This window comes from Dufourea novaeangliae, unplaced genomic scaffold, assembly GCF_001272555.1.
Source record: "Dufourea novaeangliae isolate 0120121106 unplaced genomic scaffold, ASM127255v1 scaffold65, whole genome shotgun sequence".
Taxonomy (NCBI): domain Eukaryota; kingdom Metazoa; phylum Arthropoda; class Insecta; order Hymenoptera; family Halictidae; genus Dufourea; species Dufourea novaeangliae.
The window spans coordinates 4,930,356-5,002,444 of NW_015373961.1; the positions used below are offsets into that span (position 1 = coordinate 4,930,356).

At 37.7% G+C, this 72,089-nt stretch overlaps 1 protein-coding gene across 1 annotated transcript; it reads right to left on the minus strand.

Annotated features, from left to right (window-relative positions):
* Window positions 1-688: 688 nt before the first annotated feature.
* On the minus strand, window positions 689-27,779 carry LOC107186614 (BTB/POZ domain-containing protein kctd15-like). Its single transcript, XM_015574511.1, has 4 exons — window positions 27,703-27,779; window positions 26,411-26,614; window positions 2,226-2,431; window positions 689-1,194 (listed from the first exon to the last, which is right to left on the minus strand). The coding sequence occupies exons 1-4, from the start codon at window positions 27,729-27,731 to the stop codon at window positions 689-691; spliced, it is 945 nt and encodes a 314-aa protein (XP_015429997.1). The 5' UTR covers window positions 27,732-27,779.
* Window positions 27,780-72,089: the final 44,310 nt, after the last annotated feature.

The following is a 72,089-nucleotide window of genomic DNA, read 5'->3' on the forward strand; positions in this document are numbered from 1 at the left end:
ATCTGTGTATTTAATATTAACGACATCAAAACAAAAATTCGAGTTATATCGTATAAACTGAAGGAATAATTAGAAACAATGAAAAATAATGAATAAATTAATGATTATAAATTACAATCTACATGTTACCTAGCAAATCATTCTTTTAGAATTTCCTGTTTTCTCTACTGATTTTTACAAACACGAATAGTAATGTAATTCATTGTAAAATCATACTGAATACGTTTTTCTGTTTAAAGATCAAGGAGTTACGATCGCAGTGATCAAATTCACTCAAGATAAAAAAATCGGAATCACGGTCATAAATGAACTTAAATCACGACCGTGATCGTGACTCGGTCACTGTGATAAATCACCGTTAGTGATTTTTCACGCCATCTCTAATCGTTACCCCAGCACATACCAATTCCCCTAGACAACACCACCAACCTAGCACCAATCTCAGCAACGTCATCGAAGCTCGTAAAATCCCTATCAGGCGATGTGCTAAGGGGTTCAAATCATACACTAGACCTCCTCGCTGCCCAATCCCTGGAAGCTCAGCCATCGTTGCTGCTCCGCCCGATCAGCGCCGGGAGCGCAGTCTTTCGTTAGTCTTCTCCACGGGGACATCTCACTCGGGATCGTGGTCCCGTTGGATGCAACGGATCGTCCTCGAGCTCGTTTTGCGCTGATGCGCGGTCCCCCGTCAGGTGTTGACGGCCTGTCGGACGAACAGGTACTCCGAGAACTGTTGACCTTCGACACCACCTCCGTTGCTCGCTACCACGCGGAATCCCGCGTTCAGCAGCCTAGTGATCGCTTGAACGGAGTTCAGCTTGCAGTAGCCGTTCAATGGAAATCGGATCACGTGACGGGCGTCTTGTTGATGCCAGGCGACGCCTGATCGGGCGTCGATAACCGCCTGGGTCGTTTCCGGAAACACTTCGTCCAGCAATGCTCTACCACCCGACAGCATCACCCTCTCGCCCAGGTCAGGGCTGACGTGTAGGGCGACGCATTCGTAGTTACAGTTGCCTTCTGTGCCCCGTATTTTGTCCGTGTCACGGTTGCAAGGGACTGTCGTGCAACCTGAGCCACGGTTGCTCAGTTGGTTCGTAGGTGGCGGGCTTGGCGAAGAGGAAGATGTCGTTGTCGTCGTCGAACCGTTCTTTATCCGCTCCTTCTTCATCTGTTCCAACTGCCTACACATGGCTGTAACAGGGCGTTCGGTTAACTTTGGGGGTTAATGAATATTTAACGGTTTCAGTGCTTCTGGACTATCCTATCTGGACTAACCTACAAAGATTCAGAATAGCGTGCTTGATAGGGCGAGATACGTGTACAGGGTGTAACAAAAATGTTGTCCGACCCGGAAATGGGGCACTCGCGGAGTGAATTGGAACAAGTTTTTCCTTAGCAACAATGTAATCTGAGGCTTCGTTACCGAGATATTAACGAGAAACCCCGACCAATCAGAGCGCGAGTTTGCCAGTAGCCTAGTCAATGCGCGTAGTCATTTAGAAACTCCGTTTGAAAATCTCAGATGGTTGTTAATCGCCATTTAGAAACTCAGCTAGGAAATTCCACTCACCAAAAAGTACAATTCCTGAAATCATCATATTTGTTCTTGAAAGCAACACAACAGACTCTTTAACTTTCAATAAGAATTACTATAACCTTTCTACGACTTTGTCAGAAACCTTTCGAACACCAATTGATATATTCACGTGAATTCTTTCTCCTTTCCATGCGGAGGAAGACCGAACGATTCGCTTTTGCACGAGATAGAACGATACAATCGAAGCCGCTGGAATTTCGAGAGGCTCGAGTTTTTGTCGTGGTTTCGCCGGTTATCGAGATATCGCCCGTTTAATGCAGCATAATATGAACTTTCCGTGCTGCTGGTATTGGCGGTTAATGGCAGGAAAAATGATCCGGGGAGAGATTCTGCCGGTCAGACAACATGATTTATCGTCGCCAGGCGCAGCGCCGTGATCTTTCGCCTCGGCACAGAAGCCGAAGAAGTTGTCTGACCGTTCAGATTTTCGTCGAAGATTAAGTAATACCGGCTCTCGTGAATTTCAATACCTTCGGCTTGTTTAATTTAACGGTACGTACGCTTGATTCCATAATATTGATTAACAACCATCGAAGATGGAGATAAGAAAAACAAAAAACGAAACTGGCTGGAACGGTATCGTGCGGACGGGATAAAATATGGATAAAGATGAGCCGTCTCTTACGCGCGATGTCGAAGTACCGGGCCTCCTCCAGCAGCAAATCCAAATCGGCGAAGTTCTCCGGTATTAACAGCCGGGAGTTCCTCATAAAATTCAGTATGTGCCTGAACATCCCGCCGTCCCTGTCGATGAAATAGTGCTGCTTCAGGGAGTCCAGGACGATTGGGATGCTGCCGTTGAACAATTTTGCTAGCCTCGATTCTGGATACCTGTGGACGAGCAGTTACAAGACGAATATTTATTATCGTTATTATTATAATAATTTTATTTTATTATGATATTCGGTTAGTATATTTTATAATTCAGGGCAGTACGGACGCTATGTACATAATTGAATTCACAAAGCGTCACGTGGCATACATACGTAATAGTCTATCGACAAAATGGCAGACAGAAAGAGTACCGTAACAGATTTTTGTAGGTACAGTTATACTACATGGGTACTATTTATTTGAAAGTATGGAATAATAAATAGTACTATTTTGTTTTTTGATTATACTCCATCGGTATATTTGATAATTCAGGGCATTTGGAATATTATGTAATTCAATTCACAAGGCGTTGTGTGACATATCGAATATCCTGTCGACAAAATGGCGGTCAGAAAGAGTACCGTAACAGATTTTTGTAGGTATAGTTATACTACATAGGTACTATTTATTTGAAAGTATAGAATAGTACGTAGTACTATTTTGTTTTTTGATTATACTCCGACGGTATATTTGATAATTCAAAGCATTTGGAATATTATGTAATTCAATTCACAAGGCGTTGTGTGACATATTGAATATCCTGTCGACAAAATGGCGGTCAGAAAAAGTACCGTAACAGATTTTTGCACAGTTAAATCACAGTACGAATATTTTGTATGTACAGTGAACTCTAACTATATTGCTATGATCGGGGCTATAGTGAAGTAAAATGACAATAAGTTCATAGGCTCCTCCATGATAAGTTCTATCGTTATAACCTGAACGTCAGCGGCAAAGCTAAATTTTGTCCAATGCCTGTTATAAAGTCATGGCTACGAGTTTGTTGCAAGATTTGTTATAACTTGCGAGCACATTGGCAGCAACATATGCAGCAAATGAGCTTTCCGAGATTCTCTTCCGTTTTTGCCTCCAATATGATAGAGGTTATGTTGCCTACAAAACGCAAGCCAAATGCGGAAACAGATGGCCATGATTTTTTAGGTAACTTTTATTATTATCTGCTGGCAATTAGCTCGAAACTTTGTCCACAACTGGTTATCAGGGTTCCTTGTTAGTATCGTGAACATAATCGAGCTCGTTTTATCACATGGTCCCAATAGTGAAAGTTTCGGCTGTCACATGTTATACGCATATCGCCGTGTGTCAATTCGTACTCATCGGCTCGTCGAAACCGATCAACCAGGCGTCGTCCTTTGGTAATAATTAATACGATATTCGTTTTTCGAGATCTTCAAACAGAACCGACGCACGGTCGTTCGCGGTCTTGTACGCCCGTCGGCGTTTTTGTATCTTCCGTAAATCTCGCTGATCGATTCGTACGATGAATCGTTAAGCAGTTATCCAGGGCCCCAAAGGGGAGGAATCAGATATTCCCCGTGTAGCGACATATAAATTACGTGGGGCTCTCGCCATTGACGAGGTCTCGTTGAGGCGAGCAGGTGCCGATATGCACCGGTCACCTGCCAAAATCGCTCCAAGTTAAACCGAGGGCCGAGGCGTCACAAGCGGCCAAATGGCAGCAGCTGTTCTATAGGAACCGAAATTTTTTTAACGAAGTCCTCCGATCCTCCAGCTTGTCTGGGCACTTCGGCTTTAATTGACGATCGAGCGACGCGCCGGATCGATTAACGTCACGTCGTAAATGGGCATTTTGTCATGAACCGACGCGCCGCTAAGTAAAGGGTATCGTCGCGCGCCCGGCCTCGTTGTCTTATTATTTTATTGGATTAATGAAAATGTAATGGAAATTTCTTCAGAGAACAGGCACGTTGTACCAGGGGAAGAATATCGGGTTTCAAGGGGGGACTGATGTTCGTGCATGTCGTAAAACCGAATATTTTTGCAACCGGTACATGTTACACGGTTTTTGCGTTTTTTGTCACGTTTTGGAATTTTTTCGGTGGTCAATTTGCCCTCTCCCCCTGCGATCTTCTTTCCTTAACATTTTTGGCGAGGGTTACGATAGGTGAATAAGACTACAGTATGGTTATCAGTACAGTATTTCGTTCGTAACGTGAAAATTATTAATATTTATTATTTAATTTGTTTATTTCTGATATTGGTATCGTGTAATAGGTAGATTCATACTGTTTTCGTGAAACTGTATTGCAACTAAAAACAAATGAAAGAAGTGTGTTGATTAGTAGATGAATTGCAATATACTCGCGATTATTGACTGATTGTTGATCCACGATTACTGCCCAGGCGTCATCCCCACCACTAGGGGGGAGGCAATGGAACCTGGCAAGCGCATACTTTGTTGCCCCGGCGCGGACTCGAGTTTGGGACAATAATCGCGAGACCCCTGTAGTGATTGCATGAAATTTATTTAAATGCTTATATGTGCTAGTAATTCTGAAAGTGGTGTAAGTAAAAAGAAACCAAAGAAATTGTACTTTTTTTTTCTTATTTTGTATCACATTTGTTTATATGTATTTTAATATTAGAGGAAGTGGTCCAAATACAGGCTCGGGTCTAAATATGGGCTTGTAGTTGAAAATATAGGGTTATGTTATGCAGGTGCTTCATCCTAGCGGTTATAGTGTGAAACTACGACTCAAGAAAGAATGAAACTTATTCTATGTATCTCCATATTATAAAGTAAACATTTTTTAGGTAGACTGAAATGTTACATCTTAAAAATCTTCAACAGCTTTGACAATAAGTCTAGAAGTAACAGTGCTAGCTCATGATTTTATCCCAAAGTCAAAAGACGATCATTTTCGATTTTGCACCTCTCTATCAATTGTTAAATTAAGTTGATTTTTGCGTACTTGGTTCATGTAACAATACCTGCAAATGAGCTGCAAAATAAAAAATGATCATCTTTTGGCTTTGGGATAAAGTTAACTCTATCACCTTCAATATTTCAATTTTTATTAATATCCCAAATTGGGAGAACTTTGAGTCACTCAGGGTTAACTTTATCTTAAAATCAAAACTTAACAAATTTGCAGAGCTGCAAAATCGAAAAACGATCACTTTCTGACTTTTGGATAAACTTACCTCTGGCTAAGTCTAAGTTACGGTACCTAAAAAAATTACCGATTTATACATAAAATTTCAGAGTTGACTACAGAACATACGCAATGTAACATATGTAATCCATTATACTATAATAGAAAAAATCAAGAGGGTTATGTTACTTACATAATGATTTAATAAAATACCCCCGAACAACATTGAAGCTCGCCGCAGGGATGAAGACACGAAACGGACCCGCTGGATACGATCGAGCCGGGTCGCGCAACTATCACATTAAAATAACATCGGACCGTTGCTTATTACACGGCCGATTTCGATCGCTCAATCCCGTGGCAACGTTCGATTATCGTCATCGCCGGCGTCGAATTTCATCGCTTTATTGTGGCTGCCCATGCCGGAGGAGAGGCGCGTCCGCTATCATTTTCGTGAAAGTTGGCGGAACGGATGCCTTCTGGACGGATCGGAGCCGGAAAAAGGACGAGTCTCTGAGAAATAAGGAGAAACGCCAGGAGTAGCTTCTCAGGAGGAAAAGAAACTCCAGGAGAAAGAAAAAAAAGAAAAATATAAGCAGGGATTAAAATCGTCTCGAGACAAGAACGGTGACAAGAAAGCGAACGTTTCATCGATGAAACCTTAGTGGATGGAGAATATGTAGATGCCAGGCGTCGAACGGTACCACCTTTTCCGGCACTTTTAGAAAGTGCTCGTGACATTTTCGAGCAAGTTTCACGTCACGTTGCATCGAACTCTGCTAAGTCTTCTTAATAACGTTCACTTGCACCCGATACATCGTATCTCCGTATCGTATCTTGATATAATGACAGTACGGGTTGCAATCAGCTTTATGTGCAATAGTTGCTTACGATAAATTCTGTCGCGAGATTAATCTTGTTATAAACTGGTCCCCGTGCAGTGGAAGCTGAGTCTCTAGTGTTGTTTTGGAAAAGTGCTTTGAACTGCTCTGTTTCGTCTGATGTGTGGTAAACTGGTTGCTGTCTTGGTACCTTTTATTAGGTCGTCTCATAAATTCGTGTAGATTTCTGTAAGGACGATTATATTCTAGTGTTTGAAATGTGTCTTTAATATGCATGAAGAATACAGATTTTTCATGCATGCATTTAATCCAAAGTATCTGGAGGATATTAAAGACGCGTACCTATATACGGCTGTCCAGGAAATTTGTTACATGGGAACACTCTGTACCCATGAATGGTGAGAATATAGTAAGAGACACTTCCTGAATTACTTTAAAAATTCTACAGAACATTTCACATTTTTATCTGAGGCTATTGTTTTATCGATAACTTGTGGTTGGGTAGAAGTTAGAACTTTTACCTTTTCCGTCTTGCTATCTTTCATGGGATACACGACTTATACGATAAAATTGCAATGTCACGTCAGTGGTGGTATACGACCGATAAGGGTTAACCATTTTGTTACTATGACCGACTACAACTGTTGTTAGATACCCCCAGAATTAGTTTGTTATAATTAATTATACATTATAACAGTGGAGGCAGCTTACGTGACTGTATTTAAAGGTAGGAATTAATCACAGTCCTCAAGAATCTATCTGACCCATGCCCTTCCAAGGGAAAACCTCCCTTCTTCAAGGATTCTTACTAGCTTTCTTTTTTTCCTTGCCTTGAGAGCAGATTTTCCTGAGCCCTCAAGAACGAAACATCTGTAGCTGTTACTAAGTGAAACGATTATTGAATACAGCAATTAATTGTTAAACGACGAGTACCAATTAATTCACCCATGGGATTATAACATTGTATAACCTGTTGAAGTAGATTAAATTGTATTAGATTTCAGTGCGATCAAGTTTCTACACTTTCTACTGAACGTTCGTTTTCTTAGTTAAAAATTATTCATAAATGTAAATGATTATGTCTTTCTCGTCATTCCAGTTGAGACGATATTTAACATGTACATTTTTGTTCATTTCAGAGTATGTAGTTTGTATCAGTTGCAACAGAAGAAACCATTACAGTATTTAGGTGAACCTTGTTTATGATACTACTTGTTTACTTCCTTTTAAAAATACCACACTCTTTGAATTTATTTGTTTTAGTTTCGTGTTTTTTTATTTATTTATTTCTGTTTTGCAATTCTAATTACCTGAAGTCATCGCAATACTATGTATATCATTGGTCTTTTAGAAATAAAGAAATTTTTACATAAAATCTACTGTTTTGACTTCAAGCACCAAAAAATTAGATCTGTTCCATATGCAAAATTTCTTTCAAATAAATCGATACCTAAAGGGTTAATAAAGTTCAATACTATTTATGTGTTATTACGAATACAGTAAAGTCTCGAGTACAGAATTCAAGATTCTGCCCAATTTTAATTTTCAACTATTCGTATCTAAAATTGTGAATTTGTATAAACTTCCGCAGTCTAGTTATCACCTCCCTTTGTTCATAGTTACTGACTTCATTCATTGAATGAGGTATGGCACCAGATACGCAACCTATACGAGACATCACATGTTCTTGAACAGTCAAAGATGTCCAAACACTAACTCGAAGACAAAACACGTTCACTCATGGGCATACCCAGGTTATCAGTGTAGGAAAGGGGGGTGGCAAAATTTACCTTAATGTAAATTTCATAGTATTATTGTTCTCTTCTGAGGGGGGGAGTGGGCAAAGTACAATTTTTTTCTCCGATAGGGTAGGGTAAAAGCCACTGTGTACCCTTCTAGAGCATAGTTCCCCCAATCTGTTTTGGCTCACCACCCCCTTTTCAAAGTTTGTTTTTATTCAGTGTCCCTTTCGGGTAAACTATCTCTATATTATCAAAATTTCCAACTATAATTGCGCATGTAACCGTTGAATCTTAAATACTTGAATTGAAATTAAAGAAAATAAAATATCTGGAACGTCTCCTCAGATGTCCCTCAACCCCTACCGATGGGCAGTAGCGCCCAGTTTGGAAACCTACGCTCTAGAGGGAGAGGGGTAAGTGATCCCTTGGCTCTCTGGCTTCGCTCAGGCGTTCACCATATCGGTCTCCTACTTCTCCATTAAAGATACACTAAGCACACTGCACCCTGACCACCGTCAATATTTCAAACAACCCATCACACCGATCCGTGGAATCCTCTGCAAGTTCCCAATTCCCATGTCCTCTTCACCCGGCCGTGTCAACGGTGACGGGGGCGGGGTGGTAACATATATCGAAGCGTCTCTGGATACACAGGCACGTTCTTCGCGGCGGCGGCGGCTGGTGCCGAAGGTCGTCGTAATTTAGCATATAATAGACGAGTGCCCTGGAAAAAGGACGAACGGGGGGGTGTGCAGAGAGGCGGTAGAGCAGGAGAGGAGCCGCTAAAGAGGAAGGCCGTCGAGAGGAACGAGCCACGAGTGAGAGGGAGAGAAAAATAGGAACAAGAAAGGCCCTGGAAGAGAGATAGAGAGCCAGCCGGGTTCTCTTGGTGTATACCACCATGGCGGTGCGTTATGGCACAACGAGGGGGGGAAATACCGGCGTAGGCATCTCTCCGGTGTAGAACCCTCGGGCCGGTTCCCATACCTTGCCACGGCGATAACATATAATAACGACGGCCTCGTGGAGCCCGTGGGCGATCTGACTTCACCGGGGTAGGAGAGAAAGAGAAGATACCGCGGGGTAGGTAGGACGCTATATAGAGGTGCCTACGTTACGGTCACGTGTGTATGTGTGTGTATACAGGGTGTAACAAAAATGTTGTCCGACCCGGCAACAGGGCACTCGGGGGGTGAATTGTAACAACTTTTTCCTTAGCAACAATGTAATCTGAGGCTTCGTTACCGAGATATTAACGAAAAAGCCCGACCAATCAGAGCGCGAGTTTGCCAGCCGAGTTCCCGCGCTAGCGGTGGCTACGCGCTGCGATTTGTAACCAACGCTCTGATTGGTCGGGGTTTTTCGTTAATATCTCGGTAACGAAGCCTCGGATTACATTGTTGCTAAGGAAAAAGTTGTTCCAATTCACCCCCCGAGTGCTCTGTTTCTGGGTCGGACAACATTTTTGTTACACCCTGTATACAAGTCGAGAGGGTATTTCGCGCACGCTGGGTCCCTCTTCCTCCCACGGTTCTTTCTCGACGGAAACTGCGAGGAGAAGGCAGCGAGAAAATGAAAATTTTGCGAATCTCGTTTCGGAAAAGCACTCCCCTTACTCGTTACGAAAACACGGTCGGATATTAATTGCTACGGAACGGTACGGAGTCGTGGCACCAGACTTGTAGATATACTTCCTATTTCGAGTTCTTCCTGGTATTTGGGGGAATAATACGGAAGATGAAGTGGCCGTGCGTGGTGTGTTCTGGGAATAATTGGATTGCATTTGTGGAAGCGTTTATGTGTAGTGTTTTTAACGAGCCCGGTGGTTTCCGTTAAAACTGGTCCCTTAAGTAGCGACAGACTTGTGGAGATTGTTGCGTATTCCCGTTGCAGTGATAGAAAAGATTGAAAATTCTAAGGAAAGTTCCAGTGAAAGTTTTCAAGTGCACCCGAGTTTCAAACTCTCATGGAGGCTTACTGTAATAAAATTTTTTCGCGAAACTCATGTTTCAGATTGCAATTTACGCTTGTAAACGAAATGTCCGAATGCTTTCGTCCAGCTAAATATAGATAAACCTTATTTAAAACGTTAATGGACCTTTAATGCAATTTATATGGAAGCCATCGCCGGACATCTGTTTCCGAATTTTCATTTGTTCGACACAGTGCATACATACTAGTGATACATCATTCGATCGAAAGCTAAAAACAACTGCCCACAATAATATATATTCAAGAAATCAATACTACCCAGGGTACACGATATATAAAAAGATTAACGAAATCAATTACCCGCAATGAATTTCAATGCCCTTAAAATAAAAAAACCAATTTCAACATCGCCGACAGCTTTATGGATGCCCATCCGGACAGCAAACGCGTTAACCGCGTGTCCTCGAATACAATTAACGATCTATTATCGATCGTCCATTTCGCCCGGTGAAACAATAAATGAACCTGTCCGGGGCAAGGATCGAGCCAGGTACGAAAATAAACTCAATGACGCGGAATAAGAGGAATAACAAGATGAGCCGATATAGCGGTGGATAGATGTAGCGCGGGGCGTCGAGAGGGCGGATGGAGAAAAAAAGAAAAAAAGGAAAAGATGCGAGAAAACACACGGACAGAGGAACAAAAGAGAGGGAAAGATGTGCTCCCAGGCTACGACGCGACGGGGCCCCGTTTGGTGCGGGGATCCACGAAGTGGAAAGGGGTTGCGGGCGCGCGGGGGAGGAAATGGTACCAGGGGCGGAGGACGAGCGCCGTGATTACCCCGGGCGATCTCTTGGGCCACCGACCGACCGAGGTCCGATCGCGGGTCAGATCCGCTCGCTATGGGAAAACGCTAAACGATCGGCTCACATCACTCAGATTCCTGCTCTGCTTTTGGTACACATGCACACATACATATACAGTGGGTGTAAAAAGTATTCGTACACCCTTTAAAACGGAACAACTCTTTTAAAATTGGTCCAAATGACTTGAGTTTTTTTGTGAAGTTAGAGACATTAATTTACTAAATGATGTGAAAAAAAATTTGAAAAAGTTGCAATTTTTTAATCTGAGGCTGTAATGAAAATTTAGTAAATACATATCAAAGATTTATGGTAGTTATATACATGTTGAAAATTTCATCAAAATCGGTTAACGTTGCTGCGAGATACAAACGATTAAAAATGTTGAAAATCGCAGTTTTTCCCGCCTTTCGATCTACAACTGTAGTAAATCTAACAATTCTCACATCTTTTGATGTCTGTCGCTCGTTTCTGTATTAACAGATTTCAATGAAAGTTTCAGTAGGTACATAACTAACATAAATCTTCGATATGTATTTATTAAATTTCCATTATAGCCTCAGATTAAAAAGTTGTAAAACACGATTTTTAATATTTTCTTCGCGATTCGGACCAATTGCAACTTTTTCAAATTTTTTTTTCACATTATTTAGTAAATTAATGTTTCTAACTTCACAAAAAAACTCAAGTCATTTGGATCAATTTTAAAAGAGTTGTTCCGTTTAAAAGGGTGTACGAATACTTTTTACACTCACTGTATACATACACATACGTGGAACATGACTGGCTTCACCACGAGCCCAATTCGTGCCCCCCACCTTCACAAAAAAGAATCGACTTGTATATGATACGCCATTGTTTGCATATTAACACCAATGCTTTGCTTAATATTTAGAGGACGAGCAGGTTTCTGTCGCGACTTTTTTTATATTCTCGAGTTAGAATTTTTATACGTTTGTCGTAGTATTGTACTACGAAAAATAAACCGAGCCTAAAAGTAGGCTTCCTGATCGGTACGGTAATGAAAATAAAAAAGTTTCACGGGACATTCTTTTAATTTATAAATATTAACGAATTCATCTTATATTTTAGTTTCGGATGACAGAAATGACCATTTTATATAGAAAATTATATTATGACGATATATTTCGAATTTCGTAAGTAAAAATGGTAAAGTTATCCTATAAATCCTGTTACATGATTAAACTTCTAATTCACTAGGGGCTGTAACTGACAAACACGATCAAGCTACTGAGTCCAAAAACAGATGAATCGGAAAGGACGACTTAAGGCTACCACAGACGATACGAAGTTACACAGAGAGTTGGACAAATGGTCAGGACGACAGACTTTTAGCCTATCGTATTGTCTATAAGTCGTTCAGACGGTCGAAGCGACCTAGGTTGTACGATCAGTTGTACGACAAATCGTATCGTCTATGAGGCGTTTTATTCCCACAGGTGGTCATCACTTTCGTACTAAATATGATATAGATACCTAGTATAAGGATGACCCATTTCAAGTGATACACGGAATTATCTCCTAATGTATTTGTTATAGAAAAAAATGTTTCAAGCAAAGCTTACTTGCTTTCAAGAGGGACATTTCTTGGTGGTCACAAATCTAAGTGGACATGCTTTCGAGATTTCATGGTGGCCTTTGTTTTTTCTAAATGGAACCATATGTTTTTATTCGGGTACACATGTAGTTCGTTTCTTGGAGAATTTATCGACTTAAATATGTTGGCGTTCCAAGGTCATTCGAGGTTATTTAGAAAAAAATAAAGAAAATTGTTTTAGGAAAAATCTACAATAATTATGGTAATATTACTCTGAGTCGCTTTTCAGTATCACGTTCACCTCAGTTTACGAAGTTTATATGTATACGTTGTTCGTTCCGCGGCAACAATGGACGCGTGTGTGAGAACGGGTCGCCCCCCCCCCCATCCTATTCCCACCTCTATTTCTCGACCTATACGAAATCGCTTTGTCCGAGTCGGGCAAATTGCACGTGCCGGACTGAAGGGGCGAGGAAACGAGGACTCGGTGGATTCTCCGTAGGATACCCGGAGGGCCCTTGGCTAAGCCACGGCCCGGGACTCTACGGCCCAGGCCAGGATGATCGACGATGTTTTAGGGATTACGTGATACCGGAAGCGCGAACTAATGATCGAGCGGGTTACGTCATCTCTGGAAATGTCCGGAGGAAAACGACGTGACCGGAACAAGGTGAGATTGATTTCACCGTGGAATTGCTAGTATAACTGACTAACACGATGATTTGACCTTGTTAGATGTTATTAATGGTATCGTAAATTGGGGTAACTTTGACTCACATAACTTTGGCCCAAGTCAGAAAACGATTATTGTTGATTATACAGCTCTGAAAATTGTTAAATTTAAAAGAAAGGTATTTCACGTAGAAATACCTGTAAAAGAGCTGCAGACTTGACACAATTATGAACTTTAAATTTGGGACAAAAATACCCTTAACTGAGCCAAAGTTACCTTAAGGGGTCATGCTCAGTCAGGAGGCCGAAAATAGAGTGTTCTTTGGGAATTTTTTTCTCGAAAACTATAAGACCTTCTTCAAAAAATGTGTTTGTGTTTCAAAGATTGCAGTTTCTAGATTATAAGGTAATTTTTTTATTTAAAAATATTTGTTAGTAAATAAATGGTGAGCGATCTCCCGGATGTCTCTTCACAAAACACAAAAGACAAAGCTTCACAGAACAAATCTTGTGAACCCCACGTTCAAGGACAAGTTTGGTTCTTCCATTACATAAATCTTACTGAATTTGTAATTTCAAATGAACCGTTACGAAGTTACAGTGATCACGGCAGAGCACTTTTTGTGAAGAGACATCCGGGATATCGCTCACCATTTATTTACTAATAAATATTTTTAAATAAAAAAATAACCTTATAATCTATAAACTGCAATATTTGCAACACAAATACATTTTTTAAAAAAAGGCTTTATAGTTTTCGAGAAAAAAATTCCTAAAGAACACTTTCTTCGGCCTCCTGACTGAGCATGACCGCTTAAAACTACTTAAACATACTTTTGCACCATATGATGCTTAGATATAAACTAATTAAATATACTTTTATATAGATATAAAAGTAAACACAGCAGTAATTAAATAATATTAAATTAACGAGGGCGGTCATATTGTTTCTGTACCTAGGCGGCCAGTAACCCAGGAAATGCCCTGTGTAAACCCATTATTCTGAAGCAGAGCTCCTATTTGAGAGACGTGTACGTGAAATTGTCTGACATCACGTGTCGCCGTGCATTTCTCCATTTTCTCGATCATCGTCTCAGCACCGTTCGATCGAGCGAGTGCCAATGCCCCGGCCAAGAATCCAAGAATATTTCCGCGATTACTTATTCCCGGCTCGTTGGCTTATCCTACCCACGATCACCGGGGCCCCTCCATCATTATTATTATTTCTGTCCATTGTCGTTCGCCTCTCAGCCGGCGTATAAATCCTCGTAGGTGTCGCAGCTCAGGGGTGCGGTTATCTACCACGCGATCTTCGCCGATGTTGTTACGCGTCGACGATGATTTAACCGACGTAAATCAGTTTCTCGAGTAACACGGGTGAATAAGGCTGAGCCCCTCCGTTTTTCCACTGTCCTCTAGATCGTTGATACTAATTGAATCGACGATACCTTATCCTTCGCGCGAGAATTGATATCATCTCATCAGTTGACAGCCAATTCATGGCTTCGAGATGCTCGATCTGACGATAATTAACGCCGATTAAACACTTTTGCGATTCCCACTCAGAAATCCAAGATTTATTAACTTCAGATAAATCCAACCTACGTAAGATTTACGTATTGTTTATGTTTAAGCTGCCGTCATTTTGATAACTGACCATTTCATCGCGTTGGCGTCTAGGAATTTTATCTCCACTTCTATCACCACGTAAAAAGCTTGCTTTCTCGTCAATCACAGGCGTTTATTGTTTACAGTTGAATGAATAGTGACGTTCTACACGTAAGGTTTACGTGTCGTTTGCATTAACGAAATAAATTTCTTACGTTATTTTACCGTTTCGTTGGCGGTAATAGATTTCTTAGGTCTAGTTTTATAGCGTCATTGGCGTTAACAGAATTTTTTGAGGTTAGCTTCACGTGTTGTTGGCATCTAACAAGGGATGGACCCCAACTATCCGACTTCGATTTTAACGGGGTTCGCCTCAGCGTGAATTACAGAAATGAGAACAACAAACTTATAATGAAAATTTTATGAAATAACCAAGTAAACACGATAACAAATATATCATTTTAACAACCGGTTCATCGAAACTACAAAATTTTTAGGAAACGGTTCTACCGAACCGGAGCGAACCAGCTAAATTCCACCACTGGATGACAGTATACAGATTTCTAATGATACATGTGAAATACAGTAACGTCTCGATGAGTGTGACGTACTCAGGTCCACTTCGGAGTATTCGTGGGAAGACGAAAAGGGTTTTCAGCCGTTCATAAATTTGTTTCTTGCCCGAAGCCGAGCCTCTGGTTAGCTTTTGTTTCCTCTGTTTTGATTGGTTCCACGGGGGGACTACCCCAGTGGTGGGAATAATGCGGTTGCTCGTGTCGCATTCATCGAGAAATTATTGTATTAGAATAATAAATTGTAAAAATACGAACAATTAAAGTTACGAGTCTTTAAGATGTATTATGAATATAAGTCAAAGTTATCGAAATTGCGTAGGCAAAGTGAAACAGAAATATTTCAGTGATCGGGAATCAATCCCATCACCTCCGATTTACCAGCTAAACAACCTTGTACTTCGATAAGTTTGACTTATATTCATGTAGTACATCTTAAAAGTACGTAACCATAATTGTTTATATATCTTTAAAATTATCAAGTGTCTACGCCTAATATTTTACATATATCATTAGGAACCTGTGTACCGTCATCTGACAAAACTCTGTGAAAATCGAAATGGGAAAGTTAGGGTTCTTCGCTTGTAAGAGTATCAGCTTCCTATTTTTGCAGCATTAGCAGGTACGTTTTATTAGGAATTTTTCCTTCAATTTAGACAACTCAAGATCGTTTTCAGGTCAAATAGCAGATGAGGAATTGAAACGTGTATACAAACGTTGGCAATCTAGGGTTAAAAGGGCTCGTAGGCTTATTAAACTGAGCGTATTTTACGGATGTATGTACCTACCCGACCGTACTACTTGCAACGCTGGATCCAGCAGGTTCGAGCGTTTCAGATGCGATTTGTTTCGCGTCTAATGGGTGAAAGGTGTAATTTACTTATCATACAATACGTTGCACACAGGCCACTTTTACTGCCTTTCTCTAGAATGTTTCTGGCTGGATGGTTAAGAGCCAGGAGGAAGTATTCGGGCTAGTCTTGCGGGAATGGGGTTTGGACAAAATGTTGGAAACAAAAAATTTTAACTTGGAAATGAGGCTTGTTTTAGATTCCCTATCTGTCTTTAAATATCTAGTAAAAAGAATTACAAACGAAGTGATTATATAAAAGTATATTTTAAATAAGTTTTTAGCTCAGAAATGATTAGAAAATTTGAATCTTTTGTTGAACTATCTCTTTTTGTATTTATTATGAGATGAAATTCAAGAAAAACTTTCTCAGTAACAAAATATTTATAACTTGAAAAATCCGATTATGAATGGTTGAATGGTTGAATTACATCTTCGAAGTTATTTTAATATTTCGAGAGATACAGAAAATTATACCACATAATTTCTATCGATTTCTTGTAAAATATATAAAAATTAATTTATATTGTATTGTATATGTATAAATACCAGTTGAAAATGAAAGGGTCTGCAAGAACGAGTATTGAATAAACTATTTAGATACAGACAAACGATTACAAGAAAATCAAAATAAACGTATTAAAATCACAGTAGAAAGTAATTAATACTAAATTATCCACTAAATGTGAAGTATTTTGTGTAACACGGTGGTTGGGACGAGGCAGGGCCTTGATTAAAGACTTTCTGTGGCGATGTTCCTGCGTCGTGGTCAGTCCAATCGAAAGCAAATCGGTGGTACAGTAGACTTGTGATACGTTCCACAAAACAATAAGGTCGACGTGCAATGAGGGAGGAAGGTGCAATCGAGCGTGGTGAAGGAGATCGAGAGGTTGTCCAGGTTTGGTTTTTTACGATCTCCACGTCTCCTCTTTTCTCTTCGTCTGTTATGTCGCAACACTTATCCCCACTTGTCGTCTACAATTTTTTTTATTTACACTTCACTGACCATTGTTGTGTTCGTCTGATCACAGATGGGTAGAGTTTTATTAGAATAATCGATTCTACTATTAGAATAATAGACGACGAATAGAATAAGAGTTTTAGCTTAACGTTTATTCGATTCAACAGTTGCTTAAATTCGATTTTAGGTAACGATTTCCTCACCATTATGCTCGATTTTGCAAAATCGATTGTTTAATCACTTTCATGTTCTCTTCTATTCGATCGAATTCCAACGTGAATTCAATTTCAACTCTAAAGCCAAATTCAAATTTTAATCCAAATGAAAACACAAGAATACGTTTGGACCTGAAAATAATTTCCGGTGGGTCGAAGGACATCATGATCTCCATTAGAACCCGACGTTACGTTAACAGAACATTTCACTCTCGATTTTTCCTTAGTTAATTCACATTACTGAATTCTGTTTTCCTTAATATTTGCTTAAATAAAATTTTCTTAACATATTTGTTAATATAAATTCACGTTTAAAATTGTCTTAACTGTAACGAAGCGCAGCCAGCGATGTGATCTCATCAGATACCAAAGGTGCTGTCAAACTGAACGGATTTAAGCGGATTATTTGTATTCGTCGCATTTCCCCTGAAATTCATCTGTATCGTAACAGTGATCACGGCAGGTGAAAGCTCGGTGAGCTCGTTTAACTGTTAAAATCCGAAACGGAACGGTAGATCTGACGAGGATCGATTGGCAACGGATCCACGCTTCGGTGGCTCTATTTAACAACGACGCGCTCGAGACAAGACCGAGTGAGCGTGTTTTATCCGTTTCGTATCTCCTTTTACTCTTGTTTCATCTTCTCCCGATCCGCAGCTGTTGCCATTATCTTCGTTGCTTTATTAGCCGCATTATCGCCGTAATTGATATAAATTGCATAGAAACCGATGGTTGCATCCGTGGCTCACGCTAATTGATTCTAATGTTGCCTTTCCACTCGATTCGGAACACCCACTGAACCTGTTAGCCGCGATTCCCGCGATTATTGCTCCTCGAAGAATGCCCGGTTAACGCGTGGATGCCGCGGGATGGCTTCGTGGAACGTTGCAATCGGTTTTTGTATGCTTTATTCGCGGGTACGCGCGCGCACGATCTTGTGCAACCGATACTGGGCGGGTTACATGAACGCGAGATATAAATCGAACGCGGGGGAATGCATCCTCGAACTTTACGACTGGACTGCGGTTCTTTATGCAAATTCGAATTTTTATGAAGTATATTTTACCGATCTAAAGCGAAGTCAGAGATTTATGTCGCTTGTTAAAGGTTTTATCCCGTCCAAAATAGAGTGAAATTGGTACGAATCTTTGGGGGAATTTTTACTTTGTAACAATTCTTGTTTGTTTCTAAAACAAGTTTGTTAAAAATCGACAACATTCAACATAAACACGAAAACCATATTTGTGGGGTTCAATTTCAAAAGTGGTTATGTCCATTCTAAACGAATATTGAGATATTTATGGATTTTACTTTTTGAATGCGTAAATAAAAATTGAGACATATGTTCTGCATAACAGAATACTAATAAAAATTGAAATTAGTATATAAAAATGAAAAAATGTTATTTTTAATTATTTACAAAATATTATTGTTAAATTGTTGTACATGGCAAGTTTTGATAATGATCTTTAAACATGTCCAGTTTTGATAGCAGAGCACTTATTTTTCGTACTGTGGCTCTAGAAGTTTAATCACCCACTGCACAATTACAGTAAATCCTCGATGAGTGTTCGAACGTTCCTCGGCACTGAACATTAAATATTTCCTAAACTAATGGCCATATGCAGCCGAACCAAATATCATTGGCTTCAGAATTCCAAGCTCTATGCCAAATCTCATTAAAAAGTCAGTATTAGACCTCTTCTTTTCAATGCCGAGGAGCCTTCGAACACTCGTCGACGATATACTGTATTATGAAAAATAAATATATTCACACCGCTGAGAATATTTATGAATTTCAATACAAGTCGAAATAATCATTGAAGAATAGTGCACCGAGTTAAAGAGTACAAAAAAATTCTCTAATTTAATTTTCCCAAAGAAGTGAAAATTCGTTTAAAGGGTGTTACGTTACAATTTCAGTTTCATTTCCTCCCTCCTGTCCTGTCGTACCACGACTAACTGGACACCCTGTATACTTCAAGTGACTTCATCCATTTCCATCCCTACGCTCTCGCGTAGGTGGATCATCGGGAGACCACGATCTCACGTTACTAATCCATTGTTTCGCGAGCGGTCAGTTCTCCTAACGGGATCATCCCGTGAATCCTCGCTAGCTCATCTCGTTTGGAAACGAATACGGGGACCGAGTGACTCGGTTAGCGATTTCGTTAACGACCGGTAACGGAGCCTGGCTTGTCAATTAGAATTAGCTTTCCCATGGACAGTGCGGCTCGATTCCGATCCTGCCTCGATCCCCGCGAAGCTAACGATTCTCTTGACCGACAGGGGCACCAGATATCTATCCACGTCGTGGTTAGTTAGCGTATACATACGGTCGATGGTAACGAACCTGGGCATGAATATCGTCGGATGGCTAACTGTACACTTGTGACATTCTGCGTGTACGTCGCTACGCAATGATTCCTGCGATCCTATGGTGGCTACCGTGGGAGAAGTCGATAACACTACCACGGGAGAAGACGAAATGCTGGTTGCAAGAATAACGTTAACATTCGTTGCTTTGAGAATCTTGTTGGATCCTTTTAGCACTGTCGATGTAGAAATCATTTTTTATAATAACTAGACTGTGGATGTTCATGAAAATGTAGATTTACAAGAAGTATTGGGTTATAAAAAGTAATCTCATATTTATGCAGTAGATGATGCTTTTTCTGGGTTTCAATACAAAACATTGTTCTTAATTACTTATTTTATATACATATATAAAAGAAGAAGTTATGATTGACTGACTAACTCATCTACGCCCAGCTCTTGTAGTTTAGCCAAGGAACGTCAAATTTTAGGGATAACTTTCCCTTAGAATGTAGGCATTCACTGAAAAAGGATTTTTCGAAATTCAACCCCTAAAGGTGCGAATAGGGGTCAAATGTATTTTCTGAGAATCTTTACTTTCTTTTAGTCCCGATGAGATATCTCCCTCCTTTTTACTTTATAATGCTATTTATTTAAAGGCAAAATAACTTCAGGATTTTTTGAAATTCCATCTACTGGGAGTGAAAAGGGGTAACATTTCTTAATCCAGGTATGATATCCATAAATTTTTTGCATTAAGATGATACTTATAAAAATGCCTGGAAAGTAATTTCAGGATTTTTTTAAATTCCATCTTGAGGGGGCGAAAAGGTATTCGAATAAACGGGGATAAAGTTAATAGTATGATACATATTTATTTTGTCTTTTTCATCTTCTTTTTTACAATTTAATTTAAAAATTTTGTTTGAAAAATAATTATGCCAAATCTTAAAATTCCCGTGAGCGAAGCCACAAGAAATACTAATAAAACGTATACATATTCTGAAAGCTGATACTTCACTACGTCGTTTAAAAAAGAAATCATCTCGATTGCCTTAAATTTTCTTGAATTGGCCTTGTTTTGAAAGTAAGCGACGGGAAGATGTTTTTTTGAGCAACTATGCTTTTTTATTTTCGAAAAAGAAAGCACATGGTTCAATCAAGAAAAAATAATTTCCTATAAATGTTGATGGTGCTGTGAACGAATAAAAATAAGAAAAAGTATAATTCCTCGAAAGTGTACCTTCTTGATACTCATTTTCGAAACAAAGTCCATTGAAGAGAATTTAACGTAATCGTAACGATTTTCTTTTTAAACGACGCGTTGAAGTCAACTTTCAGAATATGCATACTTAGTTTGTTATTTAGGATTAGTGCTTTGTATGGAAATCGAAAAAGCATCATCTATTGTAGAAATACGAGATTACCCTTTGGCCATGCCAATAATTTGTACGAAATGGAACGAAAGAGTTTCTTTAAGGTACGATTTTATGTGTCAGTAAATCATGACTTTTACGGCCATGACACTACATGACTTTTGTCGTCGTCAAAATTAGATGTGACGTTGTCGTGACATTGGATTCACTATCGCGACATTACTGGCACAAAATAAAAACATATCATACAGTGTCACGACAACAAAACCCATGACTTTTACTGTCAGGTGAAAACGTACCTTTAGTTTATTAAGAGTTCTATTAAGATCTGAATTAAATGAAAGCAGCATTAAATTTTAAACTACACTGAGTTTTATACACCTGTATAATAAATGCATTCAATCTGATGACTAATGTGAGACATGAAAAGAGATATTAGTATGAAGGTGTTCCATTACATTTATTCGTAGTCCCGACAATTTCGATGATCGCACATAGACGATAGCGTCAGGATCCATTCAGGTCCTTAGAAGTGCATAAACATTTCAAATTCGAGTGTTAATCATTAGGATCACCATTTTTTGCTAATATATCTATCTCTGGCGGTAATTCTGTCCATAGGAGAAACCCTAAGGTTATAAAGTATCAAAGTAACGGACTCTATACTGCCCCACGTATCGTTCCGTGTAGGTTAATATGTATTCAAGTACATTACTGTACAATAAATATTTAATTTTTGCTGTATTGGTAAATCCTACAGAGTACAGCTTTACTTTATAGCCCAAAATGATGTGGATGTGGATATCTATAAGCCTGGGTATCGATAGGGATTCTTAACTTCAAGGTATATCAATTCCAATCCAAGATGGCGGAACAAATTACTACGCGAGAAATGATTAGAAACAAAATTTAGACATTATAACTAATAATTAACACTAGAACTACCAAAGATGGACGTATATCTGTTTCTATCCGATCCTTAACCCTTTCATTCCAAAATTATTCAAAAATTCCTAAAGAAATATTTTGTTATATTTTTATTTATATTAGACGACATATAAATGATTCACACGAACATTTTAACATTTTGAAACCATCTAATGCCATTTTTTATTCGTTGCCATTTGACAACTTGTTTACTTTCATTCCAGTTATATACAGGGTGTAACCAAAATGTTGCAGGACCCTGTAGCTAATATTACCGTGGGAACTCAGCCGGCAGACTTGCGCTCTGATTGGTCGGGGTTTTTCGTTAATATCTCGTTAACAAAGCCTCGGATAACATTTTTGCTAAGGAAAAACTTATTCCAAATCGCCTTACGAGTGCCCCATTTCAAGAACCTGCAATGTTTTTGTAACACCCTGTATATAATAATTTCGATTATATGTAGTGTTATTGTTCACAATAAAATAAATTTTTTCTTAACAATGCTCAATACTTAAATTACATGAAATGAATGAGACAAAGGACCAATAATGTCATGGTTTACCGATACGTTTTTAAATGCACATTCAAATTTGTGCCCTACCATGTAACATATACAAGACTAGACGAAACTATTGTATACTTACAGATATGTAATAATACGTAGTCATATGACAACAATGGGAACGAAAGGGTTAAACATGACAACTTTTTGAGAATATACAAATTTATAATTTACCCGATTCCTTCACTTAAATATTGCAATGAAAATTGCGGAAGATCTAAGAATATGTGTTATGATATTTTAATCATCTGTATCCTAACCAGTTATGTCGACTCTTTCGGTAATTCTAGTGTCAAGTAATTACTTCAATGGAATGAATAATAATTGAAATTTTAAATAATTTTTTCCAGCATATACCAATCGATTTCCCGTTGTTTATTTTTGTAATTAGTATAGTAAATGTTGTCTGATTGGCTATAGGGGATCATTCACAGAGATTAGAGACGTACCACAGCAGTGTAAACTGCCGTTGTGCTTTCACGTTACGTCTCTTTTATGCACATTGTACACGGGGCATACCGCAAATAGCCTTTGGACACTGTCGGGCATGGTAACGGTGTGCCTGATTGCGAGCGATATGTTCTGCCAGATATTGCCCGGTACGAGCATCCTGGAGCGTTGTCGATGGTCACGTTTCCGGACATCACGCTCCCTTTCCATTCTCCCCGCTGTCGGAATTCTTTCCACCGCCGGGATCATTTTTATGGAAATCTCGAGTGGCCTTGGCGTTACAAAAGGTCTCGAAGTCACGTCAAGAGAATAGTATACCGAGCATGTATATGTTTACACAGGACCGGTCGAAAATCGTATTAAGACACACGCCATAGCTTCTAAGTGTTTGTTCTTCTATCGAAGAAACGACTACTTCTTTTTTACTTTACATCTCACTTTGGGAACTCGAACGATCATGAATTTTGTTTGTTTTATGCGATCAGCGATCACTCGTGTGTTTGTCGACTATGTTTGCAAACTTTTATTGAATCGATTCGATGTTGTTTCTACGATGTCGATGTCTAATACGTTATTCTTTTTTGTTGTTGCTGTGTACACTGTTTTATTGGAAGTAGGTATTATTTATATTATTTATAATATTATAGAAATAGGTATTGTTTTTTATTATTTACATGAGGTCTAATTTCAAAGGGGGTTTAAGTACTTTAGTGTGCAACTAGATCAGAATTATATTTTTTACAGAAACTGCATAATATGCAGTATTATCAATAAATATTTACTCTGTCCTACTAGATTCACTTTACGAAAAATTGTTTTAAATTTTGCGAAACAACAGGATTCCTTCCCATTACAGTAGGCCCCCCATCACAGAAAAATTTTGTCTTATACGAGACTCCGAGCGCAAAAAGTTAAAACTAAATAAAAACTGTTTCTTCTAATATTAGGTAACCAAGAAAGTTTGTGACGTTTGAATCGATAGAGATAAATGGTACACAATGTGGATCAAACAATACTTCAGAAAAATAGTCACCATTGGCTTCTATTACCTTTTTCCAACGATTTAACTACCTTTCTTTTTTTTTCTTATAAAAGTTTTCCTTTCTGGTATCTAAAAACTGCTTTAACTCCCTTTCGAAGTTCTGTCGTTTTTGGAACCGATTTCGTAAAGACCTGTCTATTGCCAAGAAAAGATGATAGTCCAAGGGCGCGATTTCTGAAGAATATGGGGGTTGGTTCAATTGGTCCCTGGTGCCTAATTTGAATTCATAAAATAAACAATCTCGAATAATTGACTCTGATCCCGTCAAATTGAAGTCATTTTTTCAAAACTATAAATGATTAATTTTAATAAGTGTTACATACCGATCAATGTTTTGTTAAATAAGCTCTTGTTTAAGCATTACTCCAATTGTTGGAGTGTATTTACAGTTTGAAAATGAAACAATCTAGAAACGGAAAAAACTTTCTTGGTGACCTGACATAATAGAGAATAATATGCATTTCATTTAATTTCAGAACAGTAAAAACATAAATGTTTTTCATTATATGTATTAGTAATTTTTAGTTCGCGTTATATGTAAGGACAAGATTGGTTCTTCTATTACATAAATCTTACTGAATTTTGAATTTCAGATGAACCGTTACGAAGTTACAGTGATCACGACAGACCACTTTTTGTGAAGAGACATCCAGGAGATGGCTCACCATTTATTTACTAATAAGTATTTTTAAATAAAAAAATTACTTTGTAATCTAAAAACTGCAATCTTTGAAACACAAATACATTTTCTGAAAAAGGTCTTATAGTTTTCGAGAAAAAAATTCCTAAAGAACACTCTTTTTCGGCCTCTTGACTGAGCATGACCCCTTAAGGACACGGGCAGCGTCTTCCTGACACCACCGTTACGGAGAAGTGCTCTATTTAAACACTTTTTTTTCATTTTAATTATCTATCATAAAAACAGAACATGAAAAGACGAACAAAAAGTGTATTGCTGCTTCTTAAAATTTCGAAAAATTAAATGTATTCACGATGCGTGTCCTCAAGGGTTAATAAAGCCTGAAAACTATTGAAACTAAATTCCGCCACCAAAAACACATACTTCATACAAATGACATCGATTCTACGATTTCCAACGTCCAGATATCACATGCGAGCGACCACCGAGCGATTACAAAAATCTCGTTGGCATTCCGTCGAGTGTCTCTCGTGTGTATGTCGCCCGGCCGGAAAAATGGCCGACCCTATCTCGCATTCATTATCGCAGATTTCACTTTCCCGCGCGTAATAAATTAGAATGACAGTTCGCGTGGTCGTTCGCGGGCCACGGGATCCGGGGGACAGGACAGGCTTTCCACACTGTGTGCAACGCGGTTTTTCGCGTGTCATAAATATCTTGTGCCCCTCGAGTGAAACTTGAGATCCGTGCATATATGTACAGGGGCGTACCCAGGGGGGGGGGCAGGGGTGGAAGGGGGCCCCTAGAGGGAAAAAAGTGATCTTTGCCATAACCTAGAAGGGAAAAGAATTGGAGTTTGCTCCCCTTCTTTAATATATTGTATGTAAAAATAAATCTAAAATCCACTTAAAATAATATTATTAAGTTTACCTTAACCTATTCAGTCTTCAGGTATTTTGTGCTTCGTATGGATGAACTGTGGCACTGATTCAGCGCCGCAAAATTAATGCCAAGAATATTCATATATATCATAAAGACTATGACCTGAAATCGTCTGAGATTGACAATTATTACGTGTCTGATTCGTAGTTTAGGCTGAATAGGCCTGCAAGTACTTTAGAGCCTATATATCGGCCTTATATTTTTAATATAATTTAAACGCAAGTAATGACACTTTATTTTATAAAATAAGTTTATATAGTGGAACATACGTTTACTGGATAGGAATAATAAAATGAAAAAATACGTGAGAATATCGACATTTTAAGGAGAAATACAGTAAAGGCTCTCTTAGAGTTTGCAAATCGAGACCGCTTCAAAACTTTCACGGTACACCACGAATCGTTTCAACACGTCACAAATCTATTTTTTGTCCGAGGACCTCGCCTCCTCGGCAATAAAGGGGGAGAACGGAGCGGGGGGCAAGAAATTATGCGCTTGACAGGTTCCACAGCCCCCCACCCTCACAGTGTTGGAAATGAAATAGAAAGTTTCAAAAAGAACTTCCTATCCAACTCTCATAGACCCTTTATTCTATGTTAATTTTAATAGATACCTCAAAAATCGTATATGTTTCAAGGTATTTTTGGACGGTACCCAGAAACCTTATAAGTAGACTGCGGATTTTATGTATTTATAGCATAAGAGGAGTAATGCAATAGAAGGTTAACATATTTCTCATTTTATTCTTAACACAATAAACTCCCTAGGAGGCAAAAGAAGTCTTTGTTTACAATTCTGCCATTGTAAATTACTGTGCAAAATGTTATTTTGCATAAAGATCCGCAGTCTATTCATATGGTACTATAAGTGTTAATATAAATTTTGCCCCCCTCACACTGATAACCTGGCTACGCCCATGTGTATGTATACAGTGTGGTGCGGGCTTACTTGGTCAACGTTTCCAGGGAGGAGGTGTAAATCGTGCCGCCTACGTCGATGTGGACCGGTGCGGTGTACCTGGAAGCTGCGGCCACGCACGGTATACCGGTCATCTTCTGGTTGTAGGCAGGCGCGGCTGGCGTCGGTGGTGTCGGCGACGAGGAGTTCGACATTGTGGGCGACGTGGCCGGCGAACTGCTTGGCGACAGCAATCTGACAGAGATACTTTCGACATTAACCACCATCAGGCACTGTCCCGTCTGCGAGGCGGTAAGAAGTGTGCCCGTGTTTGTGGATGGGCGAGAAATTTTTCGGTCTAAATATCACTGTTCAATGAAATTTTGAGAATTCTAAAATGATGAAACTGGTTTTATTTGCCTTGATTTTCCATTGCTGAATACAATGGTAAACTCACTTGTTAGCTTATACGTAAGAATTTTTTTTAATTCTCCTTGACTCATCTACGGTTTTCTGTTACAAACCAAATATTGCCGAAACGAAAGGACTGTTATTAGAAAAATCTTTTAATATTTTATTTTAGAGACAATTGGATTATGCAGTAGATAGCTTGCGAAGTATCCATGAACTTTTCAGGATCATTTGGAGGCCTATAAGATAAAGGAAAATGGGTCTGGACATAAAAAACTCGGTGGTGGCTGGGAGGGGGGTGGGTGGCGATGGAAGCAGTAAAAAGTACGGGGGTCACAAAGGATTAATTTAATTATTAATTTAATTGTAAATATGGGGCTGTAAAAAACATATAGTTTCCATTTTTGAACACAATAAGTAACATTTTTAACTATTAAATTTTTGATAATACATATATAAGAACTGGAAATATGATAGTTATGAAATAAAGTGTGTGTACGTGTGCGAGGTGGGGAAATTGCGAATGTCAACAAACAGGACGTAGGGACGGCCGGGATTCACAAGTGAATTAGTTGTTAAAGCTAATCAAAATATTTATGAAATTATTTAGATTCTACATTTATATTTTACTTCAATTCATTATTATTTGAATTATTATGTTTTAGATATGGTAGAAATAAAATTAGAATAATTGTACTAGATGAATAATTTAAAATATATCAAATTGAACAGTGTCAACTTTATATTTAAAAAGCTAGACTTTGTGACGTGTAAGGGAGAAACTAAAACCAACATCGTGTTCAGCAACCTTTAATTAACATAAAAAACCAGGTTTAGTTACATAATTTCGGGACTTGTTGAACAGTGTAGTAGTATTGCAACACACCCTGTGTTGCTTTTTACAAGCGTAGTTTGAATAAGGCTCTATTTACCTCATTTTAATTTGAGCGCTAGGGAACATATTGCGTTGTGCCAGCTCCGCCTTCGCCTCCTTTCCGTCTGCCTCACATTTCCGTCTGTAATTAAAAATCTACGTTATGTCGTGTACTTAACGATGTAATAATATAAAGAAATGCACCAGATTTCTTTAAATATATTAACATTAATATATTCCTTTAGAAACAAGATATAAAATATAAAATATTGTATAAATACAATACCAATTATAATTTATACTATTGTTTATACTATTGTATAAATATACATACAAATCGAACTATCATAGTTCTCTAGTGTATTTGGAAGCAAACCAATCTTAAACTAATATTATAGCGAAAATAATGTTGACAATAATAACCGTCCGTGAAAATCGCACTTTTTCAGGAAAATGTCCGCCATCTTGTTCCTAATCAATATTTCGAAAAACCCCACGTTCAAGGAAAAGATTGATCCTTCCATTACATAAATCTTACTGAATTTTTAATTTCAGATGAACCGTTACGAAGTTACAGTGATCACGGCAGACCACTTTCTGTGAAGAGAGCGAATGTGCGTGCGCGAAAGTACGTGTGAAGGGGAAGTGACTCATGTGGCAATGTATTGAGTGGCATTAAAGTTAGAGTCTACTGTATGTTCATATGACGTTCTGTATCTATATTAATGTGCAGATTTACCCCCTGAAATATTGACATGTATTTATGAATCACCTTGTACAATTGTGAACAGGCGATCCCTAGAAAAGGACAATTCGTAGTACAGTAATGTCTCGATGAGTGCGACATACTCGGATCCTCTTCGGAGCATTCATGACAAGCAGAAAAGGTTTTCAGCCACTTATAAGCTTGTTTTCTTACGCGAAGACGACTCTCTGCAGCTTCTAGTTACTCTGTTTTGTTTGATTCTAGAGGGAATCCCCCCCCTGTGTCGCATTCATCGAGGGTTCACTATACATGTTCGCAAACTGTTTGCGAATTTATCGGTGGACATACACTTTTATAAAACGGCAGTGTACACGCACGCACGCAACCGTGTTTCCCGATACATATTTTTTTCTTTGATGTTGACGACTTCGTCGTCGGTTCGTTGCCGCGGACGCGTTTACCCGGCTGCCATTTAGAAGTCCGGGGGACGTGTGTTCGGCTGACATTAGCGCGAGGAGAGACTTTCCCCGTGTAACGAGGTCGCGCCTCGACGATTTCAATCGGCCGAGAGCTCGATTTAATTTATCGATCCTTCGCGGCGCGGGGTCCCGGGCGACGATAACACCGCCTGATTTAGCGGCGCATTGTTTTCGGCCGAGAGCCCGACGACCCGGAACGAAACGGAACCCCGTGCGCTCGTCCGTGGAAGCATTAAGGGGGCAGGGTAAAAAATACTTTTAGTAACGAATTATCAGAAAAACAACCCAATTTTAGGCAAAATCAATATCCCTATTTCTAATCATGTCCGGATTTCTGCTTCGTACGTATATTTTTTATTTAATGTAAATAGTTAAATAACATATTAGTTATACAAAAAATTATTTAAATTCGTTCAGTATTTTCGTACAACATGCTACAGGCTGTTGTTTATTAGATGACAACATTTTAATAGAAATAAATTTAATAAGTGTATCCGTCGTAAAGAAACGTGATTTGAGCGGTTCCGTTGCGATCGTGAGTTACAGGTGGACGCTGCGTTTTTACTAAGAAACACTCGCGGAATCTTTAATATTGTCACAGTTTCGTTTTGGCACTTTCAATTTTCGCTGAGCAGCAACGGGGAGGACATTTTATACTTCATATTAAAGTAACTATTATTTAGTGAAAATGTTTTTAAAAATACTTTCATTCAAATTAAATTATAAAGGGAGGTTTAAATTTTATATCTAATAAATTTTTTGTCGTTGTTGCATAAAGAAATAATAAAACTCAATTTCTCGATTAGAAATAGGGCATTGTCCTTACACTTTCCTCTGGTTTGAACAAAAGATGATCAGTTTCCTATGAACTACAAATTGGATATTACTAATTCAAGAAAAGGTTTTTGTTTAATGAAATGTTAAGACCATCTTGACTTTTTTCAAACGACACGATGTATTTTTGACTGCATAGCGTTATAGGCAACATCGAGACAAATTCAATGATCTGGTATACTATAACCTTGAGGTGACCTTGAACTGAGAGATCGTCACGAATCTGTCGCCACAATATTTGCGCAATTCTCGATTTCATTGACGATACATAACGTCGGCGCACCATATTTAGACGAAAACAAATGAATGTTATCAAGTGAGTACCCTTCTGTAGACTATTGACTGCCTATTACATTATTGTGAAATCTATTGGTTTCTATTGTTGGGAATTGTGCAAATATTGTGGCGACAGATTCATGACAATTCCTCAGTTCCAGATCATCTTAAGTTCAGGTCATAGCATACTAAGAATACATAGCGACATTTAAAAAAATCCAGGTAACTTTTCATTAAAATAAAACTTTTTTTGGATTCGTAATATTGTAATTTATTGTTGATATGAAGCTGATTAACTGTTGTTCGAAATATTTTTTTGTCCGACTATCAGAAGTGCCTGAATAACCTAACCTAGACCACCCTGTGTATCGAAACAGCGTTCTTCTAAGTGTTAATGTTGTTGGGAATGTTCTAATCGTTCGTAGAAGGGATAAATTAATTTGAAAATTTCTTGTATAAATTTTGGAAATTGTTTTTTTTTCGGGTTGTCATTTTTTATGAATTGCTCCGATACTAAAAAATAACCACACTTTCCTAATTTCAATCGATTAACAGGTTGACTGCCACAGTGGAGAATGTCGTACGTAACCAGACACACTTTATTTCGTTGAGTCTCAAATCGAAGAAAATATATGCGTTTAATTAATAGACGTTATTGGTCATGTTTTAAATTATACTACGAAATTTCGTAATGGCATTTAAATAATCCAGCGCCCTTTGCAATGTACGTGTTACCCATATTTGGGTGACGTGGCAGTCAAAGTGTTAATTTATAGAGGAGAAACTGATGAACAAACCAAAAAAAAAAGAATTTGCAACTTCGTCGAGTTGTTCCGGAGAAAGTGTACCTAAAGTTAGATTGTTTTTTTTTGACAATTTTTTTCCAAGAGTATTTCATTTTACCCTGCCTCCTTAACCCGTAATAATAGTATGTATTAATAAGGCAATTAACGGCGGAACGTCGCTTAACGAGGGAAAACCAAAGAGACTGAGTCTGGCGGTTCGACCAATGGGAAACTTGGAAGGGATGGTCGGCTCTTGGTTTGCAATTTAAAGAGATCCCGGGACTCATTTCCAGCCTGTGTATACACGGAACTTCTACGCTTTGTTTCTTGACCGCCTCTCTTCGCTGTGCTCGTCCTCGGTTTCTTCCGGTTCGGACCAAGCGGAGTAGCGGTGGAATTTGACCGTTTTGTGAAGGAAAATTGATTTGTGCTCGTTTGGATAGGGGCTTGCGCGGGAGAATGGGAAGGAAAGATCCGGTCGTATGAAGATAAAGTTGTATGGAATGTACAAATTTGTTTTCTTTTTCGTCTGCTATCGTTTGTGTGTTCATTTTTACATCGAAGTCAAATAACCACGTTCTTGATAACAGAATATTTATAACTTGAATTTTGTTTGTTGTATTGTAAGTTCAATTTTTCTCTACTTGGTTATGAGTAGGCTGCGGATTTTTATGCAAAACAACGTTTTATACAGTAAAACATTAAGACAAGAGCGAATGGTGGAATTTTTTTTTTCTGTTCAGTATCTTATTGGGTTAAGAGTAAAATAGAAAACCTGTTACATTTACGACATATTCTATTTTTTCTACTATATTAAAATCTTTTACTATGTTTCACAGACCGCTATAGGCTATTAATAGTATTAATACATAAAATCTGCCGTCTAGTTATGAGATATAGTGTCATTTTTTTTCGTTTCTATTTTGTCACGACACGTAAGTACTTAAGTACTTACAGTATCGAACATGACTTCAAGGCGTGGGACCGTAATTTACGTTAAGCACATTTCCCATAAATACTGCTTTTCCTCACTATACATAAATGAATAATTATGTTAGTTATAATACGTCAGTTAAAAAAATCTTTGTCCCTATTCTTATCATACAAACCGACGAATTGATATACGAGCCTTTCACAGGCTAAAGTGACTAACTCCACTTTTTGAATTGTTTCAAATTTTAGTGCCATATCACTTGATCGCTAACTTTTTATACCGTGGAATTTTATACATTTTATATTTTCCTGAAGTTAATCATTTTCGCAAATGAACGGCTCATATTCCTCTCAGTCTTAAACATTGAATACAATTTCAACTGTGAAATCAACCCAACCATAATAGATCCTCTCTGCATTAACTAACCCTCAACAACCAAGAGGATTCAACATACCACGCGAAATTTGTTGTAACGTTGAATCAATTAAGCGCACACCAACGGTCGATCATCCGGACGACAAGGTGCAAAATCAGTTCCGGACCGCCGGGGGTTGGCTTTCGAGGGTATAAATCATTCGAGGACGCAGTAACGTTAGCCTTCGCCGTATAAACATCAATAAATACGTAAGGCTGTGTATCGTGGAGGGTATTAAAGAGCCGGTAACGCTGCCAACCAGTCGCAGCACGTAGCCACCGCTGGCGCGGGAACTCGGCTGGCAAACTCGCGCTCTGATTGGTCGGGGTTTTTCGTTAATATCTCGGTAACGAAGCCTCAGATTACATTGTTGCTAAGGATAAACTTGTTCCAATTCACCCACTGAGTGCCCTATTTCCGGGTCGGACAACATTGTTGTATACAGGGTGTAACAAAGTGTTCTAGGTTCCTGAAATGGATAACTCGTGAGGTGATTTGGAACAAGATTTTCCTTAGCAAAAATGTTATACGAGGTTTTGTTATCGAGATATTAACGAAAAACCCCGACCAATCAGAGTTTGTCCGGCTAACTCGCGCTATGCTGAACGGCTATATTCGAAAGATTCTCCTTTGACAAATTAACACTCTTTTTAGAATGTCTTTATTGGCGAAATAATGTATATATCTTAAACTAATTGTTCCTCAAATTTCATGGAAAAGTAGTAAGTATTGTGGTCACAGTAACTAATGACGCGAAAGGCCTTCAAAGATCAAAAGAAAAACGAGCGACAGCCTAGCGCTCCAATGGGAGCTCTGAATAAAGAAAAATAAATATTATCGTAAAGATTGATTCAATAGCATCAGTTGTATGTTTGAACATGTTAAACAATATACAATTAAGTCTGCTGTATACATTTTTTAGTATTCTAGTGGTGTTTCAGTTTGTAATAATTAGGTGTGCAATAAATTTTGAATTGACACCGACTTAGCCAGACAAATGCGTATAGTTTGCTAATTAGATATTCTGCAATTAATAAACCAATTCGACATTGAAAGAACAGAATTTTCGTTGAAATTGAAAATGGAATTGAAAATTCATATTATTTGAAATAAACTTTTATTTCCATTTATGGATCGTCCAACTGTCTCTGTCCGTGTCTTGTTGGATGAGACATAAGCTCATCTACTTCAAATTATTGTTACATCTATGTTTACTACACCCTCGAAATGTAAACAGTGTGGATTATTTACATTGTAGAAACAAGTTGATATCGCAGAAGAATACAAAATAACTTAAAACTTCTGTGCACAATAAGTGCTGTACTAAATCACCAAAGAAACAGTTAATAAAACTGTCCCTTTGAAACGAATTTCAGATTAAAATTTACTTTTCCTGTTCACGAAATCACGTAAAACCAGTTCAATACTTTGAGCAGAGTAGAGTTACAACTGACCATAATGGGATACTTTCGTGACCAACGGGTTAAGCGGAACGAGATCGTTTATGTTGGACAATGGTGCCTCGAAACCTGGAAGCCACAGCAACGTACTACACATCTAATTTATATCCCTTTTACCATAACTTACTTCGTTTAAAAGCCCACCCGAGAGACTACCCTTTCCCAATAGAATCTAGGATAGTGGATTCGGTTTATATGCACATAATCTCCTCCAGGTAGTCGGTACTATAATGGCGGATCTAATTGGCCTGCATCTTAATCTCGAACGGTGAACCACAAATAAAAAATTGTCGTATACATGTCGGATGGTCGCTCTCTCGAGAAAGCTTGTTGCACGTACAGTAAAACGTCTGATAAATAGTCGAATCACGACGATACACGGTCAAAAGAATCGTCCACACGGCGTACGATCATCACGATTCGAAAGCCTCTGGGGCAATCGATCCAAGTGTATAGCAGGACTCTGTAATAAAGATACACACGGTACGATCGTATACACATTCGTAATTAACCTGTATCATAATCGTGCAGTAAATCGTGCTCGAAAATCTTCTAAAAGAGGTTAATTATCGTAACACGGCTAGATTTCATTCGATCGAATGGCTTCCGGCCAGGTTCATTTGGAACGAGAATCCAGATATCGTCGAGCGTATCGAGGATCAACTGTGGATATAGAAATTCATTTGACTAGTTTTACCTGAATGGAATTGGTAACGAATATATTGGCAGGTTAGCGATAAATTACGAACGAAAAAAGAGGCAAAAAGGCAAGGACACGGAGAAAGTAGAGGAGAATCGTGTACGAGGATTTCAGCTGATGGCCGTTCACGGCCGTTTCGCGAACGTTGACGTGAAGGGGAGAAATGCGTGTGTAGGATAAGACGCGGCAAAATATGCTCAACGTCGTCAATATGCATATGAAGAGACGACGCCGCGGCACATTACGATAATGAACGCGACGCCCGGGGGGTGTTTACTAAAAGACACCTTAATGCGCGCGGTCGACATCTTTAGAACGCTTGTGGACACGGAGGCGAATAAGAAAAGCAATTTATTTGATGAAATAGTATAGCCTTGGCACTGGGTATGTATAGGGGGAAAATTGAGAGGGGAAAGGTGGAACTTGGACAATAGTAAATAAGTATTGTTTTTGCTCATTATTTATATATTATTGAATTACGAAGCAAGTTTTTTAAATGAAAAACTCATTTTAAATGGAAAATATGGAAGTGATAACTGAATTGTGTGTTTTGACTGTCACAGAATTCTACATAAAATTCCTTCTTTAATATTGCGTTGTAAACGTTCTGATTTTTTTTTGAACCGCGAAGGTTTGCAGGGGATTTTAATAGAAGTATCGGGCAATTTTTTGTTTTTGCCGATACTTCGTACTTTCAGGTGAAACCACCCCTTAAATGTTAATGTGTGCTTCCCCATTTTCCTGTGTATCTTGGAAACTATAGTAGATATTAAACAACTGTTAGAATGAAAATTCAATGGCTTTTTGTTCTGTAAAATTGTTAAAAGTTTTATAATTTTTGTATGTTCATCATCCGAGACGAAGTTCGCAAATACCAGTGTCGGATATATCCGTCAACCACGAAAATATATAAACGTATAATAATTGAATACTATAAAATATGTAATAATAATGTCAAAAATGCTAATATTGTTAAACTAATATTTTTATAATTTTTTTGTAACCTATTTGTAACGTAGCATTAGTAAAATAATATAATTGAGCTCAAATTTCATGTCAATATCTTTTACAATTCAAAATTTATATAAAAATGTCGCTAAACTTTCCGATCCGGACCCACAATTTTTCTTTATAATCTGCAAACGAAACATTCCTTCAATTTGTGATTATTTTACCATAAGAAGTATCAAATACAGTATGAAATAAACAGTTTTTTTAAAATTGTTTAGAATCATTAAATTTAAAAAATTAAAATAAAATCTATTTAATGAACATAAAATATTTTGCATTATATATCATTAAAACAGGAATGTTTTTTAACTTTTTATCCTGCGCATAAATGGTATTTAAATAAGGGAAGAGAGGACGTAACGCGTTCGGCACGATCAATGTCTTTGTTGATATTGTAAAAGGTCCAAAGATTTCCAAAAAACCATTTATGTCACGTTAATGCCCAAAGTTTCTACTTTAAAAAACTGTAAAAACATTCGGCGTTATCCTGCGGTCTTGTGAATAAATGGTGTTTGTAAATAGAGTTTATCATGTCGTCAGCAAATTCAACTTCCTTCCCATTTATTTAAATACGCTAGTTGAATTAATGTTTCACACAACGTTTACAATTTCGTTATTGTAAATATTACGTGGAATGATTTGGACGAATTTTTATTTTATGTGTCAGTTATTTTGATTTCAGAAATGTTACCCTGACAATAAAATCAGCTCGTTTTTAAGCTACCACATATTTAACACAATGGAAAACCTCAATTTCAATTATTTAAGAAGAAAAATGATTGAATAAAATCAAGTTTTTTAATATATTATTTAAACAGACGATTCAAAAATATACAGGGTGTAACAAAATGTTGTCCGACCTGGAAAAGGGACACTCGGGGGGTGAATTGGAACAAGTTTTTCCTTAGCAACAATGTAATCTAAGGCTTCGTTACCGAGATATTAACGAAAAACCCCGACCAATCAGAGCGCGAGTTTGCCAGTCGAGTTCCCGCGCCATCGGTGGCTACGTGCTGCGATTGGTAGGCAGCGTTACCGCGGGAAATCGGCTGTTAAACTCGCGCTCTGATTGGTCGGGGTTTTTCGTTAATATCTCTGTAACGAAGCCTCGGATCACATTGTTGCTAAGGAACAACTTGTTCCAATTCACCCCCCGAGTGCCCAATTTCCGGGTCGGACAACATTTTTGTTACTAATTGTAGTTGAATTCCTCATTCAAAAACACACAACTTAAAACAATATTGATACAGATACGATTAGTCGTTTAGAAGAAAATTGATTGTCCAGAGATTTACCCATTTCGTTCCACCGTGGCGGCGTTCTACCGCGACAAACGCGGAAGTAGAATCGCCCGGTGGTGATCAGCCAGCAACATAGTAGCTTGTAGCGAAAGATCGCGTATTCTTATTACGAGGTCGCCGTGGCCACTTTGTCGTGTTGCCTCGCGACAGTTGTGTGCATAGCCCTCGTCTTGTACACAGGCAACGTGTTTCCAAGTGACCAGCTGCATGCACGTGTGCTGGGCAAGATGAGCGTCGCCCGAGGGCCCGACGAGAAGGCGTTTAACACGTTCTGAGGACACGCGCGTGTCCTCACAGCGCGTGTACGACGTCACGCGGAGCTAGAAATCTGCTGGTAAGTTTGCGTGGACGCCCGACCGATCGCCTCTGGCCATCGTCGTATGCAAATTCCTTTTCCTCGTCGCCTCTGTTGTCGAGCGATCGACCATATGTTTCCGGAAAACGTGTTGTCGCGCGTAAAAATCATGCCCGTCCGATCGACACGTTCCATGGGAATCTACTTGCTAACAGAAATTGGTAACTCCTTGCTTGGAGTTAAGCCACAGACTTCTATATGAAGGGTCCAGGTGAACAATAATAAAAGTCCACTTTTTGTAAATTTTGAAGCATTAACCGCATTCTGTTGTCTGCTCGAAGTACTAATGAAATGCCAAACGTCAGGGGGAAAGAATAATGAGAATCAGTGTGAGTCGCATGTTTCGCCATTGCGTCTTCAATTTACTGATGACTGGTTACTGATTGTTCGAAGTGAATCACAATTGACGCTGTCCAGGAAGATCACGAAGATGTTTTTCTCGATTACATGGAAGATTGTTTTTTCACGTTTTTATTCCACTATCTTCAACTTGTTTATTTCAATCTTCAAGTTCTTTAAATGTTTACTGAGTTTTACTAAAATACATTGATTTCTTTATCGACGTTTACTATTTCTTTTTCCTCACCGCAGAATGACGGGATAAGGAACTTGAAAATGCCAAAATTTCTATTTAAAGGGTTCGAAAACGCCAAAGTAACGGGTTACAAAACTTGGAATATTCGAAATCGTGGTTTTAAAGGGTTCGAAAACGCCAAAATCACGAGTTAGAGAACTTGGAAAAGTCAAAATTGCTGCTGTTAGGGGTTTAAAAACAAAACAATCATTAAAATTGATTTTTGTACCACTGGAAAGATTTCGGTGAATAGAATACTGCCACAGGTAGACTGAAAAGTTTGTTTCTTGATTTCTGTAAAATCAAGTTTTATGGACTCTCATCGTTTTTCGCTTGGATCCTTCATATGTATACTACATTACATATATCGCTAACGTCCATAGCTTGGCGCAGGAAAAAGTGATGCGAGTCTTGCCTACACTGCAATGGCACCTGATGCAATAGATATCCGCCATTTGCAGTGTGGGCAAGAATATAGGAATTCAATGTATAAGACACCCCCCACCACTTGCATCATTTTTCTCTCGGCTGGTAGCAGTCTAGTGTAATATACAGGATGTTTCAGAATAGCTTCGACTCCCGGCAATGAGGGGTTCTTGAGATGATTTGAAACAACTTTTTCCTAAGCGAAAATGTTATCCGAGGCTTTGTTAACGAAATATTAACGAAAAATCGTTGCAAAAAAATTTGTGTAATTTCGTTATTGTAAATATTATGTGGAATGATTCGGACGAATTTTTATTTTATGTGTCAGTTTTTTTGATTTCAGAAATGTTACCCTGACAATAAAAACAGCTCTTTCTTTGAGCTACCACATATTTAACACAATGGAAAACCTCAATTTCAATTATTTAACAAGAAAACTGATTGAAAAAAATCAAGTTTTTTAATATATTATTCAAACAGACGATTCAAAAATATACAGGGTGTAACAGAAATGTTGTCCCACCCGGAAATGGGGCACTCGGGGGGTGAATTGGAAAATCCCGACCAAATAAAGCGTGAGTCTGCGGGCCGAGCGGAAAGCTCGGCTATACAAGAATATAAATTTTCCAGCGTTAAATAAACGTGTTAACAAATCATAATATGTTCAAAAGAAACTTGCATTCCTTTCCTTAAAATACACAGAATTCAATGGCTTCTAGCAACCCCTGATATACAGGGTGGGGCAATGACTGTGTCCACTTTGAATATTGCCGTTATTTGTAATAATATGAAAAAATGTTATATAGAAAACTCACACGGTATAGAGCGGGGCATATTGTGACACAAACATTTTCTGCGTAGGTGGAGGCATAGAGGAGATTTCAAGGTTATATCTATTTTTTTAATAGAATGCTATATTTTTTTTATCGCGATGTGATAGCCGGTGTTGAGACGATTTTAGCGAGCTGTCATTGAAGGTCATGCAAGGTCAAGAACGATAAGACATGCACGTGATGCATACGAAGATTGCAACTTTGCATTGACGCAAATGGTCACCACTTCGAGCATCTCCTGTAATGTGAGAAAGTTTATATTACTACCACATTTAACCTTGCATGACCTTCAATGATAGCTCGCTGAAGTCGTCTCAACACCAACTATCACATCGCGATAAAAAAAACATAGCATTACAATAAAAAAAAATAGAGATGACCTTGAAATCTCCTCTATGCCTCCACCTACGCAAAAAAGGTTTGTGTCACAATATGCCCCCCTCCATACCGTGTGAGTTTTGTATATAACATTTTTTCATATTATTACAAATAACGGCAATATTCAAAGTGGACATAGTCATTGCCCCACCCTGTATAACTAAAAAAAATAGAAGAAACACCATAGTACTTACTCATAAGGGTGAACACGTGAATACATTGACAAGGTGTCCCGTGAAAAAAAATTTGTTCTATTCAATAAGCACCGTCCTAATATATTTGGTATCAAATACTTCTAAGCCTTGTTTCATTTCCTAACGGATCTATTCCAAAATTGCACTATGTTATCAATAAACCCACGAATGAAGGCCACATTATTCAAGTCGAGTAGCATTCGAACGTCCTCATCATAATCAGCGTTTCAAAGCTGGCGCTAAACTCAGGTTTCGTAGAGTTGGCTATGTTTATGATTTAATTGTAACCACGAAGAGACCATCCCGTCGGTAATGAGCTGACGTAACTAGTCGAGACCGACCGGACGACGAAAGGCGGAACAAACAGGCCCTGTATCCTCGCGAGCAGTCGACGTGATTATCCTCGCTCCTCCTAACGGAAAAAAAAACGGCACCGGCGGCGGCACCCACTATGAGAAGTTCGGACTTCTGGCATTAACGTGGCATCCTCGGGCGTTCAAGTAATACTATCCGCGAAAGAAAACGAGGCATTCTCGAATTTACATCCACAATGGCCGTAGGCCATCGGTGTCCTCAGAGCGATCTTGGGGCCACGACACGGCACCGTTTCTTGCGTTACGTCGTTCCGACGCACACTCCCTGGGTTCACTAGGGGGAGGGGGGGTCTTAAATCTTAAAATTGAAGTCTTCAAATTATATCAGCGCACCCTGTTATTTAGTTCTCTCATTTGAAGGATGAGTGTATGTAATTTTTTTTCTTCGAATTTAATTAGCGTTTAGACGTCGCTACCGGGTATTAAAGTTTTCATATTGTAAGGCAAGGTTTCCCAAACTGTGTTCCGCTGAACCTGAATAGGTGTTCCGCGACAATTTGGAAAGGTTTCATCATCAAAGTCATTAAGTGCTTTATTTATTCATATCTTTATGTTTATATTATAGTTTTATATTTAAAAATAATTACTAAATAAATAATGTGTTTTAGTAACAGTTTTTTTAAATTCTTACTAGTAGGAATACAGCGGAGCAAGTAGCATTGATGAACTGTAATAGCTATGTTCTTTTAGAAGTGGCTTTTTCGTCAACTTTATCTATCACTCAGAAGATTAATTTTTTTAAATGAAAAATCGAACTTGATTATGTAATACGGTTTCATTCATTCATAATGTCAATTTTCTATAAATGATAGCGGTTCGAAAAGCTTATTTAAAAACTATACAAAAATACTATAGTAGTTTCTTGGGGTAAATAACATATTCAAAGGGTGCCAAAATGAAACTTCGAAAAACATTTTTTCGGTGCGCGTATAAACAGCACGCATATACACGTGGACCAGGTCCGAGTTCCTTGAATTTATAAACTCGTGTACGGTTGTCGCGTGTGTGTGTGTGTGACGTTGACCGTGAAGCTTTGGCCAAGTCCTTGGGTAGGACTAACTCGCTGCACCCGGAGGCTTGGAACACAGGGCTCCCAGGCCTCAGTGGGTGCCTTTGTCCAGGCGAATATTACTTCGTGAATAGTTGAACGTCCGTAATGAACGCCGTTAAACGGAAAAGAAAAGTCCGTGAAAATGACGTGGACTGGATTTGGGAAATTAGGATCTCTTGTCTAGTTTCCCTTCTGTCCTTACAGAACTCACGGATTATTGAATTATATTGGTTATATTGTGGTAAAAATATATTGAATTACTGTGACTAACATTTCTGAGAATGTGAAAAATGGAAACGAACAAGCACCTGGGCGGCCACAGATCGTTTATTGTATGTGAATTTTGAGCTAGTAAGAATAATAATGAAAACTTTTTTTATAATTCTGAAAATTTTAAACTAACAGAAATCAATCAAATTAATTTTATATGTAATCTTTGTAACACTACTCGTATACAAGAATAAACTATCTTTATGGACAGCTAAAAGTAGCATAAGATATTTTGCCATATTTATTGGATTAATGCCGTGTAGGTAATTAATAGTCGCTATTTATCAACCATAACACCATTATTACAAATATCACGCGTTAGTTTCGTGCTTACACGCGGAATAAAATATTCGTTTAAAATAAAACCATTTATTTCTTAGGGATCTTAATTTCATTTTATGAAAATAAAAATTAAAAAATATTCCTTTTGAATGATAAATGCTAAAAGCTATGTATACATATACATATATGTATAGATAGAAAAGTATCCACTGCATATCGAAATCTTAATTAAATAATATTAAATCAATAAGGGCAGCGATACCGTTCTTGCATCCGGGCAGCCAACAACACAGGAACGGCCCTGAGAACAAGTAATTTCTCAATCCCTGAATGCCATTGACAAGGTTGATATGTTAATGGCTCTGCTTTGATAAAAGTAAGAAAACGAATTTTTCGAGAGTGACAAAATTCTTTTGTATTTTTACATTCAATCTTCAACTTCTTTTTATCCTCTTCCGTTCACGTGTTGTCATTGTCAAACGCAGACTGCCATAATATGAACGTGTAACACAATTGACACAATACATTTTGTTCAAATATTTTAACATTATTCTCCCATTCGATGTACATATTAATTTTTTCAAATTTATTCACGAATACGTTATTCTTCTTCATCAACAAATAGCAATGTATCGCGTCAAGTTTTCTATAATAAATCAACCGGATACTGCAAAGCGAAATGAAATATTGTAACGTTTAAATTGAACCGTGGCGTACCTCTACTCGTTTTAATTCGATATTTTTCCGTCTCGTCGGTTAAATATGCGCACCAAATAATATTCTTCATAATTTTACGGCTGGGATACGAGTGCGCACGAGTAAAAACACCGTTCCATTACAAATATTATTCGGGGAGGGTCGGCTGGGGTGGTGAAGGTCCGTAATGAAATCACTGGAGGAAAATCGCTGGCCGAGCCGAATTATATTTTCTATCTTTCTATCAATTTACGTGGAAACGGGTGGTTGCGGTATTTCCACCAAGAAACAGTATTCCATAAAGGGGATTAAGTAGTAATAAAATATATATACTTGTATTAAATACTATTTACAAAATATTACAAAATATAATATTTAATTAAAGATATAGTATAATATTAATAACAATATAGAACTGATCATATGTTTCCTTAATGGAAGCGCCACCTTGTCGGCGACAAATTTGAGATTACTTTTACGACCTTTTTATAACAAAACTGTATCCTTATATACTTATACAATTTTGTTACTATTTATTCCGAAGAAAATATAGGTAGGTATAATAAGTAAAACAAAGTTATACCTTACGTAAACATTTGTATACATATATAGATAAACAAAAATGGCGTCTCCAGAATTGCAAGAAATCAAGTTATTCTATATTATTGTTTCTGAATACTACATTTGGTAATTAAATCCAATATTTTCGGTAGTCATCTTAAATTCTATTATTTCTATCAATTCTATCGTACTATTCAAGATGATATTGGTCTCAAAATGTGAAAGGAATAATTCTATACTTCTCTCGAAGGAAAAAGGATGGATGAAAAAGGGCTGCAGGACAGAAGAGTAACGAGAATAGAACCGTCAGTATGATAACTGGCGCAGTGTCTCGCAATCTGTATAGTTAAACGTTTTGATAATGGAATAGCGAATCATGTACAGCTGCGTATTAAAAGCGTACCTGAACGGAACTAAAAATCAATGCAAACGCGATGCAAAGAGGAAGTTAATGAGCCGCGAGAGTGTTACGCGCGCACCGTCCACCGCTAAGCACGCGGTTATGGCTGCTTTACGATCGTCGAGCGTTAATGAAACTCTGTAATGATCGACAGATGTACCTGTAACTCGCCACGCATCGTTTCAAGTGTCTTCGGAACGTGCTAAAAAATATCGCGTAATGACGAAGGGAATTAAAACGTACCCGATGCACCTGGTTCGTGCACGGTCGTCTCTAATTAATTTCATTTAAAAATACAACTGTCTTCGCTTAGCATAAATTGGTCGATAATAATCAATATACAGGGTATTTCACGTAACTTGACCACCTTAAATATATCGCTTATTTTGTATGATAGAAAAAATATCATGGGAGGAAAATATTCTGTTCGAAGGCGCCAATACGGTGATGGGCCGAATTTTTTTCTCAAGGTAATTTTTTTTCGAGATTTCAAGGTCATCGAATTTTGTTTTAATGGGACTACATATTTTCACTACAACACTCTTATAGCATATAAAAAAAACAAATCCAACGAGGTGCAATATGTTGACCTTCACGTGACCTTTAGCGAAAAAATTATGAAATGTTTGTCAGTAAGCTCAGCACGCGTTCGGGGACGGTAAATGAAGGAATTTCAATTTCATTGGAACAGTCTTTAGTTAAATCTTTATTTTAGAAGGTGTTCAAAATGTGCATCATGAACCTGGATACATTTTTCGAGGCGGTAAATAAATTATTGCTGTACATTTTTAAGTTGCTCTGCAGTAATTGATCTACATTCATGTAGAACCCTTTGTCGCATATTTTCTGCCGATGAAAGGAGAATACGAATGTCTGTTTACAAGCAGCAGGGACAATTACACGGTACACTGTTCCAATGAAATTTCTTCATTTACCGTCCCCGAACGCGTACTGAGCTTACTGACAAACATTTCATGTTTTTTCGCTAAAGGTCACGTGAAGGTCAACATATTGCACCTCGTTGGATGTTTTTTTATTTGCTATAAGAGTATTGTAGTGAAAATATGTAGTCCCATTAAAAAAAAATTCGATGACCTTGAAATCTCGAAAAAAATAACCTTGAGAAAAAAATTCGGCCCATCACCGTATTGGCGCCTTCGAACAGAATATTTTTCTCCCCTGATATTTCTTCTATCATACAAAATAAGCGATATATTTAAGGTGGTCAAGTTACGTGAAATACCCTGTATATACTTCGAGGTAAATTGAGAAATATTAATTCTTCGGCTGATTCAGTTACCTGTAATGAGCAGACATACTTTGGTGGTACGAAAACATGTATAAATTTGACACATAATAATCATCAATTAGTTGACGCGAATTGCAACTGCTATTTCAATGACGACGGTTTGCTATGTACGTAGGATAACAAAAATATATACAGGGTGAGTCATTTGGAGCTGCTATCTAAAATAAATCGTTACCTATTGGTTGTTTCAAAAAACGTTTTAATGAATTATGTACATATGTAGCATTTTAAGAGACGCATCGGTTGGGTACGATTGGATTTTCTTATATCTTATTTTTGTTTGAGATATCAAGGTGATCTTGGGTTTTTTTCAAGGTCAATGCATTTTTTTTTAATACCATCATGATATAAGTTGCTGAATTCGTCCTTCCGACAATAACAACGTGGTCTTACAAAAAAGATGCATTGATCTTGAAAAAACTCAAGGTCATCTTGATATCTAAAAGAAAGTAAGATATGAAAAAATCAAATTGTATCCACCTGGTGTGTTCCATAAAATGCTATATAATTTATTAAAACATTATTTGATGCAAGCAATAGGTAACGTTTTATTTTAGACAGCAGTTCTTATTGACTCACTCTGTATAGAACGAGAAAACCTGTTGAAAACTGAAAGATGATTAACCCTTTCCGACCAGAATTATTTCTTTCAAACTTAAAACAAATTTGCATACAGTTATTGCTTGGGAAAGAAAAACAGTATTAAACAAAAAAATTGTTTATAAATAAAAATTGAATATTGATTAAACAATTCTTAAATATTATGTGACGGTAAAAAATCAAAGTATACGATCCGATGCCATATTGTATTTTTAGTATAATTTCAGTTACAAATGTTAAGTATGTAAGTTAATGATTCCAAATGGAATCTTACGGTCGGAAGGGGTTAGAACTGCTGCAGACCGAATCAGGCTAACACCAAGAATAGTGATTCGAATGAGACTAACGCAAGATCCAGTAACCTGAATCAGACGAATAAATTAGAATCGTATAAACAGACTTAGTAATTTCCAAGCTTCGGTGCTAACGTGTGTATAGTACTTGTATCAATCTTCCGATAGAAACCTCTTTCTGTCGTGACCGTAAAATTATACCATTCAGCTTTAAGGTCCATCATTCACGTTCAACCCATGGACTCCGTTGCGCGTGAATTTTACCGAGCTATAAATTCTCTGGATGTACACAGAGCCACGCCAGGCTATCGGCTAAGTAAATGCACAGAAGCATTAACGATCCCAGTCAGACATAGTGGGAATAATAACGGTCCAACCGGAGAAATTATGCAGCTCATGTCCGGGATTCGGACAGCTTGGGCTTTAACCCTTTAACGCCCAGATCCTTAAATCGTTATTTTAAAATTATGAACTGCTGTACAATATATGTTTTATCTTCTTATTTTTAACTCGAAGATATCGATATTAAATTAACCTATTTAAACAATTTGTTTTATTTATTTTTAATCCTTTAATGTTCAAACACCTCAACATTATTTCTTGCGATTAGTTAACTCAAAAATTGTCCCAATACGGGCACCTCACCTGTATTTTCACAACAAAAGTCCTGGAAATATGATTTTCTAAATGTGATGTACACATCACATTGGGCGTTAGAGGGTTAAAGAAGTTTCGTACTGCTGATCGTCGAAAAATGTTCCAGATATTGTCTCTAAAGTGATAAAGTAGACGTCTACTGTAGTGGACAAATGCAGTTATTTTATTAGCACTAGAACTATCGACGATAAACGTATATCAAGTTCTATTGGATTATTAGCCCTTTAACGCTCAGACCTTTAAATCGTTATTACAAAGTTATGAGACTATATATATATATTATATCATGTTATTTTGAAGTCGAAAATATAACGATTCCTTGATGACTGCGACACGATCAACAACGTTGTTCCCACCACTGGGGGATCCTCCTGTGGAATCAATGAAAACAGAGTAAACAGAAGCTAAGCAGAGACTCTGCTTCGGGTAAAACACACATTTATGAGGGGCTGAAAACCTTTCCGCCTTGTCACCGAGGCATTACTGTATTGATATTAAATCGACCTCTTTTTTGTATCTTTTTGTATTTTTAATTTATTTTTGGAGAGTATACTCCAATTTCCAAACCGAGAACGCTGAGATTTACTTTACTATCTGTTGCGGCGTCTCGCGAATAAGCTCGCGAATTAATCACTGTTCGTTGGTAAATTAATACCGCGGAGCTTGTTTGAAAGATGATGTGATGGTGAATGGTATTATGTGTTTTAAATGATTGACATAATTTAGTAACACACTTAGATTTTAATATAAACTTAACAACGTGATGTATGTGTATGTGTGTACTGCTTGTGTTCTGACTGATCGATGTGTTCTTGTTGACGGTTGTATGTGTTCTTGTTGATGAGAGAATGTATAGATGCTTGTTGGAACGGATCGACTTTTATTTTCTTTAAGTATATCCCGAGAATATTCTGTGCAAGTTTCAAGGTAATCCAATTAAAAATGACAGAGTTACAGGCGTTAAAAAATGAACATTTTTTGTAAGTGTAAGATTGACTTGAAACATTAAACGCGTTTTTCTCGAAACTACAGTTATCAAATCGGTGATCAATATTTCTCGAAAACTACTGTGTCGATTTACATGACGCCTTTTGTGCCTTATTTCAAATCAGAAAAACTTGTCCTTGAACGAAGGATTCTTTTGTTCGCTCCATATTTTTTCTTTAATTGACCAAAAACGAGTGATTTTTTAGGTGAATATCGCACTTTTTCAGGAAAACGTCCGCTATTTTGTTCCTAATTAATATTTCCAAAAACCCCACGTTCAAGGACAAGATTGGTTCTTCCATTATATAAATCTTACTGAATTTTTCATTTCAGATAAACCGTTACGAAGTTACAGTGATCACGGCAGACCACTTTTTGTGATGAGACATCCGAGAGATCGCTCACCATTGATTCACTAATACATATTTTTAAATAAAAAAATTACCTTATAATTTAAAAACTGCAATCTTTGAAACACAAGCACATTTTTTGAAGAAGGTCTTATAGTTTTTGAGAAAAAAATTCCTAAACAACACTCTTTTTTCGGCTTCCTGACTGAGAATGACCCTTAAAGGGTTAAGTAGCGAACATTATGTTAATCCATCATGTATATTCCCGTATTTCATCTCTGCGACCGGGATTTTCGCGAGACTGTCGTTTGTATACTAGAGCCCAGTCATCAAGGGAAACTAGAACACGACCAGATTGAATTGTTTGTATTTTATATACGCCTCCGTACGGCTCAGCGACGCGTGAAAATGACCGCGATCCACGTTTCTTTTTACTGGCAGGCTTTCCAACTCCGTCTGGTCGTCGTCTCTTGCCATCACGAGTTCGCAATGCACACGATCGATCCACGCGAATTTATCGTCGATTAACCAGACTCTTGAGCCGCGACGCGATATTAAAACGATCCTAGATGGATCGAGCTCGTGTTCACCGCCACGAATTTCTCCGTATGATTTACGGGGGTTCGAAATGGCTATGGATCGAGTTTATCTCAATAAAATGAACCATTTATGCCTGGTTCGCCCGAGTTGAAACTCGCTTTTACCGCGTAGGAAACGCGAATCAGCGTGACACTGCTATATTTCTTGTAATTTATATCGATCGCGGGGCGTCTGAGTAACCTCCAGCGCGCTTTCGTTTAAGAACGAGTCTGACTACGATCGTGATTTTCGAAAGAATAAAATCGCACGGAAGCCACCAGACTGGTAATTGTAAATTATTTCCTCGGTTACAAAATGCAGCGAACGATTAACGGTGAAAAGGGGCGAACAGGTATAAAACACGTTTGATCGACAAAATCAGTGCGTTAATTCGGAATAGAAAATTAATGAAAATTCGGAATAGAGAATTATCATTTCACTAATACACACGTTGAAAGAGGATATAAATGCGTTTTCGTAACGTGATATATTCTGCGTTTGTATCCTGGCGATCCGCGGAAAATTAGGTCGATCGGGTAGAATAGATCGTGGAAGACCGAACGAGTTGCAGCGACAGGTGATCAGCCCCCATTTTTACGACGGGTCCACGCGACGCACAGTGGACAAATTATAGGATCTGGCGCGACAAAAAATGTTTATGTACAGTTTTGATTCAATACATAAGGAAAACTTAGTTTTAACGTTTAGATATAATTTAAAAAAATAGTAAGCGCTTAATATGCAATGAATGTTATTGCACGTATACTTCAACGACGTATACAGGGTGTAACAAAAATGTTGTCCGACCCGGAAATGAGGTACTCGGGGGGTGAATTGGAACAAGTTTTTCCTTAGCAACAATGTAATCTGAGGCTTCGTTACAGAGATATTAACGAAAAACCCCGACCAATCAGAGCGCGAGTTTGCTTAAAAATTATAATATTATAAAATGAAGAAAAATGGGATAAGATTATGTCGCATTTTTCATACTAACCCTTGTGTGGGCCTCCAAAATATTCACGGTTATTGATAAACATAGATAATTTTGCTTTTATACTTTTTCGAAACTCTTAGTTTTCCCATTGTATAATATACCAAGTGCTGTTTTAGACGAGAACATAAATAATTGTGAAAGGAAATTTAGTAATGTGTACTGGGTACCCGGTTGCCTACACAAGGGTGAAAAAGCGCAAGAAAGCGATTGAAGTTTTATTTTCTGAGAAGTACACTAACTCTGATCACAAAAATTACATCTCATGGATAAGTCTACTAAAATTCTTAATGAACTTTGACCATACGTTTCTTTCACTATAAAAGGTACCATTAACTGATGGTGAATAAAATTGGTGAAATACATAAAAAAGATTTAGAATTATCAAATAACTCACTGTTTTCTATTCATTCCATTTCACAATAACACATTGATTCACTCTCAAATATAAACGAATTGTTATTACGCTCCAACATAGGATCTTAACCTTCATATTTGACCTGCTGTACCTGCAGGGATTTCTCTATTTCGTTTTGTGCTTCTTAATTGACTGGTTACCTGACTTCGTCACAAACGCATTTTATTTTCAAAATCAAATAAAATAAATAAATAGTGATAAATTTGTGGACTTCGTCCATTGTACGACCTCGAGGACGTCCACGAAGAACGTCCTTGAATACTCGGAGGATTTCTCTATCGTGCGAGCTTTCGTGCTGACCCACATACGCCAGTCCGCGAGTGACTCGTTAGATCCGGTGATCGAAGATCGGACGGGGAACGGCACGGTAGTTATTACCGAGGTTTAATAAGCGGCGGTGCTTTCGCAGAGATAGATGAAGCCTTCGTTTGCTTCACCTTCGCCGCACGCCAGGAGGATGATACGGTGTAACGAAGAAGAAGAAGCGGACGTGAACGCGAAGAAGGAGAACGGAGGTGGGCTGTCGCGTGTAGGTCGTGAACGTACGTCCGGATGGAGAGGCGAGAGGGAGGATATAAAACCACGACAACCGAAGTGGTTGGATTAAAGTTATCTTAGCGGGGTAATTGGACGTAAACGGTCTTCTTGAATTAACGCCGGGAATTTTGGCGTGGAGGTCGAGCAAGCACTTTTTCGAGGATGCTTGGAATTATTATTATGGTAGAAGGTCGTGGAATGTTGAATGAGTTTGAACTTTTTTACGTTGGATTTTCTGAACAGCTATGTGGAAGTGATTGCAATATAAATGAGGTTCTTACCGATTATTAAAAAAAATAGGTTCTTATAATCAGTGGTTTAGAAGGAATTGTTTAACAAAAATAATGAATGTTTAAATTGTGACCTCGCTTATGTAAACTGTGAATTTTTTGTAGTTTGAATACATACGTAAGTGTAGAATATAATACAATAATAATATTTATACAATTTAGTAAGTTCTAGTAAAATGTGCTAGTGAAATACTTAACGAAGAGAAGATATTACTATTTGTTAATGGTTTTTGTAAATTAGTTTATGGAAATATGAATGAACATATATGAAATATGAATGAACTTCGTCCTTTCTCTCCCGTGCTTCATGTTAATATTAAGCTCTAGAATAATTTTGATGATTCCTTATGCAAAAATAAATCGAAATTATAGAAGAAATATTTTCATTCCAGGCTTAGTTTTCGAGAAAATCAAATTTGAAAGTTCGTATGAAACACGTGTATTCATGCTGGCAATAAGTAGAAACAGAATGCCATGAACAGACACCTTAGCGCGACAACCTTATTCAATTGGACGCGTGTCCATCATCACACAACAAAATTTTATTCTACATTTTCGACTTATTTTTCCATGTAGAATGACCTACTATTCCATATCGAAATATTTTATATGCATTCATTTCGCAGTATTCGTATATGTATACGAACGATTCAACTAAGAAAATAAATTTTCCATATCGAAACACTTCATACGCTTCCATTTTTCAATATCCCTATTCAAAGTGGGTTACAATTCGTGGTACAAGTGGGATCAGGGTGATAGTACGGTTCAAAATAAGACGAAAATTAAGAATAACGAAATTGCGTTTGAGTTTTCATTTTCGAAATAATCGAATTTGAAAATCTGCTGGATACACATACAATTGAATAGGACTTGGCTAGCGCGTCTGATCATTGAATTCTGTTTCTCCTTATTACCTTGACGAATACACGCGTGCCAGATTGATTTTCAAATTCTATTTTCTTGAAAACAAAGCCGCTGACGCACTGTCGTAATTCTTGATTTTCGCCTTATTTCGCGGCGTACTATTTCCCTGACTTCATTCGTACCACGAATTTTGGCTCGCTCTGTATATTAACGATTCAACTAAGAAATTTCGCTGTCGTCAGGATACTAAAATAGCAAAAAAACAATTTTCCATATCAAACATTTCGTATGATTTCATTTTGCACTATCCCTATGTATTAACGATTCTACTAAGAAATTTCGATGTGGTCAGGAAACTAAAGTAGAAGACAAATCAAATTTTCCATATTAACACTATGACTGCCACGTCACCTAAATATGGATGACACGTACATTAAAAAGTGTCTGGATTATTTAAACACTGTTATAAAATGTTTGTATGAAATTAATATCACAGTATAATTTAAAACAAGACCTATAGCCTCTATTAACTAAACTTAAATATTTTCGACAATTTATGACTTAAAACACGAAATAAAGTGTGTCTGGCTACGTACGGCTTTTTTCACTGTGGCAGTCAATGTGTTAAACATTTCATATGATTTCGTTTTCTATTATCCTTATATATTAAACGATTCAACTAAGAAATTTAGCTGCGATGAAGAAGTGAAAATAGAAAACATATTTTCCGTGTCGAAACATTAAATATGCTTTCATTTTGCATTAACCCTATGTATTAACGATTCTACTAAGAAATTTAGCCGTGATGAAGAAGCTAAAATAGAAAACATATTTTCCGTGTCGAAACATTATATATGCTTTCATTTTGCATTATCCGTATGTATTAACGATTCTACTAAAAAATTTAGCCGTGATGAAAAAGCTAAAATAGAAAACATTATTTTCCGTGTCGAAACATTATTTTGCATTATCCCTATGTATTAACGATTCTACTAAGAAATTTCGCTGTGGTCAGGAAACTAAAGTAGAAGACAAACCAAATTTTCCATAATTAAACATTTCAAATGTTTTCATTTTATATTATCCCTATATATTAAATGATTCAACTAAGAAATTTAGCTATGGTCAGGAAACTAAAATAGAAAACAAAACAAATTTTCCATAATTAAACATTTTATATGCTTTCATTTTACATTATCCCTATATATTCAACGATTCAACTAAGAAATTTAGCCATGATGAAGAAGTGAAAATAGAGAACATATTTTCCGTGTCGAAACATTACATATCCTTTCATTTTGCATTATCCCTACGTATTAACGATTCTACTAAGAAATTTCGCTGTGGTCAGGAAACTAAAATAGAAAACAAAACAAATGTTTCATAATTAAACATTTCATATGCTTTCATTTTACATTATCCCTATATATTAAACGATTCAACTAAGAAATTTAGCCGTGATGAAGAGACTAAAATAGAAAACAAAGTTTCCATGTCGAAACACTTCATATGCTTCCATTTTACATTCCCTCTATGTATTAACGATTCAACGAAGAAAATAAATTTTCCATATCGAAACATATCAGATGCTTCCATTTTCCAGTATCCCCATACATTAACAATTTAACTAAAAATCTCATCAATACTTTTCACTAACAAACGCCACACAATTCCATAAAATCCTCGGCTCAGCGCGCATAAACCAAATGGCTACTTATGCTATAAAGGAGGAGCCAATAAAAAGTTAAACACGACATCGGAACGCGATGTCACCGATGAGGGTATAAGGCAAAGAAGCGTCAGGAGCGGGAGAACGATTGCGTGTTCATTGTCCCGGTCGACGCGCGATTACCTGTATGGTTGCGCAAATAAAAGAGAGACCCGTGTTGCCCGATGGCGTACCAGAAGGGGGGAGGGGTTAGAAAGCGAGGTAAGGGAGTAAAAGGAAAAAAGGCTGAAGAAGAGGACGAAGGAGGTGGAGGTGGTGGTGGCCTGGCTCCTTTCTTTGGTGCATGTACGAGCTTCAATAGGCGACGGTCGTAGCGCGTGCCGACCGGTTTGGCTTGCGTTCGCAGTTGCCACGAACACTTACGTAGTAGCCTGAAATTTATCGATGCCGGGGCCTCGGCACGTAGTCGTCCCGGGCTCATCCTTTCGGAGCCAACGGGAGGTGGTTGTCGTTTAATTCTCGTTTAGAGGAGCTTCAATTAACCGGCAATCCATCAACGATGGTGGACTATTCCCCGTAGTTTAGCAATCGTTCTTCTATTAAGTCTACACATAAAAATCTTCCCTGTTCCTCTAATTGATGCGTTCAGTGCCTTGTGAAATAGAATTGGTTTTATTCTTTTTAACAGGTGGTCTGGTCGATTAGGCGGATACTTCAACACTTTTTGGAATTTCGTACGTTAATGTGTTTAGGAGGATAATGTAGAAAGTTGGCTGATCGTGATATCGTGATTTTGAGCATTTACAATACCGATTGTAAGTATTAGGACACCTGGTGTGCATGAAGTGTGATCGTTTGGATAAAGTATATTTTTTAGGCCATGTTTGTCTTGTTAGTTTTATTGTATCTTATGAGTTTTTTGTATCCCCCTAAGCAATATTGGTTTTTTAAAAATTCAGTGTAATACTTATGGGCGGGAGTGTACTTTTGAGACAATAGTTAACTGTAAAGGTGGTTCTTTGATTCCTATTTGTGTATCACTAACTTTTATATTTTTAACAGTGTCCTATAAAAAATATTTCTTAATTTTTGGATATAATTTTCAGTTTCGGACGTAATCTGACAATCTTCTCGGAACTTATTTGTGAACTGTATTACAACCGAATAAATATTACTGAAATCTGTTTATTTTTCCATTAATTGTATTTTGCAATATTTAAAAAAAAACAATAGTCGATGTAATGTATCAAGAAATCTAACGAAGATAGGGTTCAAAGATCATTCGTTTTTTAGGTGGAGCTAATTTTACATTGCAGCATTACATTCACATTGAATTTTCATTATGGCGTCCATTAGCGACTAACCGCGCTTGCCTGGTGCACTCGGTCATACTTTGTCATTGATTTTTTTGCGATCACAGATACACCGTACATTTTGTTACAATTCTGCAACACTCTTCGCTGTTCTACAATTTTAGATTACTTTTTATCTCCATTTTTATGATTCATAATTCCTTTAAAATTACACTGGTCTGCAATTTGGAATTCTTAGCCTTTTTCATTTCCTCGATGTTGCAGAGGTTTTTCTGGGTACCCTGAGGATTGAATGAAGGAAAATAGTAATTACATCCGTGGTTTTAGATGTAACGTTGATGATAGTTTAGCAAGTAATACGGCTATTATCTCGAAACCGCGCAACCATCAGCGGACGAAGTTATTTTAATGGTTGACTGACTGCGCGACGATAAAACAAATTACAACACTCGACCCTCAACTGCCAACGAATTATTATAGGGTAGTTGGATCTTGCGTGTGAAAACGGACTTTATAACGGAAACTACTGCTCGTGTTCAACGCCACGTTTTCAAAGGATACGCTTTAAACTGAAACACCGTTCTTGAATTTCATTAAACTTTTTAATGCATCAAACTTCCAACCGTATTATACTTCTCGATACTACGTTGGATACTTCATTACGTTAATTTTACCAACGTTTCGAAGCACGAAGTTTGAATGCTGTTAAGAAACTTCATTATTATGGTACTTCGTGTTATTAGTTTTATTTGCACCTAAGTGTTATGCAGTAATGTTGCACTTGAAAAATGTAGCAACACTAATTTATAATTCTGTACCTCAGAGTCAGACTAATCTAGGTTTATTTTTTCAAAATTGAGTTATATAGGTACACAATCTTTTCCAGAAAATAATACATGCAATTTATTTAACGAACCCAAATTCAATTCTCCCAAACTTGAGTTATATACACTATATTTCTAATAAAATAATACATAACATTTGTTTAATGTATATATTTAATAAAATTATGATAAACTGTAATTATGTAGTCCTAAAAACAATCGATTTTTGGAACAGAATGTGAACAGTGCTATAAAATTAAAATATTGAATTTAGGTTAATCTGGCTGTGAGGCACAGAATGATCAATAGTATTTAACATATTGATTGCGATGGCGGTCACCGGTGACCGGTACTATTAAATTACATGTAGAAATATTAAATTTCTAAACAGGAATATTTAGTTATTTATTAACATACTAATTAATAATTAGTAATTATAATATAATTAGTACTAAAGTGATAATGAAACTAATAAGTGTTCAAGTCAACGCATAAATACTTACATCATTAATAGCAAATGCAAAAATAATTGTGTTTTACTGTGATATTATTCTAGTAGTAAAAACGGTGGCAGTCAACGTGTTAACAAAAGCTTTTTGTTCAATAAAAATCTCATTCAATCTCTATGTTATTTACAATTTTCGTCACATTAACTTCAAATTAAGGCACTTTCTAATCTCTTCACATAGCATCTCGCATGTCACCAGCACGTCTTTATCTCGATGTCCTTAACAATTAAAGACCAGCCGACTAACGGTGCCCCCGACATTAAATTCGCCACGATAGCATCGTCGATTCCCCGTAATCCTGACGAGCACGACTAGTGCCGCGCCGCTTCGAAAGCCCTAAACGATCATTGAGGTTCACGCGAACCGTTTAACTGCGTACAGATTTACGACTAGTGATTGGCGTTTGAATCTCTGTTTCGAAGTGATTCGAAGTTTTTCAATACTGTAAAAATTCGAATCAACTCAAATATGATTCGATGCTTAGGGCACTTGACAGTCTTTACAATGTATTGAATCTTAAGTCTTTAAAGATTCCATACGTTTTGAAAGTCTTAGAAGTCTTGACAGTGTTGGAACTCTTGAAAGTGTTGAAAGCCTTGATAATGTTGGAAGTGTTGAAAGTGTTAAAAGTTTTAAATCTCGAAAGGCTTGAAAGTTTTGTGAAAGTCTTACCAGTTTTCAAAACTTTGAAAGTTTGGTGAGTGTTCAGTAAGCATTCAAAATGATTTTCACGACCTATCAAAACTGTAAAGAATCAAGACATTCAAGAGTTAAAAGTCTTCGCCACGTATAATTACCTAAAGCGCTTCGAAGTGTTCCAAAGCCAATCATTACTCACGATTCTTCCATGGATGAATCTAATCGCGTCAACTTGATCAAATGGTTGACACTGCCGGTGGAAATATATTCACGAGTTGCACATTTTATCGCCGAAATCCGACACCTAACTGTCTGGTTCGCCTACGGAAAGTCCCTTTTATTTGCGAATTAATTCTTCACGGCCTTCTAGATTTTTTTCAGGTTTATATCTGTGCACGTATTCGTGGACCGCGCGCGCGCGTGCATGAACCGGCCACGATGTAAATCTCACAGCGAACTCGCTGTCTGCCACTTCGTCCGAGAAGTCTTATTCACCGTAGAGACCCTGTGAACGTCCTGTCTCCCGTGTTTGTTTGAACGTCCATTCCCTCCGTCGATCGACCATCACCGCCCGATTACAGGCTTCACGGATTCCGGACACGTCGTTCACGCTGTGCCACGTTATTACTAAAATCAATATCCTGGACGGAAGTTGCCTGAGCGATCGACGCGTTACGGGGAGGAAAAGGACCGGTACCTGAAGATCTTTGGGCGATCGATTGGGAATTGAAATTTTTCGATCGAAGAATCACCGGCTATAGAGGTTCAGGACGAAATGGCGATGTAAATAGGAAGTAACTGATCGCTTATGGAAAGATAGGTGGACTGTATAGAATAGGGTAAACGCACCAATAAATGAAATTCTCAAGAGATTGTGTAACTATTAAAGTCGAATTTTAAATGTTAATAATGTTGATAAATATTTGGATCATGAAAGATTGGATTTTTGAATATCTATACCATTTTATAACCTAGATTTCAATTTGAAAAATTAAGAGAACGTAATTAAATTAAGAAGAAAATAATACAGATTCCACCACGGAATGATCAATGATTATTTAAGTTGATAACAATATTTATTAAGTTGAATGAACATTTTTAACCAACACAATGGCGCGAAAATTGTTTGAATATGAAACAAGGAACTGAACAAAAATCAATATTTAATCATTTGCTTATTTTAGTAAATTAATTTACTTGTTTTTATATATATAAATAATGTTCATTCACTGGTACGCGATCATTTACTAGTGTATCCACCTTAAGACTTTTATGTTCTGAGATTAGGCAAACATCGATCGTTCTGAATTGGGCAAACATCGATTTGAAAATTAGTTGGATGCGTGCATGCAGTAGAATAAGCCTTGGTTAACGTGTCTTGACATTAGTTACCGTTTTCACTTATTGCGAGCGTGACATTGGGTTTCAGATGAATTTTCAGAGTCGACTTTCATGGAAATTAAACGCAACATTTAATGACGAGAGTTTAATGTAGACATATTACTGCAGTTACTGAAGGTAAAATGGATTAATTTAGAGGTTAGAGTAGGGAAAAGTTTTTATGCTGTGGAACTGACGACGCATAACTTACAATGAACCAAGATTTATTATTTTTGAATGTTATTAATACTTCGTTGTTTCAATTAATAGTGTGATCTAAATTTTGAAGTGCTAAATATGTTCTCATGACGGCTTAGAATTAACCCTGCAGTTCTCGTTTATTCGTCCCGTTTGTATCCTTTCGAATAAAATTATTTCAAATTTTGAAATGATTATTCTTAAGAAATGGAAAATATCCAAAAGGTGAACGTGAAATTTAAATACGTTGGATATTAAGAGAAATTATTGAAACATATAATACCTATCGAAATATAACCTTCATTTTGGGTCACATAGACCGTGGAGAACAGCAAAAATGTATTAATGTGAGAGAAACAATATGGAGAACCACTTCGAGTACGCAAGTAGTAATTACGACATGAAAGTAAATATTTTACAAGTAAAATAAACGTAGAAAGTTTATCAGATTCAATTCTCTAATTACGACTATAAGCAATCAGAACAAACCGTAGTAGTAATTTCATTAATTATTCTAATCTCTAAATACTCAACATTCTACAAACGCCATCCAACGCGCTGGTAAACATAACCTATTTTCATTTACAACCTAACAAGATCTATTTCCTCTATCCATCAAACCCAACAAGTACAACGATCTACCACTGTTCGAACCATCGGTGACATCCTGCGCAATAAACAGCGCTAATTATAACGCAATTATATTATCCCATCGGCGGATATACATATTCCTCTAAACTCGCGGTGCGGAAGCAATCGACCGCCAATCCTCGTAACGAGAAAATACATCCTCTTCCGAAACACACACGCACACTAGCTTTCGAACTTTATCGCATGAATCGGGCATAATTCTGTCACGAAGAAGCGGGGTATCTCGCGTGCCCAGACCGTCTGGCTCACAAAAGGATCAGTTCCCTCCTAAACGCTTGTCGCGTCCAGTCGCTTTTATCGTCGGATTAAATCCTGTCGTTTGATTTTTCTCAGTTTTACCGTTTAAGGCCAGGACACGCGTTAGATATACCGGGTTGCACGAGAGACTTCCTCTCTCCCTATTTCGAGTTTCTGTTCGTGGTGTAAATCTCTCAACGCCCCGTCGTGCCTGGTGGCGAAACGTCGCGCGGCGTTGTGTACCCGCTCGTACCTACACTCTCGTTCATAAGTACGACGACACTTATCGAGTATGCAGTAAGTGTTACCAGGCATTACGAAATTGCCGAAAGTCTGAAATAAATATTAATAATAGTAAATATTCATCCTGTAATTGTAACTGTACACAAATTTATTATGGTACAGACTCTCGATTATTGTCCCGAACTCTGGTGCGCGCTGGGACAATAATCCTATAGGGAGAAATGCTTCAGACCCTCGTAAATTCATTTTTGGCCCGAAGCCCGAGCCTCGATGACAAATGCGGAGGGGCAACAAAATATGTGCTTGATAGTTCCCCCCCCCCCCGAGTCGTGGGGATGACGCGTGGACAATAATCGTGTCGAGCAAGCTAGACGATAATCGAGAGGAGTCTGTATTACAGCTCGATGGATAAGACCCAGTGGAGGATCTAGAGGTGGGCGATTGGGGCGATCACTCCCTCCCCAAGAGTAATAAAATATAAAACTATCACGTCACTTATACGAGGGGTGTCTCCAACGTCCTGAGAATTGTTATAAATTTGTTTATTTTATTAATTTTCGTCCATATCACATTGTAATTTTTCAATATTTTTTTGGACATTTGAGAAAACTTTATGAGTCTCTTCATGAAGCAATTTCAATCCTGAAATCGTCCACCACGTAGAGGTTCTTTGAATTTTGGCAACAGTTGATAGCTGCTGGGTGTCTGATCAAGTGAATAAAGTGGATGTGGGAGTAATACCCAGTGCAATTCGTTTGAAACTAATTTTTAAGAAAATAATGGCTTTTTGAGAACTTGTAACGTCTTCCATAGATGCGAAATTAACACTTAAAAACACATTTGTGCTTGCCATGCGGCTAAATCATTCTGACCGACATTGGCTAGCATCGTTGGGAAAACTTGTCAGGAGTTGTATATACCTGAATTTATTAACTCAAAACTCTGGAAGCACTTTTACACATTTGCCCCCCCCCCCCTCAAAGTCAGCCTCCTAGATTTGTCACCCTTAAGAAAGGCTCCTGGATCCGCCACTGACAAGACATATGTGACTATAAAGTAATAAACGTAACTTAAAATATATATACAGTAAATCCTGGATGAGTGTTCGAAAGTTCCTCGGCATTGAACACGAAATATTTCATAAACTAATGGGCATATGCGGCTGAAACAAATATCATTAACTTTAGAATTCCAAGCTCTATCACAGTGCTAAACATCACTAAAAAATCACCGTTACACCTAGGGATCTCTCCTTGTTAGTGTCGCGGAGCCCTCGAACACTCATCGAGGATTTACTGTAACTTTTACAAAACATCGAACTTTCATTATTGCAGATCAAGTGTCCACATACTTATGCGCGGTAGTGTACCAACAGAGTGGCTGCACGCGTCGTTACTTAGGCCGCAGCCCAGGTACAGGGCATTCAGCCGCCGCGTGTATGTGTATAGCAGCTGCCCACGTGACACGGGCCCGGCCAGAAAGGACGGGCTTCGCAGCGGAGCCGAGGAGGCACTCCCGACACGCGCCAATGCATGTCTTGCTCCATTTCATCCTCGCCCGGTTCCCACCACTTACTCTCACCTACTTACCCTCCGAGACGGAAACTCTGACCGAGACGTGACGCGTTATAAACCGCGCGGGCGCGAGCGCAAACCGCCTGCGCGACCGAGATAGGAATTTCATGCGGCGCAACACACGCCTGTTGCGACACAAACGCGCGCTCCATTAAGTGTGCCCGCAACGGTTTTCCGCGACCGAATTACGAGCCGCTTTTGTACGGTTTCGAGATTTTGTCTGGAATGTTTTTAAGGGGTTATACCTATCTGCGAGCTCGAAAAGGACATGTACTTTCGGAATTTATTTTTAAAGAACTTGAAGACTTTTTTAAACATACGTCACTGTATTCGAAAGTGTACATTTTAAAGTGCTTATAATAATTTCTTCAATGCAAAATATGAATAAATAGGGGAAATATCAACGATCTCCTGGCGGTCTCATGCAATATCATATTTTTCTTGGACACAACAAGAGTTCTTACACACATAAGGAGTTACGAAGTGTTTATACTACATAGAGAAAAAAAGCAGAATTTTTACATCAGTTTTATTTTATAGTGTTTCGTGATGCTAAATTTAACTACAACCGCATAAATATCTACTGTCTAATTGTTAATTTGTAACTGTATTTGAACTGATAAATGAGATCACTTGGCCCAATTTTCGATTTAGTATTCATCAGCACTCTGAATTTCGTTGACTAATCCAAATTTACCTGTATCTTGGTGAGGAGAAATTGCGCTACTGTTCCACGGCATCGAGGCGGTTCGATCGATTCCGCGACAATGAAGGACGTAATTGTCGTAATGAATTGGTTGGATAAGGCGCGTAGAATGTTGTTTCGTATGTAGTCGTGAATTTCATCGATTCCAACCTGTATTCACGCGTACACTGTAATTCATAATACGATTGCGCCTGCATTATGCACCGAGGTCGCCATTCTGGAGACGGGTTACAAGGATCGCGTAAAAAGGACATTTGATCGTAATTTTATTTTTTTAATCGATTACTGAAATTTTTCTGATTAATCACTTCACTTTTTACTACTTTTTCATGGTACATTCCTGTTTTATTAATTTCGACCAAAAAGCTCGGTGGGTGGAGAAAAATTAATTTATTACGGTACCGATAATTAAAATCTTCCATTACGTTATTCAAATACCCGGTAACGATTAACGAAATTACGGTTCTCGAACTGCTAGTTGATATTGCTTCTTGGAGCTGAAGAACTGTTATTTCCATACCCAGTTTTTCGTCTAATTATATCGGTCAGCAAAGAGGATGTGTAATAGGCGACATGAATGATAGTGTGATAGTACAGAAAATCCAATGTGCAGAAGATTTTTCGTAATTCTTATTATAGATTGCGTTATGCTTAATTTCATAGATCAGTTTCTATATCCTCACTTGTATAATATGTAATATGTAAATGTTATATTCTCAGAGCTTATAAGTAGACCTTCAATTTGCATACGTTCATCTTCTTTGAGCTTTGCATATAGAACTATAAATAAGTAGACGAAAATATAGTTAAAGAAGACAATTAATTGAGTTATTATTATTACAATAAATAATAGATAATGGTACTGTGAAATAGGATAAAACAATTTACGTTAAAAATTTAAACAAAAATTCTTGTTTGCGTTTACATTGGTAGATCTTTAACACTAGGACCACTGACAATTGAAGGAGTACCTAGAAGAAGGCCGTGGGTTACATTTCATAAAATTGATAGGAAAACATAAAAACAATTCATTGCTTACTGTAGCAATTAAAGAAGCAGTTGGTGTAACATGCGCCTTTCTTCCACTTTGACAAATAAATAATAATGAGAAAGGTATTATGAAAAGTACACTGACCCTTGTTCGACGGAAACTCCCTTTGAAAAATTTGTAATAAACGTCCTTCTTCTACACAGTTATTTAATTAATGTATAACTATAGAGTTTCCATCAGATCCAAAAGAACGATAGTTTTACGAAATTCTAAAGCCTTATAAACTAATTAATTTCTTTACTTATATATTATAATAGAAGTTCCAAAAAGTCTTGTGAAACACACTGTTAGAACATTTTAATCAATTTTACAACAGTTTGCGAACCCATTACTTTGACTGCATTGGTTGGTCTAGCGTTAAAAGATCTCGTAAGCATCACAGCGCAAGAATCACATGGTTCTCAACTACTGTAAGTCTAAAGATTCGGAATCTACATCATTTTATCAAATAAATACAATTAACCCTTAAGTAGGCGCACTGGTAAAATTGCAAATGGGCGTATAAGTCTGCAGTAACCCAAATTTATGTAAAATGTAAGTAAACCAAGAAATATTAAACCTTTGCACTCGACTGTCCTCTATGAAGGGACAAAATGTATGGAAAATTAGAAATTCCGAGTGCAAAAGGTTAAAAAATAAAAACAAATCAGTATGACAGTCCACGTTTATTAATTTCACAAGAAGCAGAAACCAAGTATATAACTTGAAGTGGTTGTGACCCATGCGCCAATTTAAGGGTCAACAAAACATTTACAATAAAAGCACGCGTAAAAAACCTTTAGTTCTAAAATATTCATAAAATTCAACATTGGCAGTAAAATGTCCGTTTAAACCAACGTCACTGTGCGCGTCAATCGATCCGTTATCCCTTTATAAGGCAGTGACAATCATATTGTCACAATTTTGTCACTTTTTCTTCTGTTTACCTATGGTTGTTAGTATTATTGTTTATTCTCGTCTAATTGTAACTAAAGATGGCTGGCAAACGTCATGTATTTTCCAAAATATCATGTATCAACCGTCAATATGAATATTATAATATATTTGCTCAAAAAATAGGTTACAGAAAAAGACATTTCAAACTGCTCGAACTACATTTCAAAATACCTCATAAGTGGTTAAGAGAAAATATTTCAAAACACTCGAACTAAACTTCAAAACTGCCTTATAGACGGTTAAGAGAAGACACTTCAAAGGGCTCAAACTATACTTCAAAACTACCTTATAAACGTTTAAGAGAAAACATTTCAAAGGGCTCGAACTATACTTCAAAGATACCTTACAAACGGTTAAGGGATAACACTTCAAAGGGCTCGAACCACACTTCCGCCAGATGGAGAACGTCTATCCGTAGATACCCACCCGCGAACCGTCGTGCCCCGATATCACGGACAAGGCAAAATATTTACGGGAAAATTTCGCCGTGGGTGGCGGGTCTTCATGAATAATTTCGGTCCGCAGGAGACTTGTCAGCCGGCGGCTACCGCGGCCCCGGGGCGCTCGGTTCTAATTACGGCAACTGCAGAGCTCGTCTGCGCCTCGGGCGATCCCTCGGGTCAGTTTCCAACCCCCCTCGTTTTCCTACCCCAGCACAATTTCCACAGAGTCCACATCCCTTCCACATCCGTTCTGAAATGCTGGCAGCGCTTTGCCCCCGCCCCCTGACTTCGTTTCCTCCTCCCCCTTTAACCCCCTACTTCCCTGTCCTCCTTCTTCTGCTATCAGTATATACACGTCGGCCAGCTCTGGGGTAACCGCTTTCAAAAACTTTTCCACCATTCCCTCGTCGTCTCTGTTTTCCGTTTTCGAGCGGTGATTATCGCGAAATTCCAGATGTTATTCCGAATGAACCGGGATATACCGATGAGAAATCGGTATTTCTCGTTCGTTAACGACTTTTTTTATCCTATAACCTTTGCTATGATGTGAAGGTATAGAAGGTTATTTTCATTGGATTGATGGTACTTTCATAGTGTGGATGATGATGATACGAGTAGCAGCCGTTGATCCGTGGATTCACGAGCGAGCCATCGGAACAGGCGCGAATAAAAAGAGGGAAAGGTGGATACGAGGGGAATCGAGCCTTTGTCACGCGAATGACGGAATCGTTGGGAACGGATGTCGCGTCATTTACTATCGTTGGATGCTAATTAGAGATCGGGATGATCATGTCGCGACGATCATCCGGCAGAGGTTTCTAGCTGCTATTTTGACGGCGCGTGACGCGGGATTGAACGCATCGATGGGGACGAATGAGTGTGGGACTGGAAGTACGATGCTTTCATATTACCGTTAAATCCGCTTCTTATACATTATCATGGACCGTAGTTTTGTACATTAACGGTCTGGATCATTAGGAAAGGTAAAAAAAGACCTTGGAATGCTTAGTGAGATCCGTTAAGGGACATGCTCAGTCAGAAATTTTCAAAAAATCGACTTTTCATTTTATACATTTTCTTTAAGTACATCTCGAGAATATGCTGTGGAAGTTTGAAGGTAATACAATTAAAAATGACAGAGTTACAGGCGTTAAAAAATGAACATTTTATATAAGTGTAAGCTTGACTTCAAACTTTAAACGCGTTTTTCTCGAAACTACATTTTTCAAATCGGTGATCAATATTTCTCGAAAACTACTGTGTCGATTTACATGAAGCCTTTTACGCCTTATTTCAAATCAGAAAAACTTGTCCTTGAACGAAGGTTTTCTTTGTTCGTTCCATACTTTTTTTTAATTGATCGAAAACGAGTGATTCAGATGAACCGTTACGAAGTTACGGGAGATCGCTCACCATTTATTTATTAATAAATATTTTAAAATAAAAAAATTACCTTCTAATCTATAAACTGCAATCTTTGAAACAGAAGCACATTTTTTGAAAAAGGTCTGATAGTTTTTGAGAAAAAAATTCCTAAAGATCACTCTTTTTTCGGCCTCCTGATTGAGCATGACCCCTTAATACTGAAACTACCAAAGCAGTTACAATGGCTGGTTCAGACTCCTCTCGATTATCGTCTGGCTTGTTCTACACGATTATTGTCCAGGTGTTATCTCCACCGCTGAGGGGGGGGGGGGGTGAAACCTGTCAAGTGCATAGTTTATTGTCCCTCAGTTTTTGTTGCCGAGGCTTGGGCTTCGGGCAAAAAACGAATTTACGAGGGTCTGAAGCATTTCTCCCTATAAGATTATTGTTCTGGCGCGGACCCGAGTTCGGGACAATAATCTAGAGGAGTATAAAGGAAAATGTTATACTGATGATTAAAATGTTACAATATATATTTCATATCTTTCACAATTTTGATTGTAATGTGAAAATGAAAAAGTTTATTAATTATAAGTTCAAGTATTTTCAGAGAATTGTCATGTTTATCGATTTAGTAGAAATAGATATACGTTTATTGTTGATAGTTTTGGTGTCAATGGGATGTTGATGAAAGATGATTGGAAACGAATGCGCGCAGAAAATGCTTGAGCAAATATTTGGTGTCATTTATCAACGAGAAATATGATAAACAGAAACAAAAATGAATGATAAAAGGTACGTAAGGATGGTTAAGTCTTCATACATTATTGATCATAAGTAGTGATGGGTAATCAAACTGTTCAATTAAATGTTAATTAATGAAAATTCAAGTTAATTTCAATTAATGTTCAATCAAACATGTTAACTGTTTGAAATATTCAAAACTGTTTGGAATTTTTTAGACATTTAAAACTATTTGAAATTGTTCGAACATTTTGTGTTTGAAAATACCCAAACATATTTGAACTGTTTGTTCACGTATCCATCACTATCCATAAATATTTACCAATCCATGTTAGATTTACATTTCTAGAACATGTATCAAATTTTTCAGAAAAACTAGTTTAGGATAGCCACGGGTGTATTTCCGCCACACTAGCTTTCTTTGCAATAATCGTAAATTCCTAAATTGAAATATAAAACGAAAATGAGTAAACCTTTCTTTGATAGAAGAACAAATACTTACGAATCATAGTGTATATTAGACGGCCCATTAGATGAGATTTTAGTGTCACGAAAAAATTTATACAAACAACCATTTCATACATGGTCCAACAGATCTCTATTCCTTTCATACATTGTTTACATTACAGTTTCACATCCCGAATTCTACATCAAATATCTAATTTTAGCGTCTATATCCGTAAAAATTTCGTTCTCCAAGCTAACCTCATCTTACGTAATATCACAACATATAACGAGACCTTTGAAAAAAAAACTGTTTACACTCTGCACTTCTTGAAAATCATAAACCAACACTGTTTGATTAATCGTCCAGTCACTCGCAAAAATATCGAACCAGTCGATAAACTCAAGCCCTTCCCCCCGAATTTCCTGAACGTGTATCAGCTTTTCTTCGAGCGGAACGATCCTCCGATCGACTCGTTCCGGGGGGATTAATCGCTCGGAACGGTTCAAAAACCAGAATTTAATCGTGCTTCCTGGTCGCGACGAAATTAATGGATACCGGGGTGAAGGTACGACGCGGGAAACACGACGATTCACGCAACGGAAGATAAATCTCGTACACCATTTCGTCATTTTCTGCACAGGATTCGAGAGAGAGAGAGAGAGAGACGAAGATTTCTGTATTCGCGGGACCGTTACCTCGGTTTGTCACGCACTCACGTGTCGACGTTGACAGGCCGATAATTATTTCAGGTGTGCTTCTTAACGAACTGGAACGGTCCCGTGGATTGCGCGTCGATCCTCCTTGGTGCCCTCGGATACGCCTCGATCGTCCTCCCCCCGGACAGCTCACGCGAGAAAATTTAAGGGTCTCCGATCTTCGACGACGTGCCCCGTTCCACCGGTGTAAAGGCCCGTTTACACGCTCAAATAATTCTTGCAAAGTGACTTGCGCATATATGTTTGCGCAAATGAACGGAGACTTTTTTTATTTGGGGCCTGTTTATGTGTTTCATTTTATTTTTGAAACATGCATTTGCGTGCTTAATTATTTCTAAGCTATGACGAGTATATTCGACAAATGCATTTGCTGTGGTATTAAAAGAAAGTCTTGAAAAATGACAAAATTACGCTTGCAACTCGAGCGCCATCTACTGTCAATAAAAAGTGACTGCTTTATTAAGCAGTCCTCGTACATATACTGCTACAAATTTCTTTTCTTTTAAGTGATTTTCTTTTCTTTGTATGTTTCCTTCTTTTGGTCCTAAAATATTCTGACATGTATCAAAATTACGAATATGTTTCTTATTTTTTAATCCATAAATTTTACTTTAAATAGCAAATGCAAATTTTGTTGGTGAATGACAAGTGTACATGCCATTAAACGAACAAATGCCATCTTTTCATGACGAGTATACTCGACATAAACATCGGAAGGGTTAAATATAATTTGTGCAAACTAACCTCGCTTCTTTACACGTTCAAACAATTTGTGCAAGCTGACTTGTGCATTATGTTAAATTTAAATGTGAATGCACAAGTCAGTTTGCGCAAACTAAATGAACGTGTAAACGGACCTTAATATGTTCAGCCTACCTTGTATAGTTATGTTATACATATACATACCGAGAATAAACTATAATTATAACAGTTATGTATTACAAATTAAATGATAAGAGAAGTAATAGTAGTTATTTGCCAGAGGCGTTAGCTTCCATTTAAACGCAACGATTTGTTTGTGCAAACATGAGTGCAGTTAATTTGTGCAAATTACTTGAACGTGTAAATGGGCTTTTACATCGCTGTTTTGAGTCGTTGTATTCTATTTGAGGCTCGTGTACACATTCAAATAATTTGCGCAAGCTGACACAATGTGATGGCAATGCAGAAAATTAAAATAACTGTGCAAGGTACACTGAACGTGTAATACATAATGCACAAGTCAGTCTGCGCAAATTATTTGAACATGCAAGTTTCCGTTTAGACGCAACGATTTGCTTGTGACAATTTACATGCACTAGTCAATTTGCCGAAACTATTTCAACATGTAGAGGTTCGTATCCACTTGTTGCGTATCCTCGTATCGTATCACTGTTACGTATCAATGTGAACGGGCAAGCGTTGCATCGTTGCGTATGAACATGTATCGTATGGTGATACAGTACGATGATACGCAACGGTGATACCATACGAGGATGCGCAACAAATGGATACGCACCTTAAGCTTCCGTTTAACGTCCATTTACACGTTGAAATAATTTGCGGAAACTGACTTGTGCATTCACATTTGCACAACCGAATCGTTGTGTCCAAATGGAAGCTAACGCTCCTGACAAATAATTACCATTACTCTTTTTGTTATTTAATTTGTGATAAGTAATTATAATTACAGTTTATTCTTTATATGTATTATATAAAATAGCCGTGCAAGGTAGACTGAACGTGTAATGCATAAATTAGTTTCCGCAAATTATTTGAACATTTAAAGGGCCTTAAGGGGTCATGCTTAGTCAGAAATTTTCAAAAACTCGATTTTTCACTTTCTACATTTACTTTAAGTACATCTCGAGAATATTGTGTGCAAGTTTCAAGGTAATCCAATTAAAAATGACAGAGTTACAGGCGTTAAAAAATGAACATTTCATATAAGTGTAAGCTTGACTTGAAACTTTAAACGCGTTTATCTCGAAATTACATTTTTCAAATCGGTGATCAATATTTCTCGAAAACTACTGTGTCGATTTTCATGAAACCTTTTGCGCCTTATTTCAAATCAGACAAACTTGTCCTTGAATGAAGGATTCTTTTGTTCATTCCATACTTTTTTTTTTAATTGACCAGAAACGAGTGATTTTTTAGGTGAAAATCGTACTTTTTCAAGGAAACGTCCACTATTTTGTTCCTAATCAATATTTTGAAAAACTTCACATTCAAGGACAAGATTGGTTCTTCCATTAAATAAATCTTACTAAACTTTAATTTCAAATGAACTGTAACGAAGTTACAGTGATCACGGCAGACCACTTTTTATCAAGAGACATCCGGGAGATCGCTCACCATTTATTTACTAATAAATATTTTCAAATAAAAAAATCACTCTATAATCTAGAAACTGCAATCTTTGAAACACAAACACATTTTTTGCAAAAGGTCTTATAGTTTTCGAGAAAAAAATTCCCAAATAACACTCTTTTTTCGGCTACCTGACTGAGCATGACCCCTTAACTCGTCGGAATCACGAAAGCACTCTTTCTGACGGAGACCTCGATGCGCCGCGAACAGGGGGACCGGACCGCGAAATTGTGAAATTTATATTGACGATTTTACTGCCTACGCTCTTGATCGTAAAGACAGCCACTATACGGGCATTTGCGGAAAGCCGGACACGGAGAGTACGTAATTTATTCGTGCCGTGGACACGTCCGACGTGTATTGCGTGTCGGGAAGAATGCTGTGGGATCCCGAGAATTACGATGTCTCCCCGGGAAACTGACGTACAATATTTGTCAAGCTCCGAGTAGCCGAGACTGTGACCGCGCGCGCGCGCATGGAGGAATTAAATTATCAGGCAGTGCTCGGTGACATTTAGTACCCATAAACGGGCCTGTCCCGTTAAAGGAATTATTAGATGGTGTGGTAGTGTGTAAATAATTCTCGTGGAATACATAAACAATAGAATGGTTCTTGGGAGAATTGATTATAATGGCCCGTGACATCGTACCGATGATGAAGTTGGATGCCGATGTACCGATGGTTTTATTGCCTGCAATGGTTTTCTGTGCTCGTTGTGAGGTAGGAGTGAAAATGTTTTGTTTCTAACAGAACATTTATGAATTGCAGTGAATTTGTTTAATTTCTGAAGATGTTGAAACTAGTTGATCACCGAGTATTAGATTTTATATACGGAGATCTTACACATATGAAGAGTACATGCGAAGAAGGATGATTGTCCATTTAATGTTATTATGAGTACAATTAATTTTAAACATTGAAGACTTATAACTGAATGGTATGCAATTTTTTTCTGGCTCTTGGAACTGGTAACAATTACTTGATACGATGGCAAAGATATATCAATGGTATCACAATATTGTATTTATATTACAAATATTTGAAGTAAATTTAAATGGATGAAAGCTCATTTAATTAGGAAAAATTGGCCGTTAATTTTTACACCCATTTAATTTATTTTATTCATCCAAAAATTGGCAGAAGCAGATGGTGATTTAAATGGCAATGCCGTGGAACTTTCATTTCATTTCCCATTTCTAAATACGAAAATGAATTCTATATTAAAAAATACACCCATCTGTTTTCAATTATCGTAATAGGCAAGAAATGGAACCTCATCCTTTTTCCCTGTAGGTACTCTTCATTTCACATGATAAATTGAGTTTCGTCTAGCCATATGTCGCAGATAGAATTAATATGATCGACATAAGATATTCCATTATCTCCGAAGATGTCTATCGTGATATCCTCAGTACATTGAAATGACTAGTTCCTTTCATAATCCTCTTTCAAGGATACTGTAAAGATAGTAACCAAAATTATGCAACCGTTTCATTGAGTGACCATTACTACGTGGACGTTCATGCAAATTCATATTTCTAAAGTCTGCTTTACAAACATTGAAATGAGAAAAGACCATCTATCTCACCAATTATGAAGTTACTAAAATAAAAACGAAAATAAAAGCTTGTCATTGTTAAAATTGTTATTTCATCATCATTTACACGCCTGAGTTTGCAATAATCAAACTGTCCCCGTTTCTTCTAAATGATTAATTAAATATTAATACTGACCAACCAACACATAAAATCATCAAGAAAACATTGGTCCACCGACGGTCGTCTGTAAAAGTCACCGGTTGCCTTTTAAACCTCGCTGGAGTTCTTCTCGAACTTTTTATATCCCAGCACCGAAATGACACACGACAATGCAGAAAGAGGAGAGCAATAAAAATTCGTAAGTATCCTGGACAGGCTCGCGGAGGACACATCGCGTCGTCTCGAGTTACTCGGGGCCCGGCCATTAATTCTCGAAAGCGGATTCCACGCGGTCTCCGACATTATATGTCACCCGCGTGCAACAGGAGATGCATAATTGATCATACGCATTGTTCGATCACGCACGGTATGCAGCCACGCGTTGAGCAATGATCATTGTGTCTTCGAGTTTCTACGAACGCCGAGGCAATCGTGGGCGGGCTAAAATATCGCAAATCGATTACCGTTTTTCTTTCTTATTTTCACCGTCGTCGAGGTCGTCCGTGTCGTCTCGAACGCGTTTCTGTGTTTCCCGCGCATTCCTTGTGCTTGGTGGAAACGTAACGGTTGAATCGAACATGTTTATGCAAATTTGGACTTTCGATCACTATCTTGAACAATCGAATAGGAATTTACTTCTTTTGTTGGAAACTTTTAAAGGTTGCAAAAAATAGTATTCCTTTCTTTTAGTCTCACCGTTAAGGTTTGAAAACAGGATTATAGAGAGTAATATTAAGGATAATATTCATTACTAAAACATAAGGTAAACAGTAACTTATAAAATTTAACTAATAAACAGTGAAGATTTTGTAACTGTTAAAGTCGAATTATAAATGATTATAATATTACTAAATATTTGGCACATGAAATTTACATTTTTTAATATCTACACCATTTTATAACATACCTGGATTTCAATTTGAAAAGTTGGAAAAATGTAATTAATTAAATTAAAAAGAACAAATACAGATTTCACCAGTTAATGAATATTAACCAGTATATGAACATTTTTAACCAATGGCGCGAAAATTGTTTGAATATGAAACAAGGAATTGAAAAAAATCAATATTTAATCATTTGCTTATTTTAACAACTTTAATTTCCTCGTTTTTATATATAATGGTTCATTCACTGCTTCGTTTTTATTTACTGGGGCATCCACCCTGATAAGTTTGTGTTGGTGTACTAGATTCAATATTGAGCCCTTCCTCGAATTTCCTGCACATAATTCCGAAGTCATGGTACCTACGTTATCGCCCATGAGAATTTTTGCGTCCTTATTGAGGAAATGTTCTTTCTTTTACTTTAAATTTTGACCTGATAAATTTGCAACGAATGCTCCTGAATCTTGCCTGTTTTGTGACCTGTCATGACCCTAGTATTACGGGGAAAATTATCGTTTCGAAAAATTCGACACATTTTATCGAAGAAAATAAATAAAATAGTTGGATTCTTATGAGCGATAATGTACATACAGTGGGTATAAAAAGTATTCGTACACCCTTCTAAACGGAACACCTCTTTTAAAATTGGTCCAAATGACTTGAGTTTTTTTGTGAAGTTAGAGGCATTAATTT

Coding starts and splice junctions, on each gene's coding strand:
- LOC107186614 (XM_015574511.1), bottom strand. CDS start 27,731: ATGTTCCCTAGCGCTCAAATTAAAATGAG. Junction 2,432..26,410: donor TCCCTGGAAACGTTGACCAA/GTAAGCCCGCAC, acceptor GCTCGTCCACAG/GTATCCAGAATCGAGGCTAG. Junction 1,195..2,225: donor CCGGTACTTCGACATCGCGC/GTAAGAGACGGC, acceptor GCCCTGTTACAG/CCATGTGTAGGCAGTTGGAA.